Source organism: Balaenoptera ricei, chromosome 7, assembly GCF_028023285.1.
Source record: "Balaenoptera ricei isolate mBalRic1 chromosome 7, mBalRic1.hap2, whole genome shotgun sequence".
In the NCBI taxonomy this organism is placed as follows: Eukaryota; Metazoa; Chordata; class Mammalia; order Artiodactyla; family Balaenopteridae; genus Balaenoptera; species Balaenoptera ricei.
Window position 1 is genome coordinate 79,450,801 of NC_082645.1, and position 72,089 is coordinate 79,522,889.

A 72,089-nucleotide genomic window follows, 5' to 3' on the forward strand; every position below is an offset into this window, starting at 1 on the left:
CCTAACATCTCTGAATCTTATTTTTCTCATGTATGAAAAATTCACAGAATGTTGTGGGAATCATATAAGTAGTGCATAGCACATAGCCTGGCCTGTTTCTAAAACATGTGGTTCAAGAGATTAGTGTTTAGCAAATGATCACATTCACTTAGTGATATTTTATCACTAATAATTTTGAGGAATTTAGTAAAAATTATATTATTGATTTATCAAATACCTATCGTTTCTACTCTGTGTCGTGCCTTTTCTAGGTACTAAGGATAAAGAAGTGAATAAAATAAACTCCCTGCTCTTGTAGAGCTTCTGTTCCAGTAAATGTAAACCAACAGTAAGGTGATAAACTAACAAATATGTAATATTTCAGGTGGTAATATATTTTATGAAGAAAGGTTAAGTAGGTTAAGGAGAGGGAGGAAGACGTAAACTGGAGGCAGGTATTAGTTTAGATAGAATTGTTAAGGAATGAAACTCAGATTAGTGAAAATTTAAGCAGAGACCTGAATGAAGCAAGCAGGAGGATTATGGAGTTCCTTCCCCAATGAAGGAAACGAGCTTAAAAATGGCACGGAGATGGGAAAATTTTGGCGTGTTAACTCTCACCAGAATTCTACTAGGTAATACATTATTTCACCCAGCAAGTCTTAAAGGTGTTAATTAAGAAGCAAGGTATATGTGATATTGAGGTCAGAAAAGTGTTAAAGATGTAACCACATAGAAATTTTCTATATAAGGGGCTGAAGCACAGGATGAAAATGTCTATACACATCTCATACACAGAATATTTAAATTTAATGGTAAGTGAAGTTCATTAGAGTAAACTTAAGGATTTAAATGATGAAGTACTGAAGAATTTAGAAGTAATGTTGAAGGAATTATTAACCTTGAAACTGTAATTAATTCAATTATGGAATATAATTCAAAATTCATCTGCTTTGAATTTCTTCCAATTTTTCATATATCATCTTCCTCTCTGATAACTGGTATGTCTACCTTTTGTGGGTTTTTTTTTTTTCTTTTAAAATAGCCACTTTGTAGGAGTGGTTTTTTGGTTTTTTTTTTAAATTTTATTTATTTATTTATTTATTTATGGCTGTGTTGGGTCTTCGTTTCTGTGCGAGGACTTTCTCTAGTTGTGGCAAGTGAGGGCCACGCTTCATCGCGGTGCGCGGGCCTCTCACTATTGCGGCCTCTCTTGTTGCGGAGCACAGGCTCCAGACGCACAGGCTCAGTAGTTGTGGCGCACGGGCTTTGTTGCTCCGCGGCATGTGGGATCTTCCCAGACCAGGGCTCGAACCCGTGTCCCCTGCATTGGCAGGCAGATTCTCAACCACTGCACCACCAGGGAAGCCCTGTGGGGTTTTTTTTGTTTGTTTTTTGCATGTGTTTTATTGTTTTGTTTTTGTTTTAAGTAGTGGTGATATAATGACCTGCGAGATGAAACCTGAAAAAACAAACAAAACATATATATGTACGTAATTTGTTAGAGCTAAAACAGTACCTTCCTGGACTCCCAATTTTTTTAAAAGCTTCTATTTCAATCTTCTTTGTGTGTGTGTGAAAAGCTCTTATTTATAGAAGATACTACTTCAAATCACATTTTGCCTTAATTTGTGGATTTTTATGTGATGTACATAAAACACTAGAATTAGGCCCCACTTAGTTAATACACAGTTATGTGCCTAACTTCTTTTTTTCTTCTTCCATTTTTTTTTTCTTTCAAATATAAGATCTCCATCTGGTTTTGAAAACAAATAAATCAAGTTTTTTCACCCTATAGGAATTAGGCTCATAGAAATAGTGCTTGCATTCTTGATTCCCAAACCTATATAGTATCCTGGGTACCTTCCAAATTTGAGGTTTTATGGTAGACATCATAATCTATTCCAGGGAGATACAGTAAGTTCCTGGTCTTAAAATCAGGAACTAAATTTTTATTCTTATTTTTGTTGCTAACTAACTTGGTCATCTTGGGCAAGTAAAAACTTTTTGGGCTTCACATTTTCGTGGAATATGCAGTGGTTGAATTAATTTCTAAAGTGTTCTATATCCTAACCATCTCAATTGTATAGTATTTTAAAATATTCATAGTTATTAAATGCTATATGAAATTCCATTGTTTTAACCATTACTTGTTTTAAATACTTTCAGCAACCCAAACATAATGTTGAATATCGTTTATACTTTGACATTCTCGGTTGCATATTCAGAGTAGACTATTAAAAAGTGTAAATATTTTAAACTTCTCCAAACTCACCTACTCACAAGCTGGTAGATTTCCTGCCTCCATATTTTAGGATCTATTTTATTAGTTTGAATTTTTTATCTCTAGTTGTTGTATTTTTTCTATACATTTATTTTGTCTTCTTTACTGTATTGTAAACTCTATGAAGATAAAATGTATATCTATTGATTACATCTTTTGATTTTTAGCACAATGTGCAAAGCAGTCATGTATAAATAAATACATTGACAGATTCTTTCTTAATCAAGGACAGTGGATAATAGGAATGATTCTTAGACTAGTCTTACTATGACATTGATTTATTATTGTTGTCAAGTAAAAGGGCCATATACAGAAATCCAACCATAAAAACTAGTGATCGATTTCCTTAAGCATCTTACATTTGAATTCAATTTATGTCCTATTAAATTAAGGGGAAATAAGTCAGGTAATGTCATGTCATGTAAATGCCTGATCTCACTGTTATTTCCATAGCAACCTGATTAATGTAAATATCATCGTGCAATAAAACTAGATTAAATCAAAGAAAAATGGTATTGGAGAGAAAAAAGGACTTTATCTAAAACTGCTACTCTGTCAATCTCTTCTTTCAAGTTTTCTCCAAAGTAAAAGTACCATTTCAAAGGATATATGGCATAAGAATACCTGCTCTTTGTTAGAGTAAGATTAAATTTACTTATTTAATTGTTTGTTTTTCTGCCACATTTCATTTAGATTCTAGGGTAAGAGTAAACAAAGTTCTTTGTTTCTCTAATATACATTTTAATATACATTTTTGTTTTTGAAATTCTGTACTAGAAGCAGAGGCTGAATTCATATTAATCTTGACATGTTTATATTTTAAAATCTTTAATGAACAAATTTGCAAGAGTTATTAAACCTAAGAAAGAAGTAATTCTGTTTTATAGATAGAGAGACAGAGAGATAGAGAGATAGATAGATAATCTCAACAACAGTTTGGCAGTTGAAATTGATTTTAAATATAATTGTGTTCCAAATTGCCACTGCAGTTAAATGTTTAGGAAACTTTAAACTTTTGACCACTTTCTCTTTATGAGAAACAGAAACAACTTCTAGTATACGTTTACACTACCAGAGATCACTCAACCTTAGCAATAATAGAAAAGCCGTTTCAATTTAGTCATTCTTTTTATGCAAATGGGATGGAAGATTCTTGTAGATTATTGTTAGTGGACTACTAACTGGATATCTTCACATGGCTTAAAACAGGTGCCAGAAATTGGGATTCATATTCTCTTCCTGGTACTTACAACTGGTTCATTCTGTGGCTTAGGGTTTAAACATATGTGAATTACCTTGTGAACTGGTTGGATGCCTATTGTGTTTGTTTATCTCTTTAGTAAATGATCTTTTATTCATAGTCAGTAACTATTATAAATATTAACCCATTGCCTTAAAAGGATGTATAACCAAAAAAATGTTGATTTAACATCCACTAGTTACATTTTTATATTTGAGACATTATGCTGTTTAATTATTAATTTAGTTGATCAGCTAATATACTAGTAATACCATGATAAAGATAAAACACTTAAAAAGTGATTATACTTAAAATTAAGCCTAGAATAAAATATGATTTTACAAATAGTAATGTGACAGCCCATTTCTTTAATAGACATTTTGCAAATCTTGTTATATTTCAGAAAACAGGATAGTTTGAAAATTAATCTAATTATGAACCTTTCTAACTCTATAGATTATGGTTTCATGTATATTTATCTCCTATTCTTTTCCAACTTCTCCGACCTTCCACTTTTCTCTAACATAGTTTATTAATGGCAAAGAGTATGGGACAATGAACTAAAGATAGAGTGAAAAAATTAAGAGATATAGAATATGTTATTACATGAAAAATAGTTGGATTCTTTCGGGGGTACATTAACTCATTCCATTAAGATTTTATTGTGAGTCATCCTCAGAATACTGGTTCTCTGTGTCTTACATTCTTCTTCATCAAAATGGCGATAGGAATATTTTCTCACTGGGTAATTATAAGTATTAGATAATTCATGAGAAGTTCTAAAAATGCTGCTTTAATTAATCTTTTATTTATTAATCCTTCTTATTAAGTCTTTCTTAGTCATCCTGCTCTCAGATCCCATATTTTGCACATTAATATTTTGCCTTTCAATACATGAGCCTTAGTGCAGGTAACCCCAAATAGCAAGTATTTCCAAAGAAGCAACCATATTGAATTCTTGTGACTTAAAGAAGCTTCCTATAGTTGCTGACATTAATTGCAAGAAATAACTATGTACTTCATAAACATGTCAAAAAGACAAAGTTCTGATGTGGGAAGAAACTGAAAAATCCAGTTACATTTGTAAACAAAACTGAGTGAAAAGAGTTAAAAACCAACTTAAAAATCAGTTTGTTTCAAAAAAACTGACTTTTGGAGGTAATGATCATTGTTTTGTATTTCAAAAGCATTGAGTTTAGAAAACAATTGTATGTTAATGTTAATTGTATGTAAATGTTTTGTACATTTGTCTTTTCTCATATATATTTTAAATAATCAGTAATTGATACTTTAATTTTTCATTGGTGTGAAAAAAACTTAATAAGTACTCTTAGATATTAGATACATTATTATTATTAATAGTATTATCATTACTATTAATATTATTACTATGGCTGTTATTAAATGGTGAAATAGGGTATTACATGAGAATAATGATTTCAAGGATTTTGGAATAATGATTCAGGTAAATTTATGGTTGGAAAGAAAAGAGATGACTGACCATCAAGTGGTGTGATTTTCTATGGCTAATAACATACACATACTGCTATTAGGTGGGGCTTTCCCCTCCCATTTTAACATATGCCTTTTAGCTTTTTATGTTTTCTATAATGATTTCTCACTCAAGGATATCCTTGATATACTTTTTATTCTTTTTCATCTGTATTAAAGAAAGAGTTATGTAGAAATACATACTGTGTGCGTCCCTTTTGTTCATATCTCTAGACATGACCTTAGATTCCCTATGCCTTGTGTGGAACAATTCTTGTAAGCTCAAGTTTCTATTCAATTATATGACATCTCTATACTGATTCCATATCTATTCCTATACTCTGTAAGCTGAAGCTTGCTTCTTCCTGATATATTTCCACCATCATTGTCAGCAACTTAATATCATATCCTCATGAGCTAACTATATAATGCTTGCCTAGGTAAATCCCCTTCAGTCCTTCCTGAAAAAAGCTGTGATTGCAATTTACACTTTTTATTCTTGTCTGCTTCCTCGATTTAATAGTGATTATGATGATGATGATGATGATAATGATGATTGGAATATCTACTTCTTATTTGGTGTTTGTCAGTTCTAAGTGCTTTATACATATTAACACATTTATATTTATAATAAGTCCATGAAGTATGTACTGTTATCATCCTTATCTTATAGATAAGGAATCTGAGTCTTAGACTGCCTAAGCAACTTGCCCATGGTGACAAAGAAGCAAAGTTGGAAAAAAAAATAACATCTGAAGTAACTCACTAAAAGTCTATGCGTATATAATTTCTGAAAGCCTGACTATGGTCTAGATTAGTCTTTTCATGCCATGGACTTATTGCCACTCTGTATAGCAAACATTTTGTAGTACTCCTTATCACTATCTTGAAATATTATTTATGCAAGTATAAACTATCTGTATATGTGGTTTAAATAAAATTGATATATTGCCCTAATTTTAAAGAAAAATAAAAGGAAATTAATTTACAATAAAAATTTGTATTTTAAGTTTTAAATGTTTGGGCTTGACTACACTAAAATATTTAAATAAGTAAATCTGGTTCTTGTCTATACATAGAATCAACATGAGTTAGGTATATTGTATTGCAGATCTGTATAGCATACAGATGTGTTCCATTGGTGACCTGATTTTCCAAAATGATGCTCTTGGTAAAATTTTGAATGAAATAAAGTAAAATTCTTCTAGTGATTTACACAGTAATTACATTGATGGAAAATTCAGCATATACCGTTGTCCCTCAGTATCTGTAGGGGATTGTTCCAGTCCCACTGTGGATACCAAAATTCTCAGATGCTCAAGTCTCATAGTTGGCCCTCCATATCCATGGTTCCACATCCACAGATTCAACCAACCATGAATCATGTAGTACTGTATGTATTTATTGAACAAAACACACATGTAAATGCACCAGTAGAGTGAAACATGTGTTGTTCAGGGGTCAACTGTTCTGTGCAAAAAAGCCTTTTTGTTTACATTAAATGTTTAGGTTAGGTTCTATGCTTGGATGTTTATATACATGTTTTTTACTTCATGAATGCCTGGTTGAATATTCAAAGGTTAAGAAAGATATAGTATAAATCTTTCTTGGGTGGTAAGGACCCATAGATTTTAGGTAATCCAGCATCTTTGACTCCATTCATAAAGTGTCAGCTTCAGTACCCCCAATTAGTCCCAGAAGTTTATAGTACACCAGGTCTAGGGCATGATACCACAGCTGTTGAGAACATCTGAATTAGGTAATTTCTGACAATTCAACAATTTGATACTATTTATATTTTTATAAGAAAAATCTCATGTTTTTCTTTTCTTTCTGAGTTAGGAAAAATACTAAGCACACAAACTCTTAGGTCAAAAGTACATCCCTTTTATATAATTCTTACGACTTAGAAAATGAATTCCTTTTTGTATCTTTAAAAGCATAACACTTAAAGAAGAAGGAGTGGTCAAGAATTTTTTGTGTATTTATTTGAAGCCAGGCTTTCAAATGCTAAAGTTGAGCACTGTTGATTTGAAATGGTGTTTGATCTTTTTACTCCCAGTCTTCACCTTTGCCTGTAAACTAAAATATAAGAGAGAAGAAATGTAACTAGTTTGCTCTGAGTTTGGAAGCAATATGATAGTAGTAGTAGCAGTCACAACAACAACAATAATAATTTAACAGCTAGCACCAGAATTCCTTTTATGGGAGAAACGTTTCCTTTGTTTAGGAAAATAACTTGTGCCATTTCCTGTAAGAAGAGAAGGATTCATTAAAAGACAATAAAATAAAGTGTTGTACACAATAATTATCTAGGAATTCAATGGATAAGTGTGAACAAGAAGACTAAGGTAGGAATGATGGGGAGGGAGCAGTAGAGAGTGGGCTGGAGCTGAGAGCAGGTGGTTCATTGAGTAGCTTTCGATGATCAGGAGTCTAAAGGAAGGTTAAAATCAAGGTAGAGGCTGGACTGTAAAATCCCACACTTGACCACATATTTTAGTGCACAAACAAGAACCTTATATCAATAAATGTATAGGTAAATATAGAGGGAAACTAAAAAAACAAAAACAAAACAAAGAAATAAAAAAGCCTTACTGAGTAGAATGGAAAAGAAGAAAAAACAGTAAGTTAAAAGCACCAAAAGTTTAAAATGTGACTGTGAGAAGTTGGCAACCCTGGAAATAGGAAAAAAGATGTTTGTTTATCTTCCATCTATCTTCCTCCCTTCCCCCCTTCCTTCCTTCCTTCCTCTCTTTCCCTTCCTTCCTTCCTTCCTTCCTTCCTTCCTTCCTCCCTCCCTCTCTCCCTCCCTTCCTTCCTTCCTTCTTTCTTTCTTTCTTAATCTTGAAGAAATATATGCTTTCCCACAGAAACTTGAGAAAGGGAGTCAACCTGATTATAACTAAATTTCGTTTTCAGATAGCTAGGTGACTTCAGTGATATCTATCTGTATTTTGGGATGAAATTTATAACTTTATATTCCTTTTATAATTTAGTAATGTTGGACCTTGAAGCCAGTGAAAAAATGAGATCTATGGATATGTTTTACTTGATTTTATGCTGTCCTCCAGCCTTTTTAAATATAATTGAAATTTATATTTATTTTTAACATGCATGTATATAGCTATATTTACATTTTTGTACGTATTTGTAGTATTAGATATAGAAATCATGATTCTATATTTTGGGGGTTATAATTTATAAAATAATATCAAAGTAAGTAATAACAATAATTTTATTATAGGTCTCTAAATTCATAATTCACAATGGAAAGACTAACAGGCAGGGCTTCAACATATTGGTGTGAAGAATGCCATTATAATAGCCAATGACAGTGTGTCACAGTTTGAGCATATGGTTCCTGTTGTATTTAGATCAGAAAAGTGAAAAGCATCCTATGCCCTACTGAACTTAACTGAATAAACATCACAGCTCTTCAATACGAGTCTATGATAAAGAAAATCAATGTATTCTTAGGCTGTAGTAAATGGTAAAATTATGGTACTATGTCACTATATTAATACTTACTAGTGGTGTGATTTTAAGATTATTTTTAGCACACATTCACAAAAGAACCTCAAGTTGTATTTGCATTGTTATCTTTAAAATAAATTAGTAATAGATATATTTTTCAGTAATAAAATTAATAACTTTATAAAATAAGTATATACTAATTATGTTTAACTAAATCTAAACTTCTTAATATTTTCTTTTCTTTTTTTTTTTTTTTTTTTTAATAAATTTATTTATTTATTTATTTATTATTTTTAGCTGTGTGGGGTCTTCGTTTCTATGTGAGGGCTTTCTCTAGTTGCGGCGAGCGGGGGCCACTCTTCATCGCGGTGCGCGGGCCTCTCACTATCGCGGCCTCTCTTGTTGCAGAGCACAGGCTCCAGACGCGCAGGCTCAGTAGTTGTGGCTCACGGGCCCAGTTGCTCCGCGGCATGTGGGATCTTCCCAGACCAGGGCTCGAACCCGTGTCCCCTGCATTGGCAGGCAGATTCTCAACCACTGCACCACCAGGGAAGCCCAATATTTTCTTTTCATTTTGAGAATTAGTAGTTGAAATGAAGGGCTTTAAAATAATTTTCATATTTTTAGACATTTATATAAAATATTAAGTATAAGAAGATATTCCTATTCATCATATATTTTCTTTTGTCTGACAGAAAAATGAGTCATATTCACTTCTTAATCACCATATATAGTTCTATACTCTATTTAAGTGGTTCTTGATCTTTTTTTTCTCCACAGCACACTCAAGGATGTATCATATTCTACTCTGTTACAATGACAGTGACATTGGGTCTGGGGAATAGGTGTAAGGAACTGATTCTCTGGCTTGTGGGAAGTGGAAGTATGATTCTTGGTTTTGAAGCTATCCTCTCACTCCTACCAGTGCATGCTTTCTTAAACTGGAATGAGAGTCATCTATTTTAAATAGTTGTTTAATTGATTAGTTGTATTATTGATCCACATCTAAAATGTTCAAAATATTGCTGCCTTATGTTTTAAAAAGTGTTCTGGTGTTTGTTTGCTAGTATATTTGTATCAAATAATTTATTACACTATAGTGTTTCCTTTTAAGAATTCTAACAATTTAATATCAGTCAGTTATTTCATCCCTATTCTAATTTTAGTTGTACTCAGTGTATGAAGCCTTTCCCTTTATACTGTGACTTCTCCATTCACTTTCCTTCAACTTACTAGCACACATTTCAGGAAGTTAAAAGACTAGTATAATAAATAATCCCTTTGTAGATTCTGCAACTGTTATTATTTTACCATCTTCCCTTTATCTCTCTCTGTAAATAAGGTTTTGCTGAACCATTTGAAAGTAAGTTACAGATATTACAATTCACCCTTAAATACCACAACATGCATCTCCTCATAATAGACACTCTCCCTACATAACCACAATACCAGCAGAACACTTAAGAAGATTAAATATTCCATAACATCATCTAAATTCTAGTCTATAGTCAAATTGCCTCAACTGTTCCAATAATATATTTTGTACTTTATAACTTTTTTGAACCAGGATTAAATTGTTTCCAACACTAAACTTGAGTTTTTCTGTATCTTAAAATAATCCCCACCTTTTTTAGACTGATTTTTTAAATTCTTTGTTTCTTTAGAGCAGTTTTAGGTTTATAACAAAATTGAGGGAGACATACAGAGATTTCACATATACCCCCTACCTACACACAGGTATAGACTCCCCCATTATCATCATCATTCACTAGAATGGTGCTTTTTTTTTTTTTTTTTTTTTTTTTTAACCAAGGATGAACCTATATGGATACATCATAATCAAAGTCCATAGATTACTTTAGGATTCACTCTCAGTGTTGTACATTTTATGGGTTTGGACAAATGTATAATGACATATATCCATTATTATATAATATCTTACAGAGTAGTTCCTCTGCCCTACTAATCTTCTGTGCTCTGCCTATTCATCTCTCTACACACACCGCCCCCACCAGAAACCATTGCTCTTTTCAATATCTCCATGGTTTTGCCTTTCCCAGAATGTCATATAGTTGGAATCATACAGTATGTAGCCTTCTCTGATTGGCTTCTTTGTCTTGGTAATATGCATTTAAGATTTCCCCATGTTTTTTCTTGGCTTGATTGCTCATTTCTTTTTAGTGCTGAATAATATTCTGTTGTCTGGATGTAACACATATTATTTATCCATTCTCTTACTAAAGGACATCTTGATTGTTTCCAAGTTATGGCAATTATGAATAAAGCTGCTATAAATATGGACATCTCTGAACAGTTTTTTTGTGTGTACATAAGTTTTCAACTCTTTTGGACAAATACCAAGGAGTATGATTATTGTATCATAATGGTAAGAGTATGTTTAGTTTTGTAAGATACCACCAAACTGTCTTCCTAAGCAGCTGTACCATTTTGCATTCCCATCAGAAATGAATGAGAGTTCCTGTCTGTTGCTCCATAACTCCCCCTGCATTTGAGGTTGTCAGTATTCCAGATTTTTGGCCATTCTAACCTCATTTCAATTTGCATTTTCCTGATGATATATGATGTGGATCCCTTTTTCATGTGTTTGCCATCTGTATATTTCCTTTGGTGAGGTGTCAGTTAAGGTCTTTGACCCATTTTTTAAATTGGGTTGTTTTCTTATTGTTGAGTTTTAATGGTTCTTTGTATATCTTGTATAACAGTCCTTTATCAGATGTGTCTTTTGCAAATACCTTCCCCCAGGCTGTGGCTTGTCTTCTCATTCTCTTCATACTGTCTTTCACAGAGTAGAAGTTTTTAATTTTAATGAAGTCCAGCTTATCAATTCTTTCTTTCACAGATCATCTCTTTTATGTTGTATTTAAACAGGCATCACAATACACAAGATCATCTAGGTTTTCTCCTATGTTATCCTCTATGAATTTATAGTTTTGCATTTTACTTTTGGTCTGTGGTCCATTTTCAGTTAATTTTTGTGAAGGTTGTAGATTCTGTGTAGATTTATTTTTAAATGTGAATGTCCAGATGTTCTAGCACCATTTGTTAATGAGACCGTCTTTGCTCCATTGTATTGTTTTTGCTTCTTTGTCAAACATCAGTTGGCTATATTTATAGGGAGCTATTTCTTTTCTACTCTGTTCTATTGATCTATTTGTCTGTTATTTCACCAATACCACACTGTCTTGATCACTGTAGCTTTATAGTAGGATATAGTCTGTCCTCCAGGTTTATCATTTTCCTTTAATATTGTATTGGCTCTTCTGGGTCTTTTGCCTCTCCATAAGACTTTATAATTGGCTTGCCAATTACACAAAATACGATGCTGGTGTTTTGATTGGGATTGCATTGGATCTATACATGAAATTGGGAAGAACTGACGTCTTGAAAATATTGTCTTCCTATCCATGAATGTGGAATATTGCTCCATTTATTTAGTACTCTGATTTGTTCATTAGAGTTTTATAGTTCTCCTCATCTAGATCATTTAAGTATTTTGTTAGAGTTATACCTAAGTATACTTTTTTTTAGGTGCTGATATAAATAGTACTGTGTTTTAAATTTCAAATTCCACTTGTTCATTCCTGACAATATAAGAAAGCAGTTGACTTTTATATATTAACTGGATCTCTTGAAACCTTGCTATAATTGCTTATTACTTCTAGGAGTTTTTTGTCAATTCTTTCAGATTTTCTGCATAGATAATCATGTCTTCTGTGAATAAACAGTTTTGTCTTCCTTCCCAACCTGTATACCTTCCATTTCCTTTTCTTACCTTATTGTATTATCAAGGACTTCCTGTTAATGTTGAAAAGAAGTGATGAAAGGGGATATCCTTGCCTTGTGTTAGATCTTAGGGGGAATGCTTTGAATTTCTCACCTTTAAGTGTGATATTAGCTGTAGTTTTTTTGTAGATAGTCTTTATCAAGTTGAGAAAGTTCCCCTCTATTCCCAGGTTACTGAGAGTTTTGTCATGAATGGGTATTGGATTTTGTCAAATTCTTTTTCTGCATCTATTAATATGATCATGTGATTTTTTTTTTTAGCCTGTTGATGTGATGGATTATATTAATTGATTTTTGAATGTTCAACCAACCTTGCATACTGGGATAAATCCCACTTGTCATGGTGAATAATTCTTCTTATATGTTGTTGAATTTGATTTGCTAATATTTTGTTGAGGATTTTTGCATCTATGTTCATGAGAGATATTGGTCTGTAGTTTTCTTGTAATAGCTTTGTCTGGTTTTGGTATTAGGGTAATGATGTCTTCATAGAATAATGAGTTAGGAAGTATTCCTTCTGCTTCCATCTTCTGAAAGACATGTAGAGATTTGATATAATTTCTTCTTTAAATGTTTTGTAGATTCACCATCTAGGCCTTAGACTGACTTTTAAAGAGTCCCAGTTGGGTCTCTTGTAGATCAGTGCTCCTAAAATTTTAATGGACAGTGAATTACCCAGGAATCTGTTAAAATGTAGAGTCTGATTCAGTAAGTCCAGAATGGGTCTGAAATTGTGCAAATCTAATAAGCTTCCAGGGGATGCTGTAGGTGTGTGGCTCATGCTTAGGATTTTAGAAGGTCCTGCATTCTAAGTTTTCTTCTCCGTTCCTGTTTCCTGTGGTAGGTTTTGTTTTGCTAGGATCTCTATCTTCAGCATTTCTGTAAATTAGAAATAAGCTTATAAGCTTGATTGGATTTATGTAAAACATTTTTTTGCCATAATACATAATAGCTAGTGTTGTATACTTCATATTGCATCACATGAAGAAACACATGTTATGTTGTTCCACTGTTAATTATGCTAATTTTATCATTTGGTTAAGGTGATGATTGTCAGATCTCACCACTGTTAAAGAGTTTTCCCCCTTTTGCATTTGACCTGTTATCTGTGGGGTGATATATTAACATCATCCATGTATCTTGTTTCCCAACAATCTTCCTCCTAGTGTGTGTGTGTTTGTACTAATATTTCCACTAAAACAGAATATGTAAACACCACCACCACTAATAATAATCAACCTAGTATGTTGTAAACTTGCATATAATTTATTGATAACAGGTTTAAGAACAAACAATTAATTCCAGACTTTGGGGCTGTATTTAGTAAAAAAGAAACAAAGCAAGCAAACAAAAAAGCAAACACCCAAACTTCATCATTCCTAAATAATCTTTGTCATACTCCCTTCTATGGAAAAGACCAAAAGAACGCAGGCACAACCAGCAGGGGAGTTAAAAAAACGACCTTACCGAAGCAGTCCTGAGAGAATGGCTCTCATTTTTTTCCCCTCCTCAGCCTCAAGCAGGAGAATGGATGCCAATGCCCAGGGATGTGGCAGGCCCAGGAGTTCTATTACTGTCCCTCGCATGGGTACTTCCTTGACTCGGGGCTCTATGGTTTTGCAGTTTAAAACCGCCAATAAGAAAGGACAGTTTAAAGTCAACTGTCGTTTCACCCATTTCAGTTGCACATGGAATAGAAAGCAGAAGACAGGAAACGTGTACTGCTTCTGCACTGATTCCAGTGAGAGGACGCGGTCTGTGGAGACAGGGCCTGAACGGTCACTGGACAGTGGGAGCCCCTTCAGGCTGACTTCTGTGTTCTTTTGACATAAATCCATTGGGGAGGTGAGGGGTGTTGGTACTTCCTTGCTTTCTGGAAAAACTACATCTAACATGTTTGTATTTTTCCTGCCCAGATTTGTTGTCAGCTGTATTCTCAAAGATCTCTGATTCCTTTTAGTAGGAAATGGTGTCTACAAAGCAGGACATAGTCACTAGGTGAGATTATTGCTTGTGGGTTGTCATTACTTCTAGGTTTGTGTTAGTGGATCATTTATTCACTTTGATAAGCTCTTACTTGCTTCATATGTCACATTTTGCTTGGCCAGATTGCAATCCAGATAAAATTTTTGAAGAAGGGCACATAAGTAGCATACTTTTCAGGCTGTGGTAATGGTATGAATCAAAAAGAGTATAGCAGAAAGACTTTGAAAATATACTTATGTTGCTTTGGCACATGGATAAATGTAGTCAGATACAGAACTCAGGCACCATATCTTTTTCTCGAATTCAGCAGATGTTGGTTGTTCTAGTATCTTCTGTTTCTACATTTGATGAGTCTGAGGGTTAGCTTTTTCTTGTGGTTGGTTGTAAGTGATTTAAAAAAAACCAAATTCCTACACAGATAATAGGATTCTTTGAAATTAAATTATTTGATGAACAATTTCTGAAGTTAAATGACTTCATTTTCATAATAGTATGATTATACCTTCTTTGGTTATCAAGAAACATTTATAGTTTCATGTTAGCATTTGAGCTAGAGAGCTACATTTATTTAAAGTTAAGGTGGGGAGGAATATGTTATCCTGGGCAGCAGTCTGAAAATTTTTCTCTGTAATTTCTTAAGTATTAATACCTGTGATTAGCTTTGAGCAGTACATCTTCTGCTTCCTCCCACTGCTTTCATGGAAACCAGCTACATTTTTGATAAAATGGGTAAGACCAACTCCCTGAAGCATACTGACATTTTGTACTTCACCATGTATTTTCATTTCGTTATTACTACTGTTCCATAAATGCAAAGTTGACTTCCTTTCACATCTCATCTTTCTTCGTTTAGAGGGTTGTGATTCAGGGACAGGGGAGAAGGGAATGGGGAACAACTTAGCTAAGTATTTTCTTTAATTATTTCCCACATTGTCTTATTTCCTCTTTATGATGAAAGAAAAGACCCAGAGTGGTGGAGAGTTTTCAGCCTGCTCCCTGCCAAGCTCCTTTATAAGCCTCCTTTAGACTTCACTCCACATTTACCCACCACACTACATTGTACTCATTTGCAGCAAGATTGTTCATAACACTGGCTAATTCTTCCAGTATTTTTTTCCAAATTGTATTTTCATCTGACCAATATTGTTTTAACTTTATGTTATTAGTTTGAGGCTTTTCCTACTTTGGGAGTTGGATGTTTTATTTTGTGGAGATTTATTCCATAGGGTATCCTGAGGGAGGGGAGGATTTTAAATGTGTACTTGGGATGCCACTATCTTCAAGCCCAGAGAAACTTAAAGATGGGTGATTTTGCACCTCTAGAAACCAGCATTCACTTCAGGAATAATTCCATGTGCCTTCTGATCTGCCCATTCAATACTTTAAAATTCAAACTCCGAGAGCAGTTTGTATACAAAAGAAAATTGTGCTGAGCTGCATTCTCTTTTCTTCATATGCCCTATTTAAAAATTACAGTACAAGTTACCACGTTAGAGATTCTGTTTATATCTAGATAAATCTAGTCAGGTACTAGAGATTCCAAGTTTACTTGCCAAAACCAATTGCTATTTATGAACATCAAATGTAAGCAAATCTTATTTTATTTCAGAGTACTCACATGTCAGACCCAAGCAAGTGCAATGTATTTTCATGTTGTGAAATAATATTCTCAATCCAGAAGATGGAGGCTGAGGCATTTCTCCTATTGAAAAATATCAGGTCAGGTTGAAGGATACATTATGGTCAAGTTCCAATCTAAAACTTTTATTATATAACGGGAATTAATACAGTTTGTACTCTTGTGTCTGGTTTCTTTCATTCAGCGTAATGTTTCTAGATTTATCCTTGTTGCATAAGTAGATTGTTCCTTTTTTATTGCTGAATAGAATTCCAGTGTATGAATTGCCATAATTTATGCAGTCTCCTATTGATGGACATCTGGGATGTTCCAGCTTTTTGCTATTATGAATAAAGCATCTATGAACAATCTTATCTTTTTATATGTCATTTCCCTTGAATAAATTCTTAAAAATGGCATTGCTAGGTTACTAGGTAGATACATATTTATTTTTATAAGAAACTGCCTATTTCTAAATTGGTTGTGCTATTTTATATTCCTGCAAAGAATATATGAGAACTAACACATTTTTCTAATATCCAATATTGTCAAGTTGTTTTATTTGTTTGTTTTTAGCCATTCTGGTTAGTGTGTAGAGATATTGTGGTTTTAATTATACTTCTCAAGCTTATAGTTGAATATCAAATCAGAAAGCAGGACTAATGTAGTTTGTGATTATTATACTTTAGCTGTATATGTAATAAAATTTCATTTATACTTGTTAAAATATGACTTCCAAAGAATCGGTAAAACATCATGACCTATATACAAATGTAAAATGAACATATGCCAGATATTTTATTGATTGAGAGAACCAGTAAAATGCTACAGTCAATTCAGAGGAAAGTTTAAGATCAGTGTCATTTATAGGCTAGAAATTTACAAATAGATGCAAAACTGGATTTTTCCATGGGGTGGGTTGGGGGAATCAAGTGTTTCTTTATTGGACAGACTTTTATTTCTGTGACTATAAGCAAGAATTATTTGCATTGCTTTCAGTTACCTACAGCTTACAGGATTTTAAGTAGCTTGTAGAAAATGATACAAAGGCAAAACCCCTTAGAATCAGATAACCTTGAAGGATGTGCTCTAACAATTTTCCTTTGAATACACTCAGTAATTTTTTGTTCCATTTTAAAACCTTTCACAATTTCCCCCTTCATACATATGCTTGGTGTTAAAATAATCTGTTTGCAATACCAAGAAATAAAAATGCTAAATGGCCAATTCTGTGTGTGTGTGTGTGTGTGTGTGTGTGTGTGTGTATGTGCTATCAGGAGGCATACTGACTATCCTTTCTCACATGAGGTCATAGTAATTCTTTAAGTTAGGCACCAAATCAGGTAGTACGTGGGCCTTATTTTTTTCTGACATTTTTCTAGAACTAAGAAAGATGCTTATAAAGAAAATAATATATTATACACACAGAAACATACATATTCCCTTAACAGAATTAGGACTACTGTTTTGAAATTTTAGTAATATATAAAGACTACAATTTTACCTATTTAGAAAAGTGATTATATTCTTGGGATGTCATCATTTATCCTTATCCATGGAAAGTTATGGGATGTGTCTAACTTCAGGTAACTTAGCAGCTACGCACAGACTTGATCAATTTTATGTTGGAAGTTTTACACACACACACACACACACACACACACACACACACACACACATATGACATGGCCACTGTAGAGTCTGTAGTCCTCTTGCATCCTGAGTTGTCTGTGTGGATTTGCCCTGTAAATTAACATGAGATGAGGAGAATCTTCTAAATGTGTACCAACTGTGTAGAGAAGAAGAGTTAATCAACTAATGAATATATTAAGCAAAGCAAGGGCCATAATGGAGGGAAAGGGGACATGCTATTCAGTTAAATGATTGTCTTTTGTTGTACTCCTAACAAAGTCATCAATTTAAAATTTACTTCTGGTTGCAATATTAGGTTGACAACCTATAATTTATTCAGTCATTCGGTATAATTTCATTGTGATTCTACTAAATGTTAGCCACTATTCTAGGTATTTAGGATACAGAAAATAGTGTTCCTGAAAACAGCCTGTCAGAGGAGATGGGCAAGTTAAAAATTTTTTGATAAAATGCAGTGTGTTGAGATAGAAATTATTTTTTTCAGATAGCAGTGTCGATTTTAAATGAACTATAAAAGATGTGCTAATTTCTCTTTGAAAAGCAGATGGATTAACTTTGAAACACTAATTTAAGTAAATTAATCTAGTTAAGTGCCTTATTTTGATATTCTAAAATAGACTGATTCTTTTTCAAGACTTTTTAAATCAAAATTTTAATTAAAATATTTGGGCATAAATGTGGATACAGATTCAGTTGTAAGAAATCATACAGAGATATCCCATGTATTTCTTACCCAGTTTCTCCCAGTGATAACGTCTTGTAAAACTATATTACCATAATGTCACAACCAGGATGTTTACATTGATTTGGTCTACTTACTAAACAATCTGTCATCACAAGGATACTTCTTGTTGCCCTTTTAAAGCCATACCCATTCCCTCCTCAATTCCCCTGACCCTGACCTCTGGCGACCACTAATCTGTTCTCTATTTCTATAACTGTATAATTCATAATGTTATATAAATGGAATCATACAGTGTGTGAGCATTTAGTATTGGCTTTTTTCACTCTACATTATTCCCTGGAAATTCGTCCAATTTATTGTGTTTATCAATAACACATTTTTTAAAATTTATTTATTTATTTATTTATTTATTTATTTATGGCTGTGTTGGGTCTTCGTTTCTGTGCGAGGGCTTTCTCTAGTTGTGGCAAGCGGGGGCTACTCTTCATCGCGGTGCGCGGGCCTCTCACTATCGCGGCCTCTCTTGTTGCGGAGCACAGGCTCCAGATGCGCAGGCTCAGTAATTGTGGCTCACAGGCCCAGTTGCTCCGTGGCATGTGGGATCTTCCCAGACCAGGGCTCGAACCCGTGTCCCCTGCATTGGCAGGCAGATTCTCAACCAGTGTGCCACCAGGGAAGCCCAATAACACATTTTTATTGCAGAGAAGTATTCCATGATATGGATGTACCATATCATACCAGTTTGTTTAATCATTCACCTTTTGAAGGGCGTCTGTGTTGTTTCTGGTTTTTGGCCATTACAAATAAAGCTCCTAATCATTCATAGCTGCATTCATGTACAGGTTTTTGCATGAAAACACATGTTTACTTCTCTGGAATAATGTGTGAGATTGTGTTTTGCTGGATTGTATGGTAGTAGTATATTTATTTTCCAAGAAACTTTTAAACTGTTTCCAGAGAGGCCTTACCATTTTATATTTCTACCAGCAGTGTGTGAGTGATTTAATGTCTCCTTATCCTCGCAGCATTTGGAGTTGTTACTATTTTTTATTTTAGCCATTTTGAAAGGAGTGAAATGATATCATGATTTTAATTTGCATTTCCCTGATGGCTAATGATGCTGACCATTTTTGCATGTACTTATTTGCCATCTGTATGTCTTCTTCTGTGAAATTTTTATTCATGTCTTTTGTCCATTATCTAATTGGATTTCTTTTTCTTTTTACTGTTAAGGTTTAAGAGTTCTTTATGTATTCTTGATATGAGTCCTTTGTCAGGTAGCAGTTTGCAGATATTCTTTTTCCTGTTTGTAGGTTGTCATTGCATCCTTTGGCAAGTTGTTTCTCAGAGAAAATTTTTAAAAGTTTGTATTATTTATATATAGTTTACTTATAAGTACTGCGGATTTGGAAGAAATTGTAGACTAAAGAGATACACACAAATATTAGGACAATTCTATAAACCTTCTGGTGGCAGCTATAAGAAAACGTAAAGAACTAGAGAACCAGCACTTTAAATGTTTTCTCCAATAACCGCTGTGTACAAAGTTATGAAACAGACTAGGATTTGGTGTTTCCATTCCATTTCCTAATCCATCTCCTTTTTCCCCTAGCTTTACAGAAACTCTTCAAGAAAAATCTTGATAAAAACATTCATGCTTAAGGCTGAGAAGTGCTAGTAACAATATGTTAATAATCTTATTTTAAGAGGAGACTGTGGTTTAAACCAAAAGAATATTGGATAGAGGTAGGATTTTTTTCTTTCTTCACCAGGAGCTGGTGAAGAAATATACATATCGATATTTGGTATCTACTGTATGTAGTTACAATATTCTGTATTTTTCATGTGTTATCTTATATGGATCAAGTTGTTTCCCCCACGGATTCATGTCACCCCAAGCCTGTGAATGTGACCTTATTTAGAAATAGGGTCTTTGTAGATGTACTACAGTTAAGATGAGGTCATACTGGATTATAATGTGCCCTAAATCCAAGATGACTGATGTCAATATAGGAAGAAGGAAATTTGAACACAGAGATACAGGTACACAGGAGAATGCCATGTGAACACAGAGGCAGAAATTGGAGTTATGCTGCCACAAGGCAAGAAATGGCAAAAATTGCCAGCAATCACCACAAGCTAGAAGAGAGGTTTTTGTTATGCCAGTCCTGGGAAACTAATACATTGACTATCAGAATCTTAGCCAAAGAAGTTTCAGAGATGTGAAACTGAGTTTTGAGAGATTAAATGATTCGTTCTGTTATATAGGTTTGTAAGGAGTGAGACTGTAACTTTAACTGAAGCACTGTTTTCTGAACAAAGCTCATGTTATTACCATTACCCTAGCTGACTGATGTTTTGGGAATATGTAAATTTATGATGTAGAGGGAGGTAAATTATTTCCAACATTTCCCTGAATGTGCAATTCACTCATAGGTGTGCTGTGTGCATGCACACGTGCACACACACACATGCACACACTTTCAAACATGTCACTTCATAGCTAATAAATATGAATAGTTTAATTAACCTTATTAAAGGACTAGGTTTTATAATCACAAGACAAATCATTAGGAGAAAGAACACAGCATCAGACCATAAGAGTAAAATAGTTGATTAAGTGACATACATAATAGATTACTGGGTAAAGTGAGTGTTTAGAAATAAAATATGATCAATGCCAAAACTAAGTCATAAAACATGGGAGCAGAGTTGGTTTTTCTGATTCATGTCCATTATAATTAATCTCAGGTTATAGTGGGTCAGATGACAGTCCTGCCCTCTGTAGGTAGCAACTTTCTTAGAGGCAAGAAAGAGAGGGGGGGAGAGGGAGGGAGGGAGAGAGAGAGAGAGAGAGAAAGAAAGAGAGAGAAAACACATATTTAAACCAGAATTATAAGAGGTGGCAGGTACTCTTGGCAGAATCTGATCATTATCTCAGAACAATGCTTGGCATATATTTGGTACTCAATAAAATTATGTTGAATAATTTAATGAATAAAGGTCATGGCTCTTAAGGAGTATCCCACTCCAAATTAAAAGCTGGAAACCCTTACTAGTTTTATTGCTGGAAATTAATACACATATAATGCTTTCCCAGCTATCTATATTTGCTTCCTTGTTTGCTGTCCTTTTTTTTTTCCTCCAATCCCCTCAGGATATTTCTATGAATTATGTAAGATTGCTGATCTGCAAGACCCATTGGGCTAATTCCACTTGAGCATCAGTGAAAGGAATGGGGCCTTGATATCCCTTTGTCTATTTCATGATTGACGAACCAACAGTTAGCATCAGGCTGTATTGCTTATTGAATTTGTGTATATAATGGGTGTAAGAAATGACAAATACGTTACAACTACTACACAGGCACAAAAATTCCCAAGTATTTCTTACCTGGACAGGTTCCTACTCCACTAGTCTCCTTTTTTCACATGACCAGGGCTTGCTTACCTCTCAGTGGACCAGTTTTCCTGAGAATATGCATGCCTTATACTCCAAGACCGCTGACCCCTAGCCTCAGATTTGGTTGATTGTTTTTATACTCTGTACTACATATGCAATAAGAAAATCATGCAGTAGATTGGCAACACATTGCTCAAAGTTTGGGCTATGTAATTTAAAAAGATATTTCACCAACAGCTTGTCTGTTGGATCTGCACCAAGATTAGTCCTTTTTTTTCAAGCTTTGCTTGTCAGTGTTTAAAAAATTACGGAGTGCAGGGTCTATCTAGAAAAGTGAATTACAGTTGTTTCAAAAAAACCAAAAAATAAAATGAGCTCCACAAAAAGTTAAAAAATCAAGATTTACATTATTAGTAAAATGTGACCGATTGTCCATGAATACGTTAAAGAGGTTGCTTGGGGAAAGCATATAAGGTGATTGGCAATAAATTGATGCAAATGGAGAGTGAAGTTGATGCAAATAGGAGTGAGGAGGAAATGAAAATAAATATTGACTAAGCAACCATTATTTACATGCTTCTTTCACATACAGTATTTTATATAAATATTACAGTGATTCTGTAGATTAACAAATATAATTTTTCCATTATAGAGATGAAGAAATAGAAAAGTTATGCATACCACATAGCTACTGAAGGAGGAATTGTGATTTAAGCACAGGTCTCAGTAACAACAAAACACATACTGGCAATTAAAGGGGGGAAGGTGTTGGTGTAAATGAGGAAATAAAACGGCTCAATGGCTAAGGCTTCCAGAAAGTTAAAGATTTTTTCAGAGTAGGAAGAATTGGAGGTTTCAGAACATGAACTGCCTTGGACCATAATTATTTAAGCTTCCCATTAATAACTGGGGAATCTGTCAGAAAAAAGGTAAAGACGTTTAGAAGCGGCATGCATCAGTAGAATTATTCTTAGGGTAGAGGTAACTACAAAGGAGGTATGTTTAAGCATGTGTAAGGGTTTCTGAAGAGACAAGCAAATAAAAAAGTTAATGAATATTGTGAGTGTACGTTTGAAGGGTAGAATGGAAGTCTCAGAGGTAAGTCACAGAGCTGTAAGAATTTTGGTATTTTATCAGAAAGTGTGAATGAAGAAAAGATGAGGTTGGGGAGTTTGGCAAGGGGTAGATGATAAAGGTCCTTAAATAAACTTAATTCTAGAATAACCGTGTCTAAAAAATACAGAGTGATTATGAAACATTAGTTACTATAAAAGTACTGTGCTTCAAAGGGTGAGGTTTATTCCAATAGTTTATGTTGATTGGAAGAGTTTTATATTTAAACAACATCTGGATTAGCTTTATAATGAAAACTTGACACTAGAAATAACATTTGGAGAAAGTCTGAACTGGAGGGCAGGATCACCAGTTGGAAAGTATCAGAAATTTTGCAGTGAAAACGAGAATTCACTGGCCTGTTATCTAGGTGTTTGCTTATTTTTGTACTATTTATGATCTGTGGGATGTTCAGTCCATAAACCAGAGACCTCTTTGAGGTCTGGGCTTTCATTTGTTTTTATCACTTAAGGGCATATATTCCAGAGAGTAAAGGTAAGTATATTTATTTATTTTTTACTTTACACATCCATTCACTCTTTCCTCTGAAAATCATAGTCCAGATTACCTGCAGGTGTTAACATCCTTCTCTCAATTGTTTCTGATGGAATTGGCTCTGTCCCTAATCTTGAGGATATGCAGGAACAAGGATGGGTACACAGGCTTGGAAAATCAGAGTATAACCATAATAAATGGTTTTATAACGAGAGCCAGTGGGATGCATACGGATGTTGCTGTGACTTCTGGGAAAATCATTTCTCTTTTTCCCTCTGGAATCAAAATAGAATGAGAGTATAGGAAGTATTAAGCTACTGAAGCTACCTTTTACCTTAAAGAGAGAGTTGTGTAAAAATGGAGTTCTACCTGGAAAGAAAGGATTTAACATATATAGAGGAAAAAACTCTGGTAAACGTTAGAGGTCTTGCATCTGATTATGGCTGAAGTCTGCCCTATTCTTGGACTTTTCAGAGTCTGAGTTGGATTTTCTGCCATGAGAGTCCTAACTGATATGAAGACAGGCAGTAAGTTTTTATTGACTGTGTTGAATAAATGAAAGAAAAATTTGCAGTGGGAGCTGGATAGCTATATCCTTAAACGTAAAGTTCTAGGACAGGAATATTTAACCTAGTTTCCATGGATCAGCGTACACTTCTAATGGTCTACAACATGACCGCCATCAATTACAGACAAAATTTTGAGAAGGTATACTTATTTACACTTTTCGGTGATGAGGGAAAAGCATTTTTATCACAGTCTCAAAGAAGTCTATGACCTGTAACGTTGAAAAGAAAACTAAATGCAGAAAGCATAAAATTAGAATAGATCAGTATTTGCATGTTACCTATTTGTAGCTACAGGATCGTTGAAAAACAATTTTCAAAAATTATAAATTTGAATGGTAAAGATATATTAATACCATCCCCCATTTTAACCTGAATTCAAAGCAAAACCCTTCAAAATATGTTATCTTTGTTTTGAGATATAAGATATTCAGACTTAATTGACTTCAGATCATTACAAAATCAATTTTCCCCTTATGTTAAGATAGCACTGCCACTTGTAGTTGTAGTGACATATTTACAACCAACTTTTGACAGAGACATACACATTTTTTGAAACAGCAACAAATTAGAGATCAAATGCAGAAGTTTGGTATATGGTAATATTTTGAGGAACAAATTGAAGCTTACTCTAAAAATATTTTGTGAAGGTATAAAATATAGTTTTATTATTGTGACTCTTATTTTCTACCTAAATAATTTATAATAGTTTCCATATTACAAATATGCCAATTGTTCATTTTAATATTTTCATTTTCATGGGATCTCTTTGGATAGATTTTAGTCATTGCTTAACTGATTAACTTTATGATTTCGTGTAATGCAGACAGCTATTGGAATGCTTGCATTAGAATTTTTTCTTCACTGTTATTTCACAATATCTATTTTTACCACAGGACAAAGGATTTTTAACCAAATAATTCATTCGTATATATATAAGTGGAGAAATGCAATTTGAAGGAGGAAATGGGAATAACTCTAGTAACCAGTTTGTCCTTCAGTTCAAAACAAGTTGTCTTACAAATTCTGCCCAAGTCCAAATAACAAATCATTAAGCAATTGCTTTTTGTTAAAATTTAATTTTTCACAGTATACTTTTTCAGAGGACATAGCTATGCTTGTAACGTGGTATTTTTAATGCAATTAAAGAGGCAAGAGGCAGCTATCCAAGGTTAATTATATTGTGTGAGTAGTGTATACTATAGGTATATTTTCCTGTTTTTCCCATGGATAACAGCCCGCAAATGACTTAAGGCTGGTTGGAGCTAATAAATGAAGATGACAAGAAAACCTTTATAATTTATTGATTAAAACTTGACTATTATAATGGACACTTTCCAACGGTATGGTGATAAATTTTAGGGGGTCATGCAAACCAAGTAAAGAAACTTATACTTCTGTTAGAGGAGAAGAGAGGATTCTAAGTGAATTCATAAGTACATAGGTATGTCTGACTCTTGAAAAATATGGGATTGGCTGTGACTCTGCAAGCATGAAATCTCCTACAGTGCCCTGGATAAGCTGAGGTAATAAATTCTTCACAACTTAGTATGATTCAAAGGAATTTCCTGAAAATAAATCCTTAAATCATAAGTGTATGCACAAGAAGGATGCTATTTATTTACTGGATTCCCCCCTCTCAGGAGAAAATGTTGTGGGCATCTGAGTTGTGCTAAAAGCAAGATTACTAGAATAGGGATCCAAATTTTGATTGCTACTGGAGTCAATGAAGTAACTCATGTGTTAGAGCTGAGATTCCATTTTCCCAAATTATATTCCACCTTCCATAGACACTATCTGTCCTGGGTTTTCATGAATTTTAACCTTCCATTTAAGGAATAGGTAATATATCACTGATTTAATAGGTATTCTGATTGTCTCCATCACTTGAAATTAACTGAAAACAAATAACATTCATGGTGACATTCTACAACCTTTTGTAGTGGTGGAATGAAAGCAATGGTGTAGTGGTGTAGATCACCCTTTAAACTGTGATCTCCTTGAGGGAAAGCAGTACACTTTATTCTAGTTCAGACTTGGTACATGGTTCTCAACACATGTTTGTAAAATTAATGTAGGAAACAACTATGTGCAGAATATGAAAGTGATAAAAAGAAATAGAAAAAATGAAGAGGGCAAAGAAATTTAAAAATTTGCATTCACAGTAGTAAAAAGAATATAATGTCAGGTCAATTTTGGATAATAAACCTGCACTGAGGATTTGTTTTAACAAACATTTGTAGATCTCTGGTTTCATTAAATAATAAAAGAAGATTCAGTATTGAATTGAAAACATTGTTTAGAACTTCCTTAAGAATTGCATATTGAGGATCCTAGAATTAAAGAAATAGATGTCAAAGTTCATATTTTTCCTCCCCTTCTATTGATATTTTTTTTTCTTCAGTTGCTTTATTGGTATCTACGAGTGAATGAAAAGAAATATATTTAAAGAACCTGGTATTATAGTGCTTGTGAGTACTCCATTCAATCCATGAGTATAACTTATTTTAACAAATAAAATATTATGCTAACTTTGACTTTTGAAATTGTGAAATATGGAGATTGTTCAGAAAGTTTGGAAGAATACACCTACTTTTATTTTAGGTTAAAGGAATTAATATTCTTCCAGGTATTCTTAATATGTCACATGTGTAAAGAATATATTTATTCTTGAATTCTGGGTATTATTTTAAACTGAAGGTCTATTTCTTGCCATCAAGTCTGGATATGCACCACACTTTTGAAAGCTATTTATTTTTCATGAGTATTTTTGGTAATATTAGACCATCTTTCTTCTACCACCCCCAGCACTGATATTTTAAACTACCAATAAGGTTGATAGCGTTTGTTTCTGTGAGTAGGCTGAGAATTAATCTTCAGCCAAAAAATGATATTCCTAGAATTTTAATTATTATTTTTTTCTTTTTCTTTATATTTGAGACTTCAGGCATAAGAATCTGTTTTGGAATTAATTCTTCTCTATGTATTTGGTTTATAATTGTTATATGCATGCAGATTACTTGCCATTAACATCCATTATTTTATTTCCTTTAATTTGTGAAACTAAATTAAATGTTCTTATTTATTGAATGCATAGATCATAGACTCAGATAGTACAAATGACCTCTAAAGTTTATCTTAAGTGAATTGCATGGCTTCAAGCCACTATTATATCTTTATATTCCTTTGCCTCTTTAATCTTTGAAAATAATTGTTTTAGTATATACATAATAAAGCCATCATTCATCCTTTATTTCATATAATGGATTAAAAACATGTGACTGATCTGTAATCCAAGTTATGTTATATATTGCACAACTTCTAGGTATGGCAACTCAGGTTTCAAGTCATCATCTCGAAATCTAATTGTCTTCTAAACAATCCATAGAAGTGTTGAAAAGGGGGACAGTTCTGTTGACCTACATAGAGAACTGTACACTTACTGTTACCTTGACTTAAGTGAGATATACTGTTGAATTCTAGTTTAAGATAAGAATTTGAGAATACTTCTTGTTTGTACCCTCATCCCACCCAACCTCTCAGTTCCTGTTGAAATAATTCAAAGTATATTTAAATTAGATCAAAGATTTCTGGAAAACAACAAAGGATGCCAAATGTTTGGGAGATTTTCTTTGCATTTTGATTTTAAGGTTGATTAATCCCTGTTTCTCAGTTTCTTCCTTTGGAAAAGAGTAACAGTGTCACCTACTTCCTTAAATTTGTTGTGAGGATTGAATTAGTCAATGTATATGAAGCATTTAGAAGAGCGTTTGTCACATGGCAAATGCTATGAAAATGCAAACTATTATTCTTATCATTATATTCTAATGGGAAGAACATACAATTCTACAAATCTATACAGTAAAGTGAGATGAGCCTATTACTTTGACATATTGTATAATGTGGGAACATATATGTGTCTAATGAAAACATATGCCTTTATTTTTAACATATTGTTTCTAAGGGAGAAATAATAGCTGCCTTTTTAAAAACTAAACACTATGTGTTGAAGAATGGTTTAGAGCTACACTTACCTGGAAAGCTCAGAAACCTAGATTTCAGGCACCATGCACATTCTATGCAGTCATTTACATGAACCATCTGGAATCTGGCATCTGTATTCTAGATTTATGTTTTAGTGCCTGAGAAGCCTTTTAAAAAGCTCTAAACCTTTTGTGTTTTTTTTTTTTTTTTCAGTAGGGTCAATTTATTTTAGGGTGTTATGTTCTGCAATATAATTATATATCCTCATTTTCAGATATTTTTCCCTGAGTGAATAAATGTTTTGTCTTATATGACATAATTATTTTTTGAGATTAACTTTTGTTCTACACCTCCTCACAAACATTAAGAATTGTAGTGAGCGTTTCATAATTCATATTTGAATACTCAGTAGATAAGCCCTTTTTATAATGACTTTTGTATTCACTTGGTTCCAGGAAATTGATGTCTTTTTTCCCGAATCCCTCAATTTGGATGTTTACATATGTCCAGGGTAGGCTTGAAACAGATGAGTTCTTCTTGAAAGGGTGGCAGTGGGACAGTGGGATTCCTATTCTAGTCAGAGTGGGTAGAAGAAAAGCAATATTAGGGAGGGGAACTAGAAATGTCAAGAGGAGCCAAGTTCATAGTTTTAAGTAGGGCATCAAATCTACATTATGAGATGAAGATAAAACTGAGATAATGAACAATAAGGGCAGTTAATGAGAATGAGAAGGTAGATAAAAGTAGATACAAGAAATGTGCCAAAGAGAATAGCTCAGTTTTAAAACTGAATTTCAAATATGTAGCAAAACGAGTATTGGAATGATGGACTCTGAGATACCATATAGAACTTGAGATGCTTTTTTATTAAATCAGGCATTCCCTTACCTTGCTCTTTAATACTTTGATATTAATTCTTCCTTACCTGTTCTTCACATTGCTGATGGATCAATATTGATTAAACATTAGTTTCATTACATCATTTTCATGCTGAAGGACAAATAGAGTTACCTCAATATGAAGGCTAATCTACTCTGCTTCTTAATTTGTATATACCTAATACATGCAACTTCATCCCACTATTTAGTTGCAACACTCTATTTAGTACAGAACTCCAGTTACCTTTCTGCCCCCAGAATCGTGCTCATTTTTATTTCTGAATCTTTGTTTTTGCTCATATTCTTAGCTAGAATGCCTTCCTTTATGCCTGTAATATAACCAACTGCTATATATCTCTTCAGTTCTTATCTCTTCAATATCCTATGAAAACTTCTCTAAGTCCTCTGAACTCCGTTTAAAAATTCTCTACTTGATTTATGTATAACAAAATTTTGTTTCCCAAATAGATTTTACATTCATTGAAATCAAATGCCTTTCTCTCATGTGTTTCTTAATAATTGTTCAGTACCAGGTAAGATTCTGTACCTTTGGCTGTACTTACAGATAAATTGATTTCATTTGCCTTTTTGGTTCCTTATTTTTCTCTTTCTGTGACCAAGCAACATCTTTTTTTGATGGACAACATTTTCTTTTCATGTTTTATTGTAATGGCTAATACCTCACCATAATATTGACCATAAAAATGATAGAAGGCATCTTGGTCATCTCACTTTAATGAGAATGCCTCTTACAGTCACTATTAATATGATTTGCTTAAAAAAATAGATACCTGTTATGTTTATTTATATATTCAAACTTTCTCCAAACTGAAAATGTAACAATTTCTTGTAGGTAACATTGCTTATTAACCTTTTAAGTGTAGACTTTATGGCTTACCATAGGTGGCTTTCCACTCATTTGCATTTGTGGAAAGTGGAGAACCACTGTAGAAAAAAATAAAAGATAAGATCTCTAATCTAGAACAAACCAAGAACCATTGAATACAAGGATACTATAGTAAAATCAGGGGAATTAAATGAGAGTTTACTTTCTAAGTGTTGATGTACCTGTCTTCTTTCCCTTTGGGCTTACAGAATATTGGCAGCCTGACTTACACCCTTCAGCAGGAGAGTGGAAGAGGCTTCTCTGGGAAATCTGAAAAGTCCAAGAAGAAATAACTTAAAAATATACTTAAATTGGTGTGTCTCCAATGACTAAGCTCAGCCAGGTCACCCCATACTGAACTCCATAGTTGACAGTCCATATTCTTGGGCACAGAACTTTCAACCCACTTTTCAGTGTCCCTTCCTTAAAATACAAACAGAGAGTAGAGGGTCATCATATGTCTGTGGGAGTTTTCTAATATAAAATACAAAGATCAAAACTAATGAACAACAAGAAAAGCAACTTGGAAGAAAGATTATATAGATAAATGAAATCTTTACTATCTTTGATAGATAAGAGAATTTACTGGATTCCTGAATAAGAATAGGTTGCTATTGAAAAAGAATATCTGAAACATACAAGTGTGCTCTTCAAAATTAGAATTGAAATGTATAAATTAAAAACAAAAACATTTAGAGAATAAAATGAGGAAATCTTCCAGGGAGAAGAATATGGAAAATAAGAAATAAAAGATGTAATAGTTAGCTTTATATTAATTTCAAAATAATATGAGTTATAGAAAGAACAAATAAAATGGAAAGGAAGAAATCATTAATGACAAAGCAAGATAATTTCCTAAACTTGAAGAATATGTCTCCAGATTAGAAGGGGCCCACTGAGTACTCAATAAAATGAATGAAATTGGGAGCAGGACAAGGCATATTGCCATGAAATTTCAGAACATTGAGGGAAAGATCTGGAAAGATTCTGCAGAATAAAATAAAAACATGTCAGATACAGAGGGTAAACAATGAATTACAGGGACTTCCCTGGTGGCGCAGTGGTTAAGAATCCGCCTGCCAATGCAGGGGACATGGGTTCGAGCCCTGGTCTGGGAAGACCCCACATGCTGTGGAGCAACTAAGCCTGTGTGCCACAACTACTGAGCCTTCGCTCTAGAGCCTGTGAGCCACAACTACTGAAGCCCACGTGCCTGGAGCCCATGCTCCACAACAAGAGAAGCCAATGCAATGAGAAGCCCATGCACCTCAAGGAAGAGTAGCCCCCACTCACCGCAACTAGAGAAAGCCTGTGCGCAGCAATGAAGACCCAGTGCATCCATAAATAAATAAATAGATAAATAAATTTATTAAACAACAACAGCAACAAAAAACCAATGAATTACATCAGATACTATCATAACTTGGAACAGTACTTCAGAATAATGAAAGAAAATAATTTCCACTAGATTTATATACCTAAAGTAGTATGATGATATATTCAGATATGCAAGGTCTGGGACTCATCTCTCTCTCCTGCACCCTTTCTCACTAGCAATTGGTAGAGGTGCCACCCAAACCAGGGAATAAAGCAAGAGAGAACCACTACGGGGTATAGGAAACAAAGGACCCAACACAAGAAAAAGGCAAAAGGAAATCCCAGGATGGTGGTAAAGGGAGACTTGGCCTAGGTAGTAAGCAAGTCTGATGAAGATAAACAGGATGGAGATATGTCTTTAACATGATTAAATTGTTAGACTATGTGAAGTCGTGAGTGTAATAAGAAGAAATCTAGCAATCGGGCACCGTCATCTTGGGTGGATGGCAAGGCAGGAGATCTGTGCATGTCTGTTTGCTGGGGGCACAGAGTAGAGATTTAAACCTCAATTCCCACGTTAAAAAGTGAATAGGAAATTCCTAAACATCAAAGGTTAGAAGCAGTACTGAAGCATATTATTTTGATATACAAAAAAATTCCAAGGTAAATAGCTGAAAGATTTTGAAAAGAGTAGATATGAAAAGGGGAAGGAGAGCAGCTTTTTTTTTTCCCTAGTAAGCATTATCAATCTGTTTGACACTGAACTGTATGAATGTATAACATTGATAATAAAAGCATACAAATTAAAAAGAAGTTTTTAAATAAATGACGCTGTAATATTAAATTTGAGTAACCGGGGATATGTAGGTTCAACGACAGAAATATAGGTGTTCGAAAGAGAGGCCCTTTGGGGGGAAATTAAGTTTAATTTGTAATAAATCAAGTTTGGGGTGATTCTGGGGCATCCAAACAAATACATATTCTAATTTTTTGAGGTAGTAGTAATAGTGGTAGTAATAATAGTATAATAATGTTATACTATAATAATGTTATATTGTCCTGAACATTTTGTGTATGTATATATTTTTAATATTTATAACAATTTTACAGTATGTCTAATTTGATTGGTAGAACCCAGGGACATGGAACCAGTGGATATGGAGGGCCCACTGTACCATGCCATTTTATATAAGGGACTTGAGCACCTGTGGATTTTGGTGTCTGTGGAGGTCCTGGAACCAGTCCCCTGAGGATACTGAGAGAAGACTGTACTATCCTCTTTTTACAAACATGAATATGTAGACACAGAAAAAACAGGCGAACTGCCAGGGTTACAGCTTCCTCGGTAGTAGGTCCAGGAATTGAGAGCTTCTGTTTCTAACTCTCAAAACCCTGTTCTTAATCTTTAAGCGATTTAATAGAGTGAATCATAGCAAAATAAAAAAGCACTTAGAAAAGAACACTCAACAAAGAATACATTCTTTAGGTTCCAGTAATTTGAAGGGAGTCCCATATTGGGTTTGTTTCCATATGTAGGGTAAAAAAGACGAGTCATCAAAGGCAGAACTGTTTTGGAATAACAGGTAGCTTTCCCCTTATCGTTTAGATCACTGTAGTACTTAATCTACTTCATAGCTTTGATAAGGGACATCAAGGCAGTGTCTAGACTTCCCCTAGTACTTAACCTCTGCATTGGATCTGGGTTTTATAACATATAAATATGGTTGCATGCCATATATATATATATATATTTTAAATTAATTAATTATTTTTTTAGCTGTGTTGGGTCTTCGTTTCTGTGCTAGGGCTTTCTCTAGTTGCGGCGAGTGGGGGCCACTCCTCATCGCGGTGCATGGGCTTCTCACTATCGCGGCCTCTCTTGTTGCGGAGCACAGGCTCCAGACGCGCAGGCTCAGTAGTTGTGGCTCACGGGCCTAGTTGCTCCGCGGCATGTGGGATCTTCCCAGACGAGGGCTCGAACCTGTGTCCCCTGCATTGGCAGGCAGATTCTCAACCACTGCACCACCAGGGAAGCCCAAATGTCATATATTTTTTAACATGGGAATGCTATACAAATTTTAAAATGCCAACAATTTTTAAGAAGATTTTAATAAAATACCAGAAAAATTACTATGTTTCTAAATGTGTGAAGATATAACATTCTTATTTATTCTTTTCCATTCTGCAAAGAAAATTTCATATCATAAAATACATTTGCAGGACATATGGTTCAGTCTGAAATGTCCATAAGACATTTGGTCCACATCAAAAGGTCCTTTATTGATATTTGGTCCTGTCCAAAACCGTGTGGCATGGATCAAATATGCTCATGGGTGTTTTGGATGGGACCAGATTTCAAGAACTTTTTGGTTTAGACCAAATGTCTTAGAGACATTTTGGACAGGACCAAATGTCTGCTAACTGTGAAAAATATTAAAAATGCAATTTCTGTCTCAAATAGAAAATAATGTGTTGATCAAGAAAAAAAGTTTTCCAAAAGAAAAAAAATTGCAACAATTTTTTTCAAAAAACAAATGACATTATTTTAAATAGTGACTTACTGAGTTTTGATAATATCTAAGACTGTAGATCCCATTCTCCTTCCCCCAAATTATAATTTTTGGTGAGGTAAGTGTAATATTTTAGAGAAATAAAATATACACATAACCTTAATTTTGACTGACCACTCCAAATTAGTGGGATTTAATTTCCATAATCTTATTTTTCATTTATGGAGTCTTGACCTATGCTTGTTAGGCTGAGTAAGAATTTTATATAAAATGAATGACAGTTAGGAGTCCAGTTTGTATTTTTGAACATATGCATAGTGAGTATTCATGCAGTTACACTTATAAAAAAAAAAGAAAAACTTGTGTTTTCTGTAGTTATATATCTGTTTTCTCTGTTTATCAGTAAATATTTATATGTCCACCAAGAATCTTGGAATTCTCTGAGTAGTATTTATTTCACTAAACAGAATATTTTTGTTTCACTCCTGGATATTAGAAGAATTCAATTAAATATTACTTATATATTTTGTGTTAATTTTTCAGAGTTCTGGTTAATGTGCGAATATATCTTCCCAAGGATTTAGTTCTAGATATCCTCCATTTGTTCCCTATAAATTCAATCTCCCTACACATCCACTTCTCAAGAATAAAGGATTTATTCTTTTCTTAAGCTGTATGCAAAAGCCAAGTCCAAAGTATGAATATTTTTCAACAAAGTATTTCATATATTCCTTTTAAATGCCTGATGAAATGAAAATTGACTAGGACTAGATTATTCTCTCTCCAAAGAGCATTAGGAAATGATACATGTTCTTCATTCAAATTTTAACTTTCCTCAATTCTGAGGTCTCTGAGAGAGATTACTCTTGTATTTCACATGCATAAAACTATTCTTGTGTCCTGTGTAAATTCCACTCTACTTGACTCCTTCACTTTTCCCCAAGTGCAAAGAATGTCCAATTTGAATCGTTAAATTGATAACGATAAATATATAAATATCTTTAATTTTCTCCTGTGTAAGAACAATTCATGTCTCATCCTGAGTGATATATATGTGTTAATAAAGAGAATGTGTTATGCACAGTTTCTTCCTCTCCTATATGGATTTATTTTTCATTGTAAAGAATTCACTCATGGATGCATTGAAAAATACAAGTTTGTTGTTACAGATTATGAGGAAATGTTTGAAATGTGTATAATTTTTAGTAGAAAAAGTACAAGATTGAGAAAAATTATTGTTAAAAATGTTGCCTGTGCTTCTATATCATATAACATTATGTAATATTTTAGTATATTTCCCCATTGTCTTCAACACTGAAAATATTTTTGTTTTCATTTTATAAGTAAGGATTCTAAAGCCCATAGATCTTCAATGAATTGTAAAAAGTCACACAATTAGTAACAGATCCAATATAGTACCAGAAAAATCAACTTGCCATCCCCAAATTCCGTCCCTTGTCGGAAAAGTATATTCTCTTCCTCTTACTGTGTCAGTCATTAACTTGGCAATGATAGAACTTGCATCTATAGGTAGAGGGAGAAAAATGGAAAAGTAAACATAAATATGCAGATGTTATAGCTAAGATTTTATATGAACTCAACGAATGCCTTAATTTTCGAGAAAAGCCTACAAAGAGAATAGTTATTTAATGATAGTGAATTTTAACATGAATAGAAAATTTATTTCACTTCTCATCATATTTTGCACTTCAATCTGTTTCCTGCATTCCTTATCTGAAATAAATTCATCATACTATTTGAAGTTTAGAAAAACTTGTCCCTGCCGCCTAAAAGCTCATAATTCTTGATGGAAGGAAAGAGAAATAGCCCAAATATTTCCTCAAATACAGTTGACTTTTGAACAACCCACTTATATGGGGATATTTTTCAGTAGTAAATACTACAGTACTACACGGTCCGTGGTTCATTGAATCCACAAATGCAGAGGAACCGTGCATATAGCCGACCAACTATAAATTATACTCAAATTAACCACCGTGTTGTTTAAGGGTCAACTACATATCCTTTCTGCTTTCTCTTTACCTTGAACATTAATGCATTTTCCCTTGCTCATCTTTCATTATTAGTGTTTTCCTTTAAAACGAATAAGGAGGGGCTTCCCTGGCGGTCCAGTGGTTAAGACTCCACGCTTCCACTGCAGGGGGTGTGGGTTTGATAGCTGTTCCGGGACTAAGGTCCCACATGCTGCGCAACGCGGCCAAAAAATAAATAAATAAGGAATCTAACACTGTTCACTCTTTCTTTTCCTTTAATTAATTAATTAATTTTATTTTTGGCTGCGTTGGGTCCTTGTTGCTGCATGTGGGCTTTCTGTAGTTGCAGTGAGCAGGAGCCACGCTTTGTTGCGGTGCTCGGGCTTCTCATTGTGGTGGCTTCTCTTGTTGTGGAGCACGGGCTCTAGGTATGCAGGCTTCAGTAGTTGTGGCACGTGGGCTCAGTAGTTGTGGCTCACAGGCTTAGTTGCTCTGCGTCATGTGGGATCTTGCTGGACCAGGGATCGAACCCATGTCCACTGCATTGGCAGGCGGATTCTTAACCACTGTCCCACCAGGAAAGACCCTGTTCATTCTTTTTTATTACTTGTTAATAAAGGAGAACTATTTTATTTGTTATCCTGGATTATGCAAAAATGAAATCCATTTAAAAAAATCAAGCAACATTGCTAGTCCCTGACTTATAAAACTTAGTGGTAAAAAACAGATGGGTGGTGAGAGGCTTAGTTCTTAAAAATCCACAGGTAAAACAAAGTTGTTTTTTCTTTTTTCAACATCTTTATTGGAGTATAATTGCTTTACATTGTTGTGTTAGTTGCTGCTGTATAACAAAGTGAATCAGCTTTACGTATACATAAATCCCCATATCCCCTCCCTCTTGCATCTCCCTCCCACCCTCCCTATCCCACCCTTCTAGGTGGTCACAAAGCACCGAGCTGATCTCCCTGTGCTATGTGGCTGCTTCCCACTAGCTATCTATTTTACATTTGGTAGTGTATATATGTCCATGCCACTCTCTCACTTCATCCCAGTTTACCCTTCCCCCTCCCCGTGTCCTCAAGTCCATTCTCTACATCTGCATCTTTATTCCTGTCCTGCCCCTAGGTTTTTCAGAACCTTTTTTTTTTTTTTTTGATTCCATATATATGTGTTAGCGTAAGGTATTTGTTTTTGTTTCTGACTTCACTCTGTATGACAGACATTTGGTCCATCCACCTCACTACAAATAACTCAATTTCGTTTCCTTTTATGGCTGAGTAATATTCCATTGTATATATGTGCCACATCTTCTTTATCCATTCATCTGTCGATGGACACTTAGGTTGCTTCCATGTCCTGGCTATCATAAATAGTGCTGCAGTGAACATTGTGGTACATGACTCTTTTGAATTATGGCTTTTTCAGGGTGTATGCCCAGTAGTGGGATTGCTGGGTGATATGGTAGTTCTATTTTTAGTTTTTTAAGGAACCTCCATACTGTTCTCCATAGTGACTGTCAGCTCCTTCGTAAAAGTCAGCATCTTTCATTGGTGTGCAAGAGCATTTTGCATGCCAGCCATTAATCTAAGCAAATTTATGTCATTTTTATTAGTGCAATGTGAAGTTAGAATAAATTTCCAGGAAATTCATTACATTATCAAAGGCCAACAAATATGTATGCCTAAATAAGCTTAATTAAAGTCACCCGACACATAAAACAAAAACACAATTAAGATACATTGAGTATAGAAAAATGATGATGAAAAATTGTTGTGGTGAATATTATAAAACTAGTTATAGAGATGTTCAGGGCCTAATGCTAAATACTGTTAATTAAATTCATCAGAATTGCTAACAATATAATTTTGGTGGTGGTATATTTTCTAACAGATTATCTATCTATCTATCTACCTATCTATGTATCCATCTATCTGTTATCTACCATCTATCATTCCATCTATCTACCTATAATCTGTATGTCTATCTAACCCAAAATAAACTGAATATGATGGAGGAACTGTATAAGTTTTACCAAAAGGAACTCCATATCGTAAATTTCTCATTCATTCTCATTAGTAGAGACAGAGTAGAACAGTATTGAATTCTTGATGTCTTACAACAAAGGAAGATGCCCACTATGGTCAAACATGAGGTCTTTCAGTAAGAGAATGTTATAGGGCTTGGAATTGTGTTATCTGATTTTGAGCAGGATGCAAGGAAGCAGGTTTTGCTTTACATTAGGTAGTACTAAGAAGCAAGGGTACTTCTATTATTTGGTATCTTAATTGTTGTCTAGAAAGTGGTGGGAACTGAGCAAGACTAAAGTGGCAATTTGTAAAGAAGCAACAGTTACTTATTTTAGCTAAGATAAGGGGTTGTTTGGATATTCCCATGGTTTGTACAGTGTTGTTTAGACTTGATTATTGAGTGGTCTTACTTTTGTCTTGCTCCATTGTGGTCGAAGAATAACTTTGTCAGATTGTGTTTCATGAAATTGTTTATTTTTAACAGGTGAACATCTTGATTTAGTTGGGAGTGCCAGGATAGCTCACAGCAAAAATGGAGTCATAGCTATTTGTCAGCTTCTGACTGTCAGAGGCTGTTCTCTTTCTCACAGATTTTCTCAAATTTCATTTAAACCTCTTATATCACTCCTCCACTGTCCTGTTAAACATTCCACACAATGAATGGCTCAAATCACTGGTACAAAATGTATATACTTATGGATTACTATTATCTCTCAGAAACAGTACTCTTCTGGGAAGATTGTAACAGTTCAACATTAGAAAAGTAAAATAAGATTAAAATACAATGATAAATCTGTCTTTTTTAAACTACTAAGTTTGTGGAAAGTTATGACAGCAGTAGATAGCTAATACAATGGGCTTTGTCCAGTAACGTGAAATTGATGAACACTTTCATGTGATATGAAGGTGTATTTGTTTTCTGTTAAGGAGGAATATTGCTATGCAAATTTTAATGGTCATCTCTTTTAAAACAGTTTATGCATTTTTTGAGGAAAAAAAGCCATATACTACATAGAAGTTAATACAATGTATTCAACTTGGAAGAAACTCTATTTATATTAATTGAGTAAATGAAACCAGACAGAAGCATGATTATTTGTTATGGCCTATGTCTACTATTTTTAAGACAACATGAAGCGAAAAGAGGTTTTGAAACCTCATTTAGGAAACAGTAAAATCTGTTTGAAGCATATCTACTCTGATCTCCTGACTGGATCATTGTCACGAACCAAAGGTCATGTCACAATGTTGGTGACAATTATGAGCTGTTAGAATATGATGTTGAAAAGATGTTTCTCTACTAATTTCAGCATAAGTAATTCACTCTAAGTGCAAATATTGAATCAGTTTGTATATTTAGATATGTATAGTGAAAGAAGTTGAATGACATTTCTGATTCATAGTGAATAACTTAGTTATGTTTAAGAAGAAATGTCCAGTTTCATTGATGTAAAATCTTTATTTTAAGATGAGAAGAAAATTAAAGTGTACTAAGGATAACAAAGAGGGACTGTGTGGTCAATGCTTTTTGACTCACAATTTTAAGAAAATTAGACCAAATGTAAGAGAATGAGCAATAACAGCATTTGTTGTTGCAAAAATCCAGATCATCTGACAATTTTTTACAAATATATAAACTTATTTCAAGACCCCTTTGTCTTTCTTTTGCATTCATCTCAATGTGGAGAGGGCTACTTTTTGCTCAGGGATTAAGGGTAGCAACTATTATTTTATTCTAACAATAAGTACTTGACTAATAAAATATACATTCAGTTTAAAGAGTTAAATTTTGAACTTCTATCTTTGCTTTTTGTTTGCATTACTAAAATAAGGTTTAAAACATGATTAGTCCATAAAATATATGTTCATTTTATTGTTCATTCTAACTGAAGGAACCTGACTAATCACTCTCTAGGTTAATTTACACTGTGAGCCTTCAAGTTGGTGTAATTATCTCATTCTTCAAATCTGTTTAAGGGCAAAGCTGACTTCTCAAAAAGTCATGAAGATTTGGCAATATAGGTGTTGCCTCAATACTTTTTTTTTCAATGACACTTCCTCTAGCACACAGAAATGTACAAGATGAAGGAATAACCTTGCTATGCCCACTTCTCAAAGATAAAGGGAAGACAGTGCTCAAAAATGTTGGCATTTGAAATGTATATCAATTATTGGGTAAAAATTATTGTATAATTTATTTTATCCTTTTCTGTAATGATCAAATCAAAGCTAGGAATAGTGATTATGAAAAAATTTAATTGAATTTTAGCTAAACAATTTTTTTTCTTACAAATGAAAAAGCATGTCTTTATTTCAGTAACATTTGGGTTGATGCCAGCAAACTGAATTCTAAGTAAACTGTTTTCTCTAGATTATATGGAAAATACAAATATTCCATGAGAGTGACTTTACACAATACCACTCTAGACCATGGACTTAAGCTTAACTTTAGGTAAGCTATGAAAGATACTGTTTGAGAAGTTCAAGTGATTTAGCAAAAAGAAAATATGGTAACATTTAACACATTTGCTTGCATGGAATTTTATACTTTTGAATATCTAGTTTTAGTTGTTATGTGGATAAGGGGATGGACAGGACTGCTGTATTAGGTAATACAGCATTAAGGTGCTAAATATAAACCAAATTTAGGCTATATGTAACCATTATCAGAATTCTAATTTTAAATTTAAACTTCTAGAAACATGGTACCTAATTTCTTAGGCACACTCTCCTGTACTTGATTGCTTGATGAGAGGTAATATTTTAAAATAAAAATGGTGAGGATTTAGAACTCAAGAAAGTCTAGGTTTGAATTTCAGGCCCAGTGCTTATGTTGTGTGTAATTTTTGGTTTTCTTTTTGCCTCAGCAAAATAGTATCAATAATATCTATTTTAAAGTCAGAAATATTGTATGTACAGTTCCTGACTCAAAATAGTTAATAAATAAGAACTATAATTATTATTATTAGGCTTGCTCTAAATTTGTTAGCTTGTTTTTTTTAATAACTGCATTTTTGCTTTGATTTATAATGTTCAACTTCAGCCTTGTGCTCAAATTCCCCAATAATTGGGCCTTATTCTTAGTTTATTAGTAGGGTTTATGTCATATATCCTTCCATGTACTTCTCCCAGTGCTTTCAACAATTACCAGATAACACTGAGTCTTGCCACAAGAGAGACCAGATTTTTTTCCATGGATTTTAATCTCCCAGTGGTCTTGTCCCCGGCACCTTATGCAAGCATTTCAATTCCATTTTCAGTCTTTCTAGATCTTTGGCAACTGTCTAATAAATAAACATCAATCCTGACAATGCTGTCTCTTGAATTTATACTTCATACAGCTTAGGTTCTATTTGGAACTTTCCATGATAGTTCTTATTCTCTTCCATGTTCTTCTTCCTAGGAATTTGTATCTATACTATGAATCTCTTTTTCCACCCTCAGAATAGCCATGGCTTCTTCTTACTCCTGTAGTTAAATACTTCAGTCTATGTATTAACTACCTGGACTATTTACAGTATTTACTCCAGCCTTTATTTTTTAATTTTTTAATTTTTTTTTAGGGAAAGTTTGATTTTTTATATATTTATTTTTTTAGTTATTTCTGAGATACACATTTTAAAGTAATAACTAGAATTATGACATAACATTATATCACAACGTATAAGATTTTTAGAAATTTCATGTAATGTCTGAAACATATTAACATATTTCCAGACAAATAACCCAAAGAAAGTTTAGTATTAGTTGTTTTTTGTTTGTTTGTTTTTTATACTGCAGGTTCTTATTAGTCATCAATTTTATACATATCAGTGTATACATGTCAATCCCAATCGCCCATTCAGCACACCACCATCCCCACCCCACTGTGGTTTTCCCCCCTTGGTGTTCATACGTTTGTTCTCTACATCTGTGTCTCAACCTCTGCCCTGAAAACTGGTTCATCTGTACCATTTTTCTAGGTTCCACGTACATGCGTTAATATACGATATTTGTTTTTCTCTTTTTGACTTCACTCTGTATGACAGTCTCTAGATCCATCCACGTCTCAACAAATGACTCAATTTCGTTCCTTTTTATGGCTGAGTAATATTCCTGTGGCTGTGTATATGTACCACAACTTCTTTATCCATTCGTCTGTGGATGGGCATTTAGGTTGCTTCCATGACCTGGCTATTGTAAATAGTGCTGCAGTGAACATTGGGGTGCATGTGTCTTTTTGAATTATGGTTTTCTCTGGGTATATGCCCAGTAGTGGGATTGCTGGATCATATGGTCATTCTATTTTTAGTTTTTTAAGCAACCTCCATACTGTTCTCCATAGTGGCTGTATCAATTTACATTCCCACCAACAGTGCAAGAGGGTTCCCTTTTCTCCGCACCCTCTCCAACATTTGTTGTTAGTAGATTTTCTGATGATACCCATTCTAACTGCTGTGAGGTGATACCTCATTGTAGTTTTGATTTGCATGTCTCTAATAATTAGTGATGTTGAGCAGCTTTTCATGTGCTTCTTGGCCATCTGTATGTCTTCTTTGGAGAAATGTCCATTTAGGTCTTCTGCCCATTTTTGGATTGGGTTGTTTGTTTCTTTAATATTGAGCTGCATGAGCTGTTTGTATGTTTTGGAGATTAATCCTTTGTCCGTTGATTCGTTTGCAAATATTTTCTCCCATTCTGAGGGTTGTCTTTTCATGTTGTTTATGGTTTCCTTTGCTGTGCAAAAGCTTTGAAGTTTCATTAGGTCCCATTTGTTTATTTTTGTTTTTATTTCCATTAGGAGGTGGAGCAAAAAAGATCTTGCTGTGATTTATGTTAAAGAGTGTTCTTCCTATGATTTCCTCTAAGAGTTTTATAGTGTCTGGTCTTATATTTAGGTCTCTAATCCATTTTGAGTTTATTTTTGTGTATGGTGTTAGGGAGTGTTCTAATTTCATTCTTTTACATGTAGCTGTCCAGTTTTCCCAGCACCACTTATTGAAGAGACTGTCTTTTCTCCATTGTATATCTTTGCCTCCTTTGTCATAGATTAGTTGACCATAGGTGCATGGGTTTATCTATCTCTTGGCTTTCTATCTTGTTCCATTGATCTATATTTCTGTTTTTGTGCCAGTACCATATTGTCTTGATTACTGTAGCTTTGTAGTATAGTCTGAAGTCAGGGAGTCTGATTCCTCCAGCTCCGTTTTTTTCCCTCAAGACTGCTTTGGCTATTCGGGGTCTTTTGTGTCTCCATACAAATTTTAAGATGATTTGTTCTAGTTCTGTAAAAAATTCCATTGGTAATTTGATAGGGATTGCATTGAATCTGTAGATTGCTTTGGGTAGTATAGTCATTTTCACAATATTGATTCTTCTAATCCAAGAACATGGTATACCTGTCCATCTGTTGGTATCATTTTTAATTTCTTTCATCAGTCTCTTATAGTTTTCTGCATACAGGTCTTTTGTCTCCCTAGGTAGGTTTATTCCTAGGTATTTTATTCTTTTTGTAGCAATGGTAAATGGGAGTGTTTCCATAATTTCTCTTTCAGGTTTTTCATCATTAGTGTATAGGAATGCAAGAGATTTCTGTGCATTAATTTTGAATCCTGCAACTTTACCAAAGTCATTGATTAGCTCTGGTAGTTTTCTAGTGGCATTTTTAGGATTCTCTATGTATAGCATCATGTTATATGCAAACAGTGACACTTTTACGTCTTCTTTTCCAATTTGTATTCCTTTTATTTCTTTTTCTTCTCTGATTGCCGTGGTTAGGACTTCCAAAACTATGTTGAATAATAGTGGTGAGAGTGGACATCCTTGTCTCGTTCCTGATCTTAGAGAAAATGCTTTCAGTTTTTCACCATTGAGAATGATGTTTGCTGTGGGTTTGTCATATATGCCCTTTATTATGTTGAGGTAGGTTCCCTCTGTGCCCCCTTTCTGGAGAATTTTTATCATAAATGGGTGTTGAATCTTGTCAATAGCCTTTTCTGCATCTATTGTGATGATCATATGGTTTTTATTCTTCAGTTTGCTAATATGGTGTATCACATTGATTGATTTGCGTATATTGAAGAATTCTTGCATCCCTGGGATAAATCCCACTTGATCGTGGTGTATGATCCTTTTAATGTGTTGTTGGATTCTGTTTGCTAGTATTTGGTTGAGGCTATTTGCATCTATATTCATCAGTGATATTGGTCTGTAATTTTTTTTTTTGTTGTATCTTTGTCTGGATTTGGTATCAGGGTGATGGTGGCTTCATAGAATGAGTTTGGGAGTGATGCTTCCTCTGAAGGTTTTTGGAATAATTTGAGGATAGGTGTTAGCTCTTCTCTAAATGTTTGATAGAATTCACCTGTGAAGCCATCTGGTCCTGGACTTTTGTTTGTTGGAAGGTTTTTAATCACAGTTTCAAATTCATTACTTGTGATTGGTCTGTTCATATTTTCTATTTCTTCCTGGTTCAGTCTTGGAAGGTTATACATTTCTAAGAATTTGTCCATTTCTTCCAGGTTGTCCATTTTATTGGCATGGAGTTGCTTGTAGTAGGCTCTTAGGATGCTTTGTATTTCTGCAGTGTCTGTTGTAACGTCTCCTTTTTCATTTATAATTTTATTGATTTGAATCCTCTCCCTCTTTTTCTTGATGAGTCTGGCTAATGGTTTATCAATTTTGTTTATCTTCTCAAAGAACTAGCTTTTAGTTTTATTGATCTTTGCTATTGTTTCCTTTGTTTCTATTTCATTTATTTCTACTTAGATCTTTATGATTTCTTTCCTTCTGCTACCTTTGGGTTTTGTTTGTTCTTCTTTCTCTAGTTTCTTTAGGTGTAAGGTTAGATTGTTTACTTGAGATTTTTCTTGTTTCTTGAGGTAGGCTTGTATAGCTATAAACTTCCCTGTTAGAACTGCTTTTGCTGCATCCCATAGGTTTTGGATCGTCGTGTTTTCATTGTCATTTGTCTCTAGGTATTTTTTGATTTCCTCTTTGTTTTCTTCAGTGATCTCTTGGTTATTTAGTAACGTATTGTTTAGCCTCCATGTGTTTGTGTTTTTTACGTTTTTTTCCCCTGTAATTCATTTCTAATCTCATAGCGTTGTGGTCAGAAAAGATGCTTTATATGATTTCAATTTTTTTTAATTTACTGATGCTTGATCTGTGACCCAAGATGTGATCTATCCTGGAGAATGTTCTGTGCGCACTTGAGAGGAAAGTGTAATCTGCTGTTTTTGGATGGAATGTCCTATAAATATCAATTAAATCTATCTGCTCTACTGTGTCATTTAAAGCTTGTGTTTCCTTATTTATTTTCATTTTAGATGATCTGTCCATTGGTGTAAGTGAGGTGTTAAAGTTCCCCACTATTATTGTGTTACTGTTGATTTTCTCTTTTCTAGCTGTTAGCAGTTGCCTTATGTGTTGAGGTACTCCTATGTTGGGTGCATATATATTTTTAATTGTTATATCTTCTTCTTGGATTGATCCCTTGATCATTACGTAGTGTCCTACCTTGTCTCTTGTAACATTCTTTATTTTAACGTCTATTTTATGTGATATCAGTATTGCTACTCCAGCTTTCTTTTGATTTCCATTTGCATGGAATATCTTTTTCCATCCCCTCACTTACAGTCTGTATGTGTCCCTAGGTCTGAAGTGGGTCTCCTGTAGACAGCATATAGATGGGTCTTGTTTTTGTATCCATTCAGCGAGCCTGTGTCTTTTGGTTGGAGCATTTAATCCATTCACGTTTAAGGTAATTATCGGTATGTATGTTCCTATAACCATTTCTTAATTGTTTTAGGTTTGTTTTTGTAGGTCCTTTTCTTCTGTTGTGTTTCCCACCTAGAGAAGTTCCTTTCGCATTTGTTGTAGAGCTGGTTTGGTGGTGCTGAATTCTCTTAGCTTTTGCTTGTCTGTAAAGCTTTTGATTTCTCCATCGAATCTGAATGAGTTCCTTGCCGGGTAGAGTAATCTTGGTTGTAGGATCTTCCATTTCATCACTTTAAGTATATCATGCCACTCCCTTTTGGCTTGTAGAGTTTCTGCTGAGAAGTCAGCTGTTAACCTTATGCGAGTTCCCTTGTATGTTATTTGTCATTTTTCCCTTGCTGCTTTCAATACTTTTTCTTTGTCTTTAATTTTTGCCAATTTGATTACTATGTGTTTCGGCATATTTCTCCTTGGGTTTATCCTGTATGGGACTTACTGTGCTTCCTGGACTTGGGTGGCTATTTCCTTTCCCATGTTAGGGAAGTTTTCGACTATAATCTCTTCAAATATTTTCTCTGGTCCTTTCTCTCTTCTCCTTCTGGGACCCCTGTAATGCGAATGTTGTTGCATTTAATGTCGTCCCAGAGGTCTCTTAGGCTGTCTTCATTTCTTTTTGTTCGTTTTTCTTTATTCTCTTCCACAGTAGTGAATTCCACCATTCTGTCTTCCAGGTCACTTATCCATTCTTCTGCCTCAGTTATTCTGGTATTGATTCCTTCTAGTGTAGTTTTCATTTCAGTTATTGTATTGTTCATCTATGTTTCTTTGTTCTTTAATTCTTCTAGGTCTTTGTTAAACATTTCTTGCACCTCTCGATCTTTGCCTCCATTCTTATTCCGAGGTCCTGGATCATCTTCACTATCATTCTGAATTCTTTTTCTGGAAGGTTGCCTATCTCTACTTCATTTAGTTGTTTTTCTGGGGTTTTATCTTGTTCCTTCATCTGGTATATAGCCCTCTGCCTTTTCATCTTGTCTATCTTTCTGTGAATGTGGTTTTTGTTCCACAGGCTGCAGGATTGTAGTTCTTCTTGCTTCTGCTGTCTGCCCTCTGGTGGATGAGGCTATCAATGAGGCTTGATGACTCCAGTCTTTCTTATATGGCCTTCCCCATCTATTGACTGAAGCTCACTCAGTTCTGATGAAAATGAAGGCCAGTGAATGGGAAGTAGCAGATAATCAGAAGCAAGAAATGAAACTCTGGCAAAAAGGAAAAAAAAAAAAAAAAAGAAAGGAAGAAAGAAAGGAGGAAAGAAAGAAATCCTGAATGTAAAAAAAGAAAAAAACCTTTTTTTTTTAAAGTAAATTCCTTAGATATTTCTATAAAAATAAGAAATTACTGTGAAGTGTACTGTGTATGTAAAAAGGAGTTAGACTTGCATGTGGTCTCAATAATGATCAATGTTACACCAAAAGGAAGAATATGAGCTTCGTCTTGAACCTATGCAACTTGAACTTACAGTAAGGCCTTCTAAAGAGATGAAGCTCTCTCACTAGACTGAAGATAGAGTCCTGGAGCTTGCAGTTGAGATCTAGCAGCAGAAAACTGCTAGAAATAAGTCAATACAAAGTCATAAAAATAAATGAGTTTAGAGAGTCTGGGGCCTAGTGCATTTTTAAGGGCTGACAGAAGGATGGATATTATGCAGTAGTGAAGTCTTAGGAAAATGTTTGTATTGACCAGAAGCCATGGTAGGATATAGTCCCCTTGCATTTAGACTTCTTAGTACACATACACAGTTTTTAATAATGAAAGCTAGTGATTAAACATTATAATAAAAGGAGTTACGGATGAAAGAATACAAAGAAGCAAAATTTACTATTATTGTGTTACTCTTTATAGAAGATTTATTTCTAATCTAACAAGGAATAGTCAATCTTGTTATTTGGTTGTATAAATGAAATATAGCTTTAATCTCTTTCCTTAATGTTGATTTGTAGAGAATATATTTCTCCCTGCCTTTTATACTTTTTAAAAATAGCATTTGGGATATAAAAACCAATAATGTTGTTACTTGTTATAACAATTGTATGAGAAAATTAATTCAAGATTAATAGTGGTATTCAAAGGAGGATGAGGTTGTATAAAAATTGTTTATTGATTTAGTTTGATTTAACTACATAAAGTAGCCACCTTAAATCTTTAGTTCAAATGAATATTTTTTTTTTCCTGGAGTATGTGCAATTTGTATTATATTTTGAGTTTAAAAAGAAACTAAAAGAGATAGAGAAAGAACAATATTTTCTTCCATTTAAAAATATTTTATAGTTTGATTGATTTTCAATGCCATTTGTTATTTTATTTTCTAATGATATAAAAAGACAACTTTTGGTTAATTCCCAGATTCCTGCTATACCTAAAGTGCTGCATATGTAAGGTAGTCTTAACCTCTAGTTTGAGAGCTGACACCAATATATGTTTACTTTAATTGTCTTAATCTTTTGTTTTTTTGCCATAGCCAAAACCAAATCTACCAATTGCAATTCTTCTTTAGTGAAATATCACAAATGTCACATTTTCTACCTTTCCATTCTCAACCCAGCCTCAAAATGGGGACATAAAATCTTATTTCATTTTTCTTGCAAAAGTTACATAACTAGTATCAGTAACTTGGGAGTGTGTCAATATAAGCTTCATTACTTAGAAAGGCTTACCCTGAAAAACTCAGTGTTTCATGTACATGTCAGAATTATCAGTTTTAAAAGGCTCTTAATTGATCCAATATTTTTTCTCACTAGGCTTGCATCTTGTTAAGAAAATCATCGGTTTTACTAGTAAGCTTATCTTTAATTTTATATTATATCTGACACTCTCAATGTGACTGCAGCAAACCCATAAATGACTCATATTTCAAAAATGACTAACATGTATGAGAGCTTATTATGGGCCAGGTACATGTATTTTACATGTATAACCTAATCCTCACAATCTGCCTATAAAATATTATTATGATTTTTCTCATTTTTAAAAATAAAAAAGCTGGAGTACTGACAAGTTAAATAACTTTCCCCAAGTCAGAGACTTAGGAAGTAGTAAAGTAAGAATTCAAATTAGGAAGTCTGACTGCCAATCCAGTGCTCCTTACCCATTTTCTTAATCCCTGATTATAATTATTATTCTGCCGGAGCATGGGGAGAGTATATAGAATAAGAAGCTCTCTATCTAACCTGTCACACCATTGCTTTATATGGCTTCAGACAGTGCACACTGATCACAGCGGTGGTCAGGAGCCTCCTTGTTGACCATTTATTGTCTCCAAATGAAGGTCACAGTACATTCTCTCTTTTATCTTAAGGCCACTTTTCCCATCCACAGTCTATTGATTAAATTATTCCCCTATTTGGTAACTAAGGATTGGGAAATGATCCAACTCATTATTGATGTATTACTAAATGAAAATAAACTAGATCAACAGGAAAGAATTTTGATGCTTAAATTTAAATATCCTGATATGTAGTATTTTTTTGCTTCACTCTGCTCATTTGGAGAATAAAACACAATTGCTTGAGCCCTGATGTGCGGATGATAGTTACGCACATGGCTGTTTCATTTGTTTCTGATATTTAAAAGATGGGTTTACCCATCCTCATCACCACCTCTTTTCAACAGTATCAATTAAAAGTATTCACAATGTAAAATTTACCATGATTCCTGCCTTTATTAGAAAAGAAATAAAGGTCTAGTATACTAAAGTGTAATAAACATAGTGTAAAATCCTGTAGTAACCTCAGAATCTGGAGATGCAGTTTTAAACCTTCGTGTTTTTGTTGACAGTGAGGAACTGGATGAATTACAGAAAATGACAGAGAAACAGATTTCATAGGAATAAAGATAATTGTGGGTTGAATACATAAAATTATTATTTAAGGACTTTCTTAATATATCTATTATATAATACAGTGTTTGCAAGTTCATGTGATAGCATATGCTTCTATATTTCAACATGGTTTGTTTTCACATTTTTTAACATCCACATTAATGCTATGGGAACCATAGAAAATTTTCTATTATTGTTACAACCATGGCATATTGCTTGCCCAAAACAAGATAACAGAACAAATGACAGTTAATTATAAAATATGATTCTAGCTTCATTTGATACCAAAAATCTACAGTGTGAAATATCGACATAATATTCTACTCAATAAAATATATTTATAAGTCCAAAATGACTGAATTCTTTTAAGCTTTATCAATGTCAGATAAAATCAACATGTTCATCTTTCAGGAATTCATACTTAGGTAGGTATAAGACAGGTAGATAAAAGTAGCACACATATCTGACTATTCATTAAAGACTAAGTCCAGGGCTTCCCTGGTGGTGCAGTGGTTAAGAATCTGCCTGCCAATGCAGGGGACACGGGTTTGAGCCCTGGTCCTGGAAGATCCCACATGCCATGGAGCAACTAAGCCCGTGAGCCACAACTACTGAGCCTGCATGCCGCAACTACTGAAGCCCACGCGCCTAGAGCCCATGCTCCACAACAAGAGAAGCCCGCGCACCGCAATGAAGCGTAGCCCCTTCTCGCAGCAACTAGAGAAAAGCCCGCGCAGCAACAAAGACCCAACACAGCCTAAAATAAATAAATAAATAAACTAATTAAAAAAAGAAAAGTCCATTTGAAGCATTCTAAGGTTGAGTGACCTTCACTGACTTGTATGTATAGATTATCCAATATCATAGTAGAAGTAACAGACCATGAACAGTGCCTGATTCTTTTCAAGCTAGATAGTGCATATAGTCATAATTATTTCTGAGTCCAGGGTCAAAAGAACTGTTCATCACTTTTCTGGTTTATTGAAGAATCTTTTAAAATAATAAGTAATACACCATTCTTGTCCCTAGGTTATAAAGAAATTAAATGAAGCAAATTCTGGGGATAATTTTTGATAGTATATTATCTAGAGCATCTTGCCTTTCATTCTTGTCATTTCATTTTTTAATGTAGATCTCATATTTCAGAACTCCAGGTCACTCATTCAACTTCTTTTATAATGTACTATAATAATATATTCCACTGGATTTTTCTCCATTTAATTTACTAAGTCATTACTGTTTTGTACAAAGTATTAATGAGGGCATTAGAACTACTATAGAAGATAAAACAATTGTTTCTTTCTGTCAAAGAAATAAATTCCTTTTATCGTGATACACTGTCATAAAAAGCAAAACTTAGCAGATGAAGGAAACAGTTTCCTTCAAGAAGTTAAAAAGTAGAATCTAGTATTTAAAACACAGAGGAAAGATAATACAGACTTTCAGGTAGCCCAAGCTCAACTTTTGAAGGCACAATTATTTACTTTTATGAAATAATATATTTATTTTTATAAAATCACTGATATGGAATAAACGTTGAGAGGTTTAAATACACATGTTAAATACAAAAGCCTTTCATCTATTAAGACTTAAAGCAGGTAAATATAAGTGATTGACACTGATGGGTCAGTCACTACCAGTGGTAGTGTAAATTGGTATACCTTCACTGGAAAGCAATTTGGCAATTTATAGCAAGCGCTTTAGACATGTTTATAAGTCCATTACATGTAATTCCACCTTGAAGAATCTTGATTGATAAAATAAGGTATGGAAATAGTAAAACAATGAAAACTTCTAAATGTCCAATATCACATTAGGGGAATGTTTAAGTTAAACTATGGTCAACGAATGCAACTGAACATTATAAGAGGCATGGCTTAAAAGAGAATAAAAGAGTGGAAAATACCTTGACTATAACATTAATTGAAAACATAGGCATAAAAAAAGTGTATATACAACAGTATCAACTATGTAAAACAATTGGAAAAACTAAAGAAAATATTAACAGTTGTTGCCTTTGAATTGGTGAAGTTAAGAATAGTGTTTTTTAAAAATTTTACATTTTCTATGATTTCCAAATATTTCACATTGATCACATATTACTTTTACACTAAATAGTAAATAGTTATACCAAAACACAAGTGAGTGATAAGAGCAAAAATAGATAAGCTAAACATCATCAAAAATAACAACTGTTGTGTTGAAAAGGCACCATCAGAATGTGAATAGACAACCCACAGAATTGGAGAACATTTTTGAAAATCATATACCTGATAAGGGACTTGCATCTGTAATATATGAAAAACAATTACAACTCCAAATAGAAACCCAGTAATATGAATAGACATTTCTCCAAAGAAGATATATGATTAAGCACCAGAAAAGATATTCGACATCATTGGTCATCAGGGAAATGTGATAAATACAAAATGAAATACCACTTCACACTCCAGGACAATAATCAAAAAGAGAGTTATTAAGTATTGGTAAGGATGTAGAGAAGTTGGAACCCTCATACAGTGTTGGTAAGGTAAAATGGTACAGTTGCTTTGGAAAACCATCTGGCAGTTCTTTAAACAGTTAAAATAGTTATCATTGATTCTACTCCGAATGAAAATGTACATTCACAGAAAACTTATAAACAAATGTTTATAGAAACATTATTCTTAATAGCATTCTTAAAAAGTGGAAACAACCTTCAATCCAGCAACTGATAAATGGATAAATAAAATGTGGTGTAGCCATACAGTGCAATATTATTCGGCAATAAAAAGAAATGAAGTAATGATACATACTATAACATGGTAAACCTTGAAAATCATCATGCCAAGTGAAAGAATCTAGTCACAGAGGAACACATACTGAATGGTTCTATTTACATATGAAATGTTCAGAGTAGATAAATCTATAAGAGATGGAAAGTATATTAGTGGTTTCCTAGAGCTAGGGGGAATGGGAGAATTAGGGGATGATGGCTAAGTAGTAAATGATTTCTTTCGGGGATGATGAAAATGTTCTAAAATTGATTCTGGTGATGGAAGCACAATTCTTTGAATATACTAAAATACATCTGATTGGACACTTGATATGAGTTCATTTTACATGTATCTCAATAAAACTCTTAACAAAAATAGTAAAAAAAACAAAAAACAAAAACTAAGGAGGAAATACCCTCAGACGTAACAGGATAAACTGAAATGCACTAATTTTATGAGAAATTAAAAAACCTAGGAATTAGTTGACAGTAGATCCTGATAGCTTTATGTTTGGGACCCAGAAATAAGGACCCACAGGCATAAAGTAGTCAGAGGTTTGTAGGCACCAGAGAGACAATAAGGGAAGTTACAGGAAAAAGGGAAGATAGTATCAGGGAGGCTGTCATTAGTTACTGATTGCAAAGCTTTAAGTTTACATATTTATCTTCTCACATGTTCTATTACCAATTTTATTTAAGTTGTATCTCATTTATTATTTGTTGAAGAAGCTAGTTTTTACAAACTAAGGATGGTTAGTTCTTATGGCAAAGATTCTGAATCATCAATTTTTGATGTGTAGACTTTTATTGCCATCGGATCACAGGGGATAAATTCTGTAGTACTTGATAGTCTCTAGTTCTAAATTACTCTGTTATCTTCTCCCTGTAAAGAGGACTGGATCAATTCATCTTTTCATCTCAAAATAAATTACATGGCCTTTTTGCATAAGTGAAAAGCAAGGTGAAGTAACTATTTTGACTTCTTTATTATAGGTTTATGTGCTTATTTTAGTTCTCAGAATCTTACTACTCTACTAGTATGAGGGATAAAAAGGTCGAAATATGTTCCTACCCCACCAAGGCATGGGGCAACGTTTCATTAAGGAGGAGTGAGCAGAAGATTTCTTATTTTATTTAGATCACTTTCTAATCCTATTAGAGTGTGCAAGGCTGTGAGGGGAGGGTTGGGCCTGAGGGAGAGCCTCCAGGCCTGTCATATAGATAGATCTGCATGAAAGGACAAAAAGATCAATATATACCATGAGGGAGAAAGTTCCAAGTGAGCCAAGATAATTGAGCTGTTCTGTTTATAATCCCCTTAAACTTACCACTAAAAGCTACCTCTTCTAGCATGGAGACCCATTTATAAACTTGGCATTGACCCATATCAGTTTTCCTAAAGCTTGTGAGTCCTATAAAAATATGAATTTGAACGAAAGAAATTATTCTTGAGCTCCCCACAGAGGTTAGACCATGTAACTAACACATATTTCTGATGTCATAGTGGTTGAAGAAATAATTCTGGGTGACTGAATGTTATTTACCTCTCTCCCATATATCTATTCTTTTAATTATATGGAAACCATTTTATATGGTTTAATAATATTGCTGTTTTTCATACTGTTTTCATGAAGGCTTACTATTTGTAGCCATCCAGAAATAAAATTTGACCTATTTTAGATCCCTTCTATTTAAATAAATTTTTTGATAAACGTTTTTCCCTCAGGAATTTGAATTTCTTTTATGCTCTAATTTTCCTTTAAATTGTTTTCCTTTGAACATCAATAGACATTATCCAATGTTGTTTGTATCAAAATAACAATCAGTAGTTACCAGTGTGACCTCACTAAATCCATACTCCCCAGTTTTCTAACCCTAACCCATATTACTGGTTTCAAAATATTTGGGTATTTCTCTGAATTCTCAATAATCACCTTACGTTTCATATACTCTTTCGAGATTAGAGACTCTATAATTTACCTTCCTAGAAAGAGACATGGCAAATGAGAAATGAGACAAGACAGTAATTAAGGCAGGCTTTCATTTTACTGTCATTGGCAGTTAAATGTGACAGTTACAGTGAATACTTCATAACAAGCCATTCCCTAGACAGCAAGATTGACATTTGTAAATAGTTTAAAGATAGTGAGTAGAGATTTCATGATTGGATGACTGATAAAATAGCAGTAAAACTTATCCTAATGATACCCTTATGCCTTCGACATTATCCACTGTGGCATCCCTCTTAATTCTGATTGAAAAAGGCCAGTGAAGTTCACCTCATACTGTAAATGATTCAATAATACACTACCTGAGTATACTATAGTCTACAGAACCTCTTTATTTGTTCTTACCATCTCATAATTATCTAAGAATGAAAACAGACTCAACCACTCTATGTAGTTTCTAATATTCAGAGAATGAAAGGATACTGTGGACAGTTCCTTACCCTCTTTCCATACCTCTAATTTTTATTTCCTTATGTATAAATTGTTTTTTCTCTCCTTATACCCCTGTACACCAGTATGATTTAGTCATAACCCTGGAATCCGAAAGAAAAAAAATACATGTAGAAAAAGTAAAAAGCCCTAAGCCTAGTCTTTCTGAGCTTGCAGATTGTGGGAAGGAGAGGAGGGCAGAGGTAGAAGAGAGGGCCAGAATTCATAATAAAGAGTACCGAGGAGAAGGAATAAAAACTCTGGAGAATTTACCATAGGAGACAGGGTTACTTGAAGGGACTATTTAAATTATGAAATTGAGATTTGTTCGCATATTGATTCATTCAGCAAATATATATTGAGAACTCACTGTGTGTCTGGTACTGTTTAGGTGGTAAAGACACAGCACTTGTTAAACAGATCATCTTCTGTTAAGTGATCATAGAGAATTCTCTTTGAGTCCATAGCTATGCATTTAAATAAGATCAGCAATTTGATAAGAGCACGGACATTGCTAATGTGAGCAAATTGTTCATACAACACATCTGTGCCTTCAAGACTTGATCAGGCTGAGAGCAAAATTCAGTGCTAACACTGGAGGTTGGGCCGTTGAGAAAATACAATGATATGACTTAAATAGATGACACAAACTGGTTATGGAGGTGAAACAGTTTGCAGGGTCACTTGGTAGCTCACCCTCTCATTTTATCTTCACTAGAGCCTGGTAGCCCACTGATAACAGTTTCTCAAAGGGAGAATAGTTGCTTGCTGGGATGAAATGTCTGTTAACTCTATATCAAAAATCCAGAGGCTTCTTATCCTACTGAAATTTGCTTCCATATAGTACTCATATCTGCTGCAGAAATTTCAAATTTCATTGGCTTCTCCTGCTCATAATGGCCACTGTCAGAGGGACTTGTGCCATGAACTGAACCAGATGGGGGCTATTCTCTTATTCTATGTTTCACTAAAGTGTTGCAGCTTTGCAGTTACCTGGTAAATAGAAGACATATTCAAGTATAGAAAGTGTGCCTTCCCAATTCAGAGTGGCCCATCTGATAGTTTTCCTTCTTAACAATAGGGTATTCAGTGTGCAGCAAATGTTTATTATTATTAGGTTATATTTGGGATCCTAGAATATTACATACTTAAGTGAGTTTTATTTTCTTCAATCCTCTGTCACACATCTCTTATTAAGACATGTAAAGGTAATTACTACTGTCTCCCTTCCACGTGTTCTGAGCTAAAAGGTCATCAAATTTGTAGACTACTATGATGTCCTTTGTATCAGTGAGGCAGTCAGGGCCCATGTGGTATGGAGACAGAGAGTGAGCTACCCAAAGAACAGGATGGCAAGGGTATTGGTGTTTTCATCAGGCAAAAGCAACTGCTTCTGGTAGTCCTTATGTATCAGATGGTAGAAAAATGCCTTTGGAAGATAAAGTGCATTGCAGATATTAGGACTCCAGCAAGAAAACTACAACTGGAACAGAAAATCCCTATCAGATTCCTCACTTGATTAAATTTAAGGAAGCATTTCTCATATCTGGATGTCTTTGTTGTTTGTTAAGATGGAAAATTGAACATAATGAAAGATAACATACTTGCATGTGTTAGGTGTTTGATGCTAGCATTAATCTCTGTAGTTTCTCTAAGAAAGTATTTTATATTCTAATTTGGTAGTAATTGAGATTTAGAGCATTTTTTACTTATTGTAATAGCCCTAATTCCTTAAATGTGGAATGAAATAGGATTAAGGAAAGAGTATTCAGGGAAACTCAGGGGAGCTAATGAACATTCTGTCTGTGTTTCTCTTGTGAAATAATTCACCTCCAACAAACGATTCTCTCTCTGTGCATCTCCTTTTCAATTTTCAAATTCCCAAAGTAGATAATCCCATTGATCCAGGTTTGGTCAGTTTTCTCTATGTGTATCGATTAGGCATGGCCAAGGGGCAAGAAGAATAAGAATGAGAAAAGCCCAGATAAGAGTCATTGTCAGTCTGGCAGCCAAATGAATTTAAATCCAAATTTGTAGCTAACTCCCTACACTAAAGAAAAGAAAAATTATGGTTTGAGACTCTAGGTGCATTTTAACTAAGAAAGTTAAAGTTCTTTCTGAAACAGAGCATCACTTCACTTTGTATATGAATAGGAAAGTGGTAAACACAGATAGTACACTTATCTTCTTTATTAAAATTCATAAAATTTTAGGCAGCATAGCAAAGTGTTTAGGAATTTGGACTCCAGGCCTAGATCACCATTTTGAATTCTGCCCTTGTGCCATATCAGTTTAACCCTCTGTACCTCAAGTTCCTGAACTGAAAATGAAAATAATAATAGAATCTACATAATAGGGTTGTTTTGAGGGAGAAATGAGTTAACATTGGAGTGTATTTACACATTATGTCTGACACATAATAAGCAGTGTATAAGGTTAGTTAAATAAATACATGAAGCACTCTTATAAGAAAAGTGAAAAATTCAGCTAAACAATTTGAAGAAATCATGTTTAGTCCTGAATTCAGCAGGACCATCTGTGTATGTGGAGACATTCTTTCATAGTAATATAATGCTAAATATAATTCAAGTGGAAAAGTTCAAAAGAAGTTATGAAAAAATGGCTAAATAATTAGGTAGATTCTACTAAGGAAGGAATATTGGATGTTTAATTAAATGACATGAAAAAATTTAATTGAGAAAAGATTTAAGAGGTCTAAAACAACTGATAGGTATTTTACTAAGCATAATGCATAATTTAGCCCCTTCCTCAATCTCCCTTTAAGAGTTTTTACTTGCAAAGAGCACACATTTTTTTCCACTCTCTGTCATGTGGTAGCAGGTGGATCTGATCTTTCATAGGTGGGCAAATATGTCTGTTTCTAGAGTGAAGCATTTAAAATTCCATTGTTGCCACACAATTAAATCATGATTACCAATATTTAACCTCCATCTGTTTGAAAACTTTGTCTATATTCCTATTGGTTCTGAAATCAAGCTGAGGAAGAAGGTGTTATTTTTATTCCCAACATATGAAAACAAAAGGGAAAATGTCTCCCCTTTTACTACAAGCTAGATATCAAAACAAAATCACTCTTCCTATGTTCAGGCAATCACATGTTCACATCTGAGACTTTTGCTCTTGAGCAAGTGATACAAAAATGCAGGCAAAGAGAGGGTAATGACATAGCAGTGGTGGTGACCATCTAGTGTGGTGGTCTGTCTGATGGCTCTGGAGGTGTCCAGTGGTTGCAGTGATGTACAGTTTTGATGCTGGTTTGCTACCTAGCCCAGCTGTGTTCTTGCCTTTTTTCTGGATTTAGCTCTTGAGCTTTGCCATGTTCTTATTCTTTGTTTACAATCCCTCCTTGCTGAGTTTTAAACAATTCTATGCTAACACAATAGGGTGAAATACTAGTGATTCATGAAGAAAATATAATCATTTAAAAATACAAATATAGTGTATGTTTGTCAGTGCAATAGAGAATATTCACATATTGGTAATTATTTGTGAAATTTCAGTTAAAGCAGTTAATCACAGAGAACAAAGGAAATTTAACAATTAGTGTGAATTTTGACCTAATTATCTCTGTACTGAAATTAATCTCAAGAAAGCGATAAAACTATATAAGTAAATTCAATAAATTCACTCTTAAACCAAATTTATTCCATATATTTTAATGAATTTAGTCATAGAAATTACTCAGTTGCTGACAATTGCTACAAATGCACGTAAAGCCCCTTTATTTATAGCAATTTAACTAGGATAACATAAGTAGAAATACATCAGGAAAGTATCATTTCACATTGTTTGACTGAGTACACAGCACTTTGAAAATTGAAGAGTATGGCTCTGTTCAATGTCACCTTAAACGTGTGTGAACAAATACCTTATAGTATATCTGTAACTTATTATTTTCACTTATGTTCCACATTTGTACCTTATTAGACTTCTGTCACCCTCAAAGAATGCAACAGAATATTAGGAAGAGGCAGTTCCAAACTCATAATAAATTTTTTAAAAGAAATTGAAATGGTCCCTTGTTTAATTCATACTATGAAATTTAAGTGAATTTTCAAAGGCAGTGGAAAACTTAATGCAGGGAAAATATGAAGAATACTCCAAGTTTTGACTTTGAAAATGTCTAGGTAATGTAAAATATAAAATGATTCACAAACAATACCTTAACTTTATTGTACCATACATCATGTAGTGCCTGCTGTATTTATCAAAGCATATTTAATTCTGAACTGAAGCTTAACATTTCATTATTTTTCTATACTGTACAGTGAATAATACTGAATTCAAACACACCTATATATAGAATTCTTAAAACTTTAAATAATGACATTGAAATTTGGTAATACAGATAAAACAAGTCATTTTACTATATATGAAACATTCATACATGAAAAATGTAAAAATTTTAATCAGAGATAAAGGCAAATAGAATAAGCAGACTCCCCCTTGCAAAAAGAAAAGAAAAAAAGGAAAAATGAAGAAGGAAGGGAACAACCTTAGGCAGTTTCTGACTACATTAACTTTAATTTAAAAGGACAAATAAGCTCCTCTTAATAATTTACCCATTTGGAGATGTGGAAGGCAAATAATACTCCAGATATGCTGTCCTCCTAATTATTCCCCCAGGGAATCAGTCTGATCAGTGTTGATGTGCACATTGGGGTAGGCTGTGCTGTACAGAAGGGCACCTAACCAAGGGATTGAAATTGAGCCTGTGTTTCACTCAACAAGTCATGGACCTTGGCACAGGGCTGTGTCAGTCTGGAGAGGTTGCCTTTCTAGAATCACACTCAGTCACCATCAGGGCCAGGCTGATACACTTTTTCACAGTCTGTCTGACCAGCAGCTTTGATACTGGCCATTGGATCATTATAAAGGAAAGAATGGATGTCCAACTCAGTAATGTCTTCTAGGTTAATTCATCAGTCAAGGATGCACCTACGTGCAAATAGTAACATACATGTAGAAGTTCTGCTGTGCATAAACAAGGAGAAAACACTGGTACTTTGATGGGTTCAAGTACACCAAAGATCTATCTTTTATGTTAGAAATTACTCTTGTAATGTAGAATGGAGTTAAGGTTCACCAGGACTTTTTTGCATCCCTCCACCTCCAGAAGCCATATACCTTAAGGTTCTGGGGTAATATAAAATAAGACAAGACATTGGCTGGTACAACTTTGTGCCATGGGAATCAAACATGACTCAGGCACATGAAAACAATAACTTCCCAAGCCCCCTTATTCCAGTTGTGTGTATATATGTGTGTGTGTGTATATATATATATACACACACACACATATATACACATATATATACACACATATATATATGCACAAACACATATAATATGATTATACTTTTCTTAAGAAAGAGCAACGTATGCATATGTATGTATAAATGTCTATATGTAAACATATACTATACCTATATATAGAGAGATAGATATCTATAATCTATCATTTTTTATGTTAACATAGAAAAACAGATGGAAAGATATGGCCATTGGCCACTTTAAGAATTGGAAGAGGGGAAGGAGTGATTATTAACTTTATGTACCTCAAAATTGCATGACTTATTACTAATTCTATAATTTTTAATGTTAACATAGAAAAACAGATGGAAAGATATGTCCCATTGACCACTTTAAGAATTGGAAGAAAGGAAGGAGTGATTATTAACTTTATATACCTCAAAATTGCTTGACTTATTAATAACAGGATTGTCTGTGTTAAAAACAAATTTCTTGAGTTGGGAGACTATAATTATCTTTTTAACTGATTGCTGCATAGATAAATTTAGGGGAGTGTTTCCCCTTTTTTTGTTTGTTTTGTTTTGCAGTGGAGAGAAACCAGCTTTATATTAATCTTTCCAGAGTACAGAAATCTTTGAAGATTCAGCCAACATTTTAACCACTAACATGCCAAACATTACCTGATATAATAGAAATTTATGGTTGTTTTTAGCAGGTGGCTACTATATCTACGTCTTGCACTGGTCGTTATTTGTGTATCTGTAGATTTACGTCTATTACTCTGTATATGTCTATGTCTGTATATCACCAAAATGTTCTTAATATGGTTCTTAATATGTCTAAAGGTAGAAATATCCAAAAGATAGAATAAAGTATAATTTCCTCTCTAATACCCACCATAATGATGAAAAGGATATTACTCAAGCAGGGGTATGACGGTCAACTTCTGACCATGGCACTGACCTTATGAATGTCTGCTAAAAAATATTTACCTCTCCCATTTGAGAGTACCAGTATTTGGGATCTGCTGTTATTTTTTCCTAGTGGCATGTAGCCTATCATATCTTACTTGGATGTTAGACCTTTGTCAATGTGTATATTCATCTCTAACTATATAAACTTAAAGTTTGGAGGAAGAAGCTGGCAACCCTTTCTTCTAACTTTACCTATATAAGAATGAAGATTTAAGAAGTTTAACAGAACTGAAGCTATCATCCATGTGCTCCTTGGGGCAGTTGCATCTCACACATAAAATTATGGAAAATAGACAATAGGAGCTAGCTATTAAGAATTGAGGCTCTGTTTTATGATTTCTCTAGCTGAAATTATATGATCTTTAAGAATGGGCAAGTTTGAAAAAATGGCCCATATATTCCTGGTGAAATTAATCAATACCTAGTTATTTAGAAGCTATAAATGCTATCTTTAGCTGACATGCTCACAAAATGTATTTTCTTCTGTCAATAAAGGCCAACAAATCAGAAATCTAGCATAAGGGAGGTTATTGCAGAGGACAAAAGAATCACCCTCATTTTTTCACTTAGCTGTTTCATCAATTTAATGGTATTTATGCCACTTTAATAAGAAAGAGAAAGAGGTTGGGCCTTACAAATGCAATTGGAAAATAGTAACAAACCGATAATATCTGAAACCATAGAGAACATAATACTCTAAAAAGATCTTTAGAATTCAGTACATTAGCAAAGCAACTCCTGAGATATAGAAAAATAAGTATCACCATGTTAACCTTAAGAATATATTTAAAATGTCATGCATTGGTCTGCTTTGTTTATTCAAGTGTTTATTTTTGAATCTGAAATCAGGTTTCATCGATTGTAGTGGAGCTGGAAGGCTCCTCTCAGATCTAAAGCATATTACCTCAGTTGCTGGGAAATTTGGCTGTTAATGGCTTAGTGCTAAATCCCTCAGACTAAGAGAACCATCTTAATCAATGTCAAATCCTCTTCCCAAGAGCAGCCCCTTCAATGACTGTTTAATTCTGGGTATTTTTAATGGTGAAATTACATGACAGAAAAGCACCCTCCCTTGTACTTACATAATCCACCATTTCCTTCTGCCATGACTTAAATCACACACTTTTATACTTTACTGTAAACTCAGAAATTCTGTCTTAGATTTAGATTTTCTTCACATCAGTAAGAACAATCTGTTAGTAATTAGCCTGTCATCAATTATTTTTTGCTTCTGAGATCACTGAGTTTGGCTTGTTAGCATTACTAAGACTTGATCTTTAGAGACTTAGTTGAATTCAACCTACATTTGAGAAGAATCACCAGTGAATATAGGTTCACTTTTTATCTATCATCTGTCTGTCTGTCTGTCTGTCTGTCTGTCTATCTATCTACCTACCTACCTACCTACCTACCTACCTACCTATCATCATCTTTACATATCTGGGCATTGAATAATATTTTTATTGCTTTTCCACTAAGCTTATTAATTAATACACTTACATAATGTCTTTCTTCAAATATTTTTTTTATATCCATCATAGTATTTTCTAGATTCCAGTAGTCTTTACACACCAAACAAATAAACAAAATCGTATTTACACCATTAGAAATTATATATAAAAACTTGTACCTGCAAATGAACATCAATATATAAATTTACATGTCTCAGGAGGAAACTAGTCCATTAAACTCCTGAAATATAAAGGCCACCAACCCATGAGTCACCAGAAAATAGTATAATTCTAACTTTACCTTTAAAACTTTTCTTCATGACAAATGTAATGCACAAGCTGAAAAATGCATAAACATAAATATACAGTGCAACACACATCTATAAAGAAAACACCTGTGTAATCTATAACGTAAGCCAAGAAATAGAACAATGTCAGAGACTCAGAAGCACTTGTTGGTGTCTTTTCCTGACATTGCACCCCTCCCTTTATCCTAGCAGTAACCACTATCTTTATTTTGCTTTATAGCAATAATTTTACCTCTACAAACATGTAATGATTGAGTAATTTATTGGCTAGTAATGTCTTATACACTCTAACCAACATGTTGTTTAATTTAATCTCCTTGAGGACCCTGGACTTATTTAAATGACCACTGGACATTGGCATTTTTATGCCTCCACTAACCCAAAACTCAATATGCTCCAATATAAACTTATTAAATCCTACTGAGGCCAGACTGTCCTCTTGTATTCCATTGATACATCCTGTATTTTCATTGATAACATCATCTCCCACACTTCAAATTCTGAAACCTGAAATTAATCCTTTACATCTTCCTTTTTCTTACATACTTCTTTTTTTTTTTTTTTTTTTTTTTTAAGACTATTTTTCAAGGGGATGATTTTTTTTTTTAATAGCTACTTTATTATTTATTTATTTATTTTTGTTTTTTGTGTTTGGGTCTTCGGTTCGTGCGAGGGCTTTCTCTAGTTGCGGCAAGCGGGGGCCACTCTTCATCGCGGTGCGGGGACCGCTCTTCATTGCGGTGCGCGGGCCTTTTCACTATCGCGGCCCCTCCCGTTGCGGGGCACAGGCTCCAGACGCGCAGGCTCAGTAGTTGTGGCTCACGGGTCCAGCTGCTCCGTGGCATGTGGGATCTTCCCAGACCAGGGCTCGAACCCGTGTCCCCTGCATTAGCAGGCAGATTCTCAACCACTGCGCCACCAGGGAAGCCCTACATACTTCTGTATAAGCTAAGTCCTGTTCTTTTTTTCTTCCAAGTTACTGTATTTCCATTGGCTGCCTTTTTCTCTTTTTATCTGTAGCACTACCTGATAGAAACTTTCTCCATATATCTACTGGAATATTGCAGTAGCCACTTACTTCCTTTCCCTGTTTCAGTCTCAGCACTTTAGTCCCTTCCTTACCCAACCTGCTTTATGAACAGCAGTTCTAATTATATATCATCTCTTTAAGTCTCTATTGCTTCCCTTTTATTTAAGAGATAAAGTCCCAGACTTTCACATGTCATACACATAAATTCATGTGCTGACCCCATTCAGTCTCTTCCTCACCTCCTGCCATTTCCTCTCCCTCACTTTACACTACAACAATGCTAGTGGTATTATATTTTCCTGGGCAAACCATACTGTTTGCTACAATACTTACTCTTTCTCTTCACTAGTCTATATTTCCTTCCCATACACAATTACATTTTTAGAAACTAATCTTTTTAATCATTCACTAAGAAAGACTTTATCTCCCCCTTCTTTTCCCTAGAAGAGTCAATGTTCTCTTTCACACTATCTCTGTACCTGGGATACGTACTTCTATTTTTGCACTTATAACAATGTCACAACATACTGCAATACATTCCAATGACATGTTTGTCACTTCTACCAGCTGCAAACTTGAAATTATGAGAAAATGTAATATATCTCTGTGTACTTAGAAGTAAGCATATTTCTTATTGTACATACAGATATCTCTCAATACTTGTTCAATTGAATCTTTCCTTAAACTGTTTTCATGTCATATTAGTTCATGTTTCTTGTAGCAGCACAAGAGTATTTTGCTGATCTTACTTTCTTTTTTTATTTTTTTAAAGAGATTTCCCTTTTTATTTTTTAAAATTTATTTATTTATTTATTTATTTATGGCTGCGTTGGGTCTTCGTTGCTGTGCGCGGGCTTCTCATTGCGGTGGCTTCTCTTGTTGCGGAGCACGGGCTCTAGGCACATGGGCTTCAGTAGCTGTGGCTCGAAGGCTCTGGAGCTCAGGCTCAGTAGTTGTGGTGCACGGACTTAGTTGCTCCGCGGCATGTGGGATCTTCCTGGACCAGGGCTCAAACCAGTGTCCCTTGCATTGGCAGGCGGATTCTTAACCCCTGGGCCACCAGGGAAGCCCTGATCTTACTTTCTACACTCCTCCATTGTTTCCTTGAAAAACTTGATATTGATTCAAGGGGCCCTTGCAAGGTTACAGGTACCCAGGTCTACAAGTTCAGTCTACCACTGAATGATCTAGAGTCAAATCACATGCTTCTCCATGACTAAAGGGCTTTAAGCCTATATTTATAAACACACTTTATTTTCATATTGTCTATTATACTAAAAACCATCTTGGAAAAAATATTCTTTTACAACTTTAAAATTTGCCTAGTGCCTGTTAACCAGTGGCTTTATCCAAGAAGTAAATGCATATAGTATATGCAGATCATTAACATTTTCAAAATTGAGATGGCAAAGTCATATTTCTTTTGAACTTTCTCTGTTTTTGTCTAATTTATTTTCTGAAATGACTCTTTGAAGTGAGCTATTATAAATAGAAAATTTGAGAAACTAGGTTCTTGGTATCCTAAGTTTACTCTTCTTCTTTCCTAATGGGAAGAAGAGTAAACCCACTCATTTTTCTATATGCTGAAGAAAAAGGAAGTAACGTTTATTTATGTTTTGGCACCAACTTGCTCTAACATGGAGATATTCTTTCTTCTAGATGAATATTTTCTCATTTATGAACTATCATGCATGCTGCTGCTTTCTCCTTAAGTTCTTTCTTTAAATTTGATAGTATAAGACTGCTATATTTATTGTGAAAATTATGATCAGCCCTTGCTAATTTATAAATTGTTTTTACTAGTTTGGTATAATTATGAAAATAATAAAACTCATAGAAACAGGATAAAATAGCCTTTCAAAATAGTTCCGTGGCATCCTTTTCTCCCCATAAGATGCAACATTAGTATTTTATGGAAGTAACTGTGATATTCTAGTCTTGACTTATTGCTGCAGAACTGGTAAATACCTCAGAAATGCATCTTCAATAGTGTTAAAAGATTGCAATTTGTAATAGTTTACATTTAATGATACTTCGTGTTGTAAAGGGAAGAGATAGAGCAATAGACTTTTCATCACTTCATAGTCACCTAAGGGGACACCTTAGGCAAATGTGAAAGACAAACAGCAATACCTTTGCTGGAGTTTAAGCAAATCATGAAGGTTATAGGAGTTGGCGTTGTGGGAGAAGACAGGAAATTTTGTTTCACTTTAAAAAAAATCTTTCTATATAGCACTTTATATATTTTAGACTGCAGAGTCAAAATAGAGCTGTTTTTCTGGTGGTAATTTTGTATCATTGGTTGTCCTTCCATCCTTCCTTCTTTCCTTCCTCCCTCCCTCCCTCCTTGCTTCCTTCCCTCCGTCTTTATTGGTGTACATTTAGGTTGTTCACCTTTCCCAGAGTTTCACCAAAGCTTCTTTTCCAGGCCTAGGTGGTCTACTGTATGTCTGTACCCGGCATCTCTTGTCCAGGAGTCTGTGGGTTTATAGTCCCCTTATAACACTTACAAGCAATCCCCACCAGCTTTCCTACCTGCATTTGAATTTTGTGAGTTAGAGATGAGCAAGTCCATCCTCCAGGTATCCTCCAGACAGGTTAGAACAGATGTACACAATAATTTGCAAACAAAGTCTGCTTTGTTCCCTCCTTTTTGGAGGGAGGGAACTGGGGACCCTGGGCTGCCACCATTTAGGACCAAGGCCAAGACTGCCACTGAGGTTGGTTGGGGGTTGGGGGTAGATGAATAAAATTTCACAAGTTTTCTGTCATTCTGAAGATGGCTTTTTCTTAATTGGATATTCCCTTACTTTCTATAAACTTTTGTTTGCTAGAGCTCCAACAAAGTTGATTTAGACAGGTGGTGTTTTTGTTTGTTTTTAAAGATTTATTTACTATTTATTTATTTATTTAATTTATTTTTGGCTGTGTCGGGTCTTAGTTGCAGCACACGGGATCTTCGTTGAGGCACGTGGGCTTCTCTCTAGTTGTGGCATGCAGGTTTTCTCTTCTCTAGTTGTGGCATGCAGGCTTCAGGGCACTTGGGCTCTGTAGTTGTAGCGCATGGGTTTAGTTGCCCCACAGCATGTGGGATCTTAGTTCCCTGACCAGGGATCGAACCCATGTCCCCTGCATTGTAAGGCAGATTCTTTACCACTGGACCACCAGGGAAGTCCCTGTTTGTTTGTTTTGATGTTTCTTCTTGTAGGCAAACAAGAGCTTGGAGCTTCCTAGTCTGCCATCTTACTCTGTGCTTCATATTTTTTCATCCCTGTAGTTTACCTGGAAACAGACTCTCCAAACTTCACATAAAAATCAGGCCATTTCTTCCTGAACATATAACATGTTTTCTTTTCCACTGACTTTTTTCTCAATTCCTTCAATTAGAAGTGACCTTTTACTTCCCAAAATAATGTTTCTCAGGCCTGAATGATACCTTTTTGTTTTTTTTGTTTTTTTTGTTTTTCTTTTTGTTTTGTTTTGTTTTTTTAAAGCACTTTTCTTTTTTCTAGTTACTTTATTTATTTATTTTATTTTATTTTTTTTTTTTTTATTTTTGGCTGTGTTGGGTCTTCGGTTCATGCGAGGGCCTTCTCTAGTTGAGGCAAGTGGGGGCCACTCTTCATCGCGGTGCGGGGACCGCTCTTCATCGCGGTGCGCGGGCCTTTCACTATCGCGGCCCCTCCCGTCGCGGGGCACAGGCTCCAGACGCGCAGGCTCAGCAGCTGTGGCCCACGGGCCCAGCTGCTCCGTGGCACGTGGGATCCTCCCAGACCAGGGCTCGAACCCGTGTCCCCCGCATTAGCAGGCAGACTCTCAACCACTGCACCACCAGGGAAGCCCCCTTTTTGTTTTTTAACTGCCTATTTTTTAAATTGGGGTATGGTTGCTTTACAATGTTGTGTTAATTTCTGCTGTACAGCGAAGTGAATCAGCTATATATATACATATATCCCCTCTTTTTTGGATTTCCTTCCCATTTAGGTCACCACAGAGCATTGAGTAGAGTTCCCTGAGCTATACAGCAAGTTCTCATTAGTTATCTGTTTTTTATGTAGTAGTGTATACATGTCAATCCCAATCTCCCAATTCATCCCACCCCCCCTCCCCCCTAGTGTCCATACATTTGTTTTCTACGTCTGTGTCTCTATTTCTGCTTTGCAAATAGGTTCATCTGTACCATTTTTCTAGATTCTGCATGTATGTGTTAATATATGATATTTGTTTTTCTCTTTCTGACTTACTTCACTCTGTATGACAGTCTCTAGATCCATCCACATCTCTACAAATGACCCAGTTTCGTTCCTTTTAATGGCTGAGTAATATTCCATTGTATATATGTACCTTTTTAAAGACAAATAAATCCTCAATGATTCTCAGTTTTGCACTTTTATAAAATACTCTCATATTTTTATTTTAAATATGTTTAATGTTTACGGACATAAAATACATTCTTTTGGTAGAACACTCATACAATTATATTATACCTGAAACACAAATAAAATAGAACAAAACTATAAAAATCACTATTGACATTACTGCCATATTATGAGATAGGATTGTTTTGCTCAAAATCCTGGGTTTAATAAAAGAAATATTTGTGTTCATTGATCTATAGATTCAACTTAATTTCTATCAAAAGTCCAACTTGTATTTTGCAGAAATTGACAAGCAAGTCCTAAAATTTATGTGGAAATGAAAGGGGCCAGAATATCTAAAACAGCCTTTAAAAAACAAGTTTGGAGGACTCAACGTCTCCAATTTCAGAACTTACTACACAGCTACACTAATAAAGATAGTGTAGTGTGGCATAAGGATAAACATACAGATCAATGGAGTAGAATTGAAACTCTAAAAATACACTCATATATCTAAGATTGCTGAGACAATTTGATGAGGCAACAACAAATTTTTCAACAAATGGTGCTAGGACATCCAAATATCCATGTGAAAAAGAATGAAATTGGAACTCTTCCTTACGCCATCTACAAACATTCATTCAAAATGGATTATGGACCCAAATTTAAGAGCTAAAACTATGAAACTCTTAGAAGCAATTGTAGGAGTGAATGCTTGTGACCCTAGGTTAGACAATGGTTTCTTAGATATGACAGCAAAAGCACAAGCAAAAAATAAAAAAAAAAGAAAGGAAAATAGATAAATTGGACTACATAAAAATTTAAAACCTTTATACTGCAAATTATACCATTAAGCGAGTGAAAACACAGTTAACAGAATGGGAAAAAGTATTTGTAGAGCATAAATAGTATAAAAGTATTCAGAATACATAAAGAATTCTTACAACTCAATAATAAAACAGATGACCCAACTGAAAATGGACAAAGGATTTGAATACACACCTCTCTGAAGTAGTTATACTAATGACCTACAAGCACAAGAAAGTACGTTCAACATCATTATTCTTAGGAAAATGCAAATAAAAGCTACAATGAAATACTTTTTTACACCAATTAGTATTTCTTTAATAAAAAAGATGGACAATAACAAACGCTGATGAGAATGTGGTGAAATTGGAACTCTCTTTCATTGCTAATGGGAATATAAAATGGTGCAGTTGCTTTGGAAAACTATGTGGCACTTCCTTGAATTGTGAAACAGAGTTACCATATGGCCCAGCAATTTTACTCATAGGTATATATAGAAAAGAACTGATATCATATGTTTACACATAACACACATAAACGCAAAGCTAGTTAAAGGCTACCTAATTTACATAGGTTGGTTAAAGAGCTCTCTGCAGAGCTAATATTTAAGTTAACAGAAGAAAGTGCTTGTTGTGTTCTGAGGGTAGAACATTGCAGACAACATTTAGGAAAAAAAATATAACTCACAATTGTATAGCTTCTAAAACTTATTTAATTAAAAAGCAGATAGGAGGGGCAAAATCAAGATACTGGAGCAGGAAGATCCTGAACACACCTCCTCCCATGAGCACACCAAAATTACAACTACTTACAGAGCAACCATCTGTGAGAACAACCTGAAGACTAGCAGAAAAATATTTTTCACAACTAAAGACATAAAGAAGGAACCACGATGAGACGGATAGGAGGGGCAGAGTTGTGGTCTAGTCATGACCCACACCTTCAGGTTGGTGACCCACAAATAAGAATGCTATCACAACTATGGAGGTCCTCCACAAGAAGCAAGGTGCTTGAGGCACACATTGGGTCCCCAGCCTGGGGATCCTGCACCAGGAAGACGAGCCTTCAGAATGTCTGGCTTTGAAAACCAGTGGGGCTTATATTTGGGAAAGCTGGAGGGCTAGGAAACAGAGAGTCCACTCTTAAAGCATGTGTGCAAAATCTCACATTCTCCAAGTCCCAGCACAGAGACAGTAGTCTGAAAGGAGACTGGGTCAGATCCATTTGCTGATCTTGGAGAGCCTCCTATAGAGGCTGGAGGCAGCTGTTGGTCCCCCTGGAGATGGAGGAGCTGGCAGAAGCCATTTTTGGGGGTCTCATTCTACCATGTTGACATCAGCACTGGCAAGTGCCATTTTGGAATCCTCCCTCTGGCCTATTAGCAGAGCAACTTGCTCCACCCACCAGCGAGCCTGCAGCAATCACATGCTGCTAGGTGGCATAGCCATCCACATGGGGAGGCTGCCCTACCTAGAGCAATCACATGATGGCAGAAAAAGACAAATACCGTATGATCTCACTTATACGTGAAATCTAAAAAACAAAACGAATGAGTGAGCATAGCAAAAGGAAAACAGACTCATAGATGCAGAGAACAAATGGGTGGTTGCCAAAGGAGAAGTGGGTGTGGGGGATTAGCAAAATGGATGAAGGAGATGAAGAGGTACAACTTCCAGTTATAAAATAAATAAGTCATGGAGATGTCATATATAGCATAAGAAATTTGGTCAATAATGTAATAACTTTGCATGGGGACAGTGGTTACTAGAGTTACTGTGGTTATAATTGTGTAATGTATTTAAATGCCAAATCAATATGTTATACACCTGAAACTAACATAATAGTCCATATCAACTGTATTTCAATTTAAAAACTAAATAAATGACAAAACAAAAACAAAAAACCAGATGTATAGTACTATGCTAATATGAAATAATTTAATCCACATAACAAACCAAAGAATATATATTATTCATTCTAACCAAGGAATATATACTATCATTATCCCACTTTTCCATTTTCATTTAAGATTATTTTTGTATACTGGGGTTAATTAACTTTTCCAAAATTGCATAGTTTGTAGATTAATTATTCCCAGAATGCATCTTAGCTAAAGGGAATAGGCTACTGTACTGTAACTGACCACTGCCATCCTCTGAAGATTTACTGACTAGCTAAATAAATAAAGCATCAAGAAAAGAGAGGTCTGAGCAATTCTAACAACTCCAATGACTGTGACATTTCTAAAGGGATATTATTAATATGTATGGGAGCGGAAGATTTTGCAGGTCCTGTACTTACCTATACAATAACAGTGTGCTTATTTTGCAAACATGTCTAATAAAAATAATATGGAGGTGTTTAAAGAATGAAGTAAGAAACACTTGTATAATGACATCCCTTTAAAGAAACAAGTGACACTGTATATACTGTCAAATACCTGAAACATGAACATTGCTAAAAATCATTACACTCTCAGGAGCCAAGTTAAAAGTATTACCCTTTCATTTTTCAGACATCTCTAACAGTAACTAGTCCTTGAATAAGAAACAGGTAGCAGAATGTATAAAAGAGGTAAATGCATAAAGGGGCAATTCCAGCTTCCAAAGTATTAATTTATTTCCTTGAAAAAGTTGTAAATATGCATGCTAGTTTTAAATACAAATTAAAACCTTATAAATAGCACTATTGTCAACTAGCATTATTTTTCTGACAGCATGCCCCACATAAAGGGTGTGAGAAGGGTAGTAAAGAGCAAGGCTGGATGGTTGAAAGTAATTGAGTTTATTTAGAATAATGAGAAATTTAACAAAACATCAGTGACAGTAAAGGGTAAAAGAAAATGAAGAGTTTGCTATCCACTAAAAAATAATCTGCAAAATATTTGAAAAGTTTTGTTTTAAAGAATATAAGAATAACAAGACTAGAGGAAATAGTTACTATAAACTTCAAGGCAATGATAAAGTTACATTTTTTAATAATACATATTACTTTTAAAGTCAATTAAATATGTACTATTAACATAATTTAATTTAATCTGATGTTAATGTGACTCTATCTTAGTTTCATATGGATAAACTAAATATATTTAGTGATTATATGGATACTAAAATATGACTTGAGACTTTAACTTCAGCTTATAAAACAAAATAAGTGATACTATTAAATACATACATATATATGTACATACATACATAATCAAAGCTGAAATACTGGAATTTAGGAAAAAATCAACAAACATGTATTTACCATTCTGGAATGGAGTTTCCTTTTGTTTTATTTTTAGAAGACAGTATGGTTTTATGAAAAAGGAAGATGAGGAAAATGTTTTGGCAAAATCTCTTCAGAAGTTTCAGGCATGTGCCCCCTCTTTGATTTAATTTTTCTTTACAAGTGAAAAATAAAATATCCTGATACTTACAAATATATATCAAAATTAGGAATGACTTTAATATAGGTTTTTAATAGTGATATATCAAAGACATTTCTATATAGTTTTGATATTTTTGATTGAATTAAAATATGATCTTTAAATACAAATACATATGAATATTAATGGCAATGCTATTTAGAAAAATACTTGATTCTTTGCACTTTAGTATCAAGATAGTACAGGAAAAACAAAATTTAGGAAAATGGTAAAAAATTCAATGTAACTAAGTAATTTCAAAGAAAATATGCAGGGTAAGTATTTAGTTAAGCCAACTAATTTTAAAGACATTTAAAAGAT